Source organism: Cydia amplana, chromosome 4 (genome assembly GCF_948474715.1).
Source record: "Cydia amplana chromosome 4, ilCydAmpl1.1, whole genome shotgun sequence".
In the NCBI taxonomy this organism is placed as follows: Eukaryota; Metazoa; Arthropoda; class Insecta; order Lepidoptera; family Tortricidae; genus Cydia; species Cydia amplana.
The window spans coordinates 7,983,309-8,044,256 of NC_086072.1; the positions used below are offsets into that span (position 1 = coordinate 7,983,309).

A 60,948-nucleotide genomic window follows, 5' to 3' on the forward strand; every position below is an offset into this window, starting at 1 on the left:
ACGTCGTTAACCAGTACAGGGACAATATGTGTGAGTTAGGATTAGAATGCGCCATCAGCGACGTGACCCGCGAGGAGGTGTACGGTGGCCACGTTACGCGCACCTGCATCGACCATGCGTGGGTGCGCACCCGGCGAGGGCGGCCGGTGTCCGCGTACGTCCTCTCCACCAAGGTATCGGACCATTATCCCATCGGAGTGCGCATCGAGGCTGTTGACCCCGCACAGACTGGTAAGCGAGCACCTGTGACTATTTTATGTGAAAAAACAGTTAAAAAGCAACTAGACAGTGTTAATTGGAAAGAACTGACTTGCTGCGAGTGTCCATTACAACTGTATGATAAGTTATGCTCAGTTTTTTCTCGTGTTTACATTGACTCTAAAGTACAAAAAACGCCGCCTGGTAGACGCAAAGATAAAACGTGGATTAATAAAAGTATTAAAAAAATGTTAACAATAAGAGATAAGTTATTTAAAAGGTGGAAAAGTAGTCCTAACGATATGAATTTAAGATTGCTGTATACTAGATATAGAAATAGGGTCAACAAATGTATTAATAAAGCTAAAAATAAATTTAGGCAGGAGGAATTAAAACACTGTAATAACAATCCGAGGAAAATATGGGAAAAAATTAATTTGTGGACAGGGACGGAAAAATTAAGCGTAGATAGAATAATACAAAAATATTTAGCTAAACATGATAGCATCTTGAATATATGTAATAAATTCTCAGAAACTTTCACTAAGGAAATATTAGACATAAGGCATAACTGTAAGGTCAAGTTCTTAGAGAGGTCAAATTACATAAACAATAGTGAAGTGTCTCTAAGGTTTGTCAAGGCGCAACCTAACGATATACAGAAAATTATCAATAACCTAAGTGAAAAAAAGTCGCCTGGAATAGATCAGATCAGGGCTCGAGATGTAAAATATTTAAGTGAAAAAATTAGTCCGGTGTTGGCAAAATTTATTAATTTGTGTGTAACAAAAACTATGTACCCAGAACTATTAAAAACAGCAATAATAAGACCTATATTTAAGCAAGGATCATATGCTGATTACTCAAATTATCGCCCTATTGCAATTTTATCAGTCATTAATAAAATAGTAGAAAAATACGTGACGGCACAAATTAGTAGTTTTTTAGAAAATAATAATATCATCACTCAGTCGCAACATGGGTTCCGCCGAGGGCGCAGCACGGCGACCGCGCTGGCTCGGTTCACTGACGAGGTCAACGAGGCTCTGGATCAGCGGAAGCAGGTGGTTGTGGTCTTTATTGATTTCAAAAAAGCTTTTGATACTTTGGGCCACAACCAGCTGCTTCAGGCAATGGAAGAATGTGGAATCGCGGGTCCACTCCACGGGTGGCTCCGCGCATACCTCGAGGGTCGAACCTTGCGCACGGCCGTGGGAGGCGAGTGCGGCGCGCCCGCGCTCGTCTCCTGCGGCGTGCCGACCGGCTCGGTAACCGGGCCCGTTGGGTACATAGTTCATGTTAACAGTATGTGTAATGTTGTCAAAAACTGTAGTGTCTACATGTATGCAGATGACACCTGCCTAATATACGCGGATAAAGACCTAGGCCTAATAGAAAACAGAGTACAGGAGGATCTAACTAACATTATTAAATGGTCACATGATAATGGCATTATTATTAACATCGCAAAAACTAAATGTATGTGCATACGGTCTCCTTACTCTAAAGATAGTTACAGGACGCCGTGCATTGTGGGGCACAGTTTCGACTGCCTCCACAGTGCGCGGCCGGCCGGGAGCGTGTGCGGCTGTGTCGAGCTCCAGGTGGTGGAACAATACAAGTACTTGGGCTTGCTTATAGATTATAAGTTCTCATGGCAGCCACATGTAAATGGCTTATGCAATAAATTAAGAGCAGTACTTGCAAAATTCCACCACCTGAAGTTCGTGTTAAATAGGGCTACTATGTATGCAGTGTACTATGCTCTAGTGGATTCGCTGTTGTCGTATGGGCTGTCAAGTTACGGTCGTACATTTAAAACGTATCTAGATAAGATAAAGGCACTGCAGATTAGATTCATGAAATTAATGGTTGACAAGAAAACTAAAATAAAATGTAAAAGTACTACCTATGAAAAGCTCTTCCTAGAATGTAATATTTTAACAGTCCATGAAAAAGTCAAGTTAGTATTAGCTCTAGAACAAATGTGTAATGATGAGTTTAAAATACCTATTGTCAATCAAAGGTTAATAAGAAACAGAGATAGTAATAAATTGCTGGTACCTAGTTTTACGAATTATTATGGCCAGAGAAGTAGAAAATATTTAGTCCCTAAGATCTATAATGAGTTACCGTCGGATTTAAAGACCACAAGGATGACAAAACAAACATTTAAAAAGAAACTAAGCAATTTTTTATTAAACAAAATACAAAGTCAATAATACGTTACATTTTAATTTTATTTTGATTTTCTTTTACTGTATGCTAAGAATATAGAGTTAACCCCTTACTTCATGTCATAAATAAAAAGTATTTGTTTAAAAATGAACTTTAATAGTTGCTATATAGGGCTGCGCATGAGGTAAAGGGTTAAGTAGATACCTAAGTTTAAGTTACCTATCAACTACCTAGCTTGCAAATACATAAAGGAGCCTCGTCTGCCAACAAACCACTCTGTGGTTTGGCAGAAGAATATATGTAATTAGTTATAAGAAAGATCTCTGAATAAACGTTTTTTTTTTTATTTATTTTTTTTTTTTTTTATTTATTCATTCCGTTACTGTACTCGTTTAGTGCAAATGGAATCATTTTTTAGTGTTTAATTAAAATCCCCTTTGGGTAAGTGTTGAACATTTCTTACGCTTATTCTAAGCAGGTAGATTTAAATCATATTTGTAACGGCTATTTCGCTATGCTACTTCTTTATGTGATTTTGCTTGCCACTTAATTCAAGTACTCTTGCATACATTTCACTCTTATTACATCTTGTTTAATTGCTAAATTGTGTTTCTTTAAAGTCTATAAGTTAATTTAATTTCCAGTAATTATTAAATTCAAAATTTGACCGTTAGATCCTATACTCAGTTTTGTTTTATAACTTGTTATTTTAAATTTAACATCAGTGCAAAGTGTAAACTCCGTCTGACTGTACCATTCCGCACATCACCAAACTTTCACCGTCATCATCACGCAGTACTGCTTCTTGCTTTGTTTCTTGCCGTGCCGGGTACAGTCAGCGGAGACATATTAAGAACTTTTCTTCACACCATGGAAATAAATTCCAGGGAGCCTAGTTACGGCTAGAACCGTAGCCGAGAAGACTGGTCCGGCAGTTCCTGAGCGGCCCCAGCTGACGTTCCTCAGCTCGTCCGTCTCCGTCTCCCAACCCGCAGTGGCTCCGGCAGCTTCAGGGGAGTACTTGCGTGGTGGAACTGTCCTCGGAGCAAAATCAGTACCGGCCTAGAACGTACCCTACCCTACGACGTATTCGTGTGCTTGCGGCGGAAGTTAAGGGAGAATAAATTTAGTTCGTTATTTTAAAAACTACAGTTTCATTTATTCTTACCGCCAACCCGTAGCAATAGATAATTCATTCTCCCAATAAATTTTTTTCCGATAACACAATAACTGTGCACATAACACGAATCTATAAATAATCACTAGTGATAGTTAAATTAACCGAAGGGTTATGGGGCATGAACCTTTTTCAGGCCGTCTAGGCCGAAGCTACGAATAGCCCCGATCAATACGAGAAACCAAATCTATTTAGCTCTGCCCCACACGGGCACAGACTCGGGAAATAAATACGACTCGACATTTGACCATTTATCTACTGCATTTATGCATTTAGACCTACACCTGAAGTAGACAAATTTCAGTGGTTTGTAGGTACCTAATACGGGTTCATTGGCCGGGTCTTTTTACTTTGAACTTTATTGTTTTTCTGTAGGAAAGGCTTTTAGAGTATATTCTAACTAATCATCTCCCTAGCATGGGGTCCGCTAACTACTGACCGAATAGGTATGTGATATAATAAATATCGACCTAACGATGTGATATTAAATTGTTAATAAGTATATAGTTAATCAACTGGAGGTTTTTAGGTTCTCTATATAAAAAAGAAAAAAAATCTGAATAATTCGATCCCTCCAGCTCAATGAATGTATAATTTATGTTTCCTTATAGGAACCGATCAATATGGTAGCGTGCTCTGGACTTTCATATTTAATAGGTATATGTAGGTGAAAGTAATAATGTGTTATTTCAGTAATATAAATACGTACAAAACTTAAGAACTAAAACCCGTTCTGAGCCATGCCGGGTCCAAAGGTCCCCATCACACTTGCAGCGTTACCCCGCTGTATGGCGATGGAGACCTGTTGGACAAGCCATATATGACTCAGAATGGGGGTCATTTCCCTTCTCCCTTAGGTGCTTGCCGAGCTCTCGGAAGAGCTCACGCGCCTCCCGTCCCCAGGGCCACAGAATAAATAATAGTACTAGGTACAGAAGATCCTCACTCTCTAACATAACGCGTCTGTTACGATCAGCACAGATATGGCCTCTAGGTGGCGACAGCGCCACGCGCGGCTTATGGCTAGTCACGAAAATTGGTGTGGAACGGATATACTTTTAGCTACCTGTATCAAAACGACGAATCGCGGAGTGAGACACGCCTGCCAGGACCCAGCTGTCTCGACGGCGACGGGCACGAAGTCGTAGGTGGTTCCCAAGGCAGAGTATTTTAGGCGCGTTTTTTTGGCGGAAGTTATGTAATTTTAGACATTTTAGCTATTCAAAAACTTTAAACATAGTTACACAGGAATGCTTAACTAAAACATTCCGCAGCTCAACATCAACAGTAAATGGAGAACATACCTACGACTTGGTTCAATTGCCGAGCAGGATTCAATTTCAATTAAGTTGTACAAGCGACAGGTTCAATGTGTATAGATCTTTCTCTGTCTGTAACATTTACAAGAATATCTCATTACTTAGCCGTTGCGTAGTTTAGTTCTAGGAAATTATATTGGTCTTATACGAATCGTTAGTTTGTCGTGCAGTAAACGAACAACTAAATTATTTTAGAAATCATTGACAGGTACGGGATTTTTAAATTTTACATGTCCCTAAGCAGTGTCAATATGAGCCTTTTTAGTTATGTAATTTTATGTAAAATATTTAAATAACATACCGATCACGTAATGAATGCAATTTAAAAACAACTTCACTGTCACAACTGTTGCCCACGACTTTATTCGTATAAAGGTTTATATTGTACAAGCAACTGGATATCATATATACATGAGATACAAAATGTATACATACTGTAATATACTGCCGTATTCGAACTTCAAGATTTTCACAAGAGACGACACGTACTAGATCCATTCTAGATACGTTATAGTTCAGATTTCAACTAGTTCTCTTTTTTGCAGCGCAATTCGGGCAACCAATGTCACTTTTACGTTAGATAGTGTTAGATATCTATTAGATGTAAATTGGATCTTTAAGTCATATCTTGTGGAAATCGTTCAAGAGTATCTCCCGAATGGCGGAAATGTCAAATTTGACAGGTTAGATCTTGAACATATCGTTATCGTATCTTAGTGATGTCTAAAAGATATCTAATAGATGTCTATTTCAAAATCCGAATCGGGCTCATAGTAATTTGTATTAGCAAACACGATATCATGGCCTTGGCTATTGCCAGAAGGTATTCCTTCTTTACGTTAATAACGTCGCTGTTTTCGACATGAACCAAATAACGCCTTGGAAATGAATTATGAATGAACATTATGATAATTATAAGGGGGCTATAAAGTGGATCAGCCTATCTCATTTGTGGTTCTGGGCGAAGGTAGTTATACAAAGAAGGTAATAAACCTGGTTATGTCTCCGCACAGATCACTACCTATTAGACCGATCATACCAGACGACTCGCCACTCCTTGATGCTTTCATAGGTACCTACTTATATAGTATGAAACGCAACCACTGATCACACTCTTTATTTGAAGCATGACGAGAAATGAGATGGCCATCTTGCATCATTTAGCAGGGTAGTGCAGCTGTGACATCAGCATTTACCACTTAAGTACAAATCATAATGTAATGTGTCACGTCAACTTCTCACACTTTCACGAGTCAAATGGCTCCTAATACTCATGTAAAGTATACACATATCAACTAACGGTGAGTTTTGTCGCCTTCGTGGGTTGAAACCAGCGTCTACGTGTCGTGACTGCCAGTCTATGTAAACGCTTCATAAAGCGAAGTCTCTGTAAGGTTGTCTAACTAACGGTGAGTTTTGTCGCCTTCGTGGATTGAAACCAGCGTCTACGTGTCGTGACTGCCAGTCTATGTAAACGCTTCATAAAGCGAAATCTTTGTAAGGTTGTCTCGGGCCTCGGCCAGCACAGCTCCACGTAATCAAATAAGCGGACTCGCCCAACGGATTTACGACCGACAAAGCAAATCCTTCCCCGGCTTGCTTACATAAACACACACGTACGAAGAAGAATAACCTGAGGACAAGTGAAATACAATCGATGAATCTTCCTCTATTGGAAGCAAGTCATTAACCCTTTGAACGCCACGCTTATCGTACACGAATCTCATCGTGAACCTTGACGAAATGCACGAAAATTATTATTGGGCGTTAGTTGCGTGCGTCAGTTGACCATAATAATATATGCCATCTATGGTATTATAAACTCTAAAAGTACCTTGTCAAAATACACGAAAATTATTATTGGGCGTTAGTCGCGTGCGTCAGTTGGCCATCTATGGTATCTTTAAACTCTAATAGTGATCTTGTACCTATGTTACAAGATTTGAATCGAGTAAGATCGATGTGGCTAATGTTCCGTCCACGAGCGTATATTTCTTTGCTTTTCAACCGTAGGAAAAAAACCATCTTCTTTTGATTGCTGAAACTAAAAGCAATCGCTGCTATGTCGCTGAAATTAAAAATTTTGTTCGTTATTGTCGATATAAACACTAGTATGCGGAATAGTCCCTATGTCGGAATTACCCACATTAACCTTACCATAATTTTATTTTATTTATTTATTTTATTTTTTTATTCATAACAATAAAATTATTGTGTTGAACATAAACTTAAAATTAAAAATTAACACTACATTAAATTAAATTACATGCGATTAAAGCTCAATGAAGTGATCCCAAGCTGATGATATTAATGAAAGTATAAGTACCTATATTCAAATTGTAATTGTTATAATTAAAATTATATCATGTCAAGGAATGAAATGTAAATAAAAATAAATAAGTATATTAAAAAAATAAAATTTACTAACTAAGATATAAGCAAAAATTTAATAATATCATCACTTTGGTATCGTCATAGAAAAATACAGTCACATTAAAACATTAAAACATAAAACTCATTAAAAAAATATAATAATAATATAATATATATCTAACAAACTACTATTAACAGCTATCGGCTATAAAGTCAGTTATACAATAGTACGACTTTTTTAATAAATAATTCTTGAGTCTTGCATTGAAAATTTTACTGTTTGTAATTGTTTTAAATTCAGTTGGTAATTTATTGTAGAGAAAAACGGCCTGGTAACTTGTGGCGTGCTTCATAACGTTAAGCCTCGGGACTACAGAATTTTTAATGTCTTTAAGGTATATAAGGTCTATAAGGGTAGGTAGACACTCTATGCCTATAGTATTCTATATTCTATAGTATACGAATTTATGTTTTGAAACGAGTTTTCATAGATAGATAATAAGCTACTTTCAGAGTATGGAAAATGAAAAAAATATATGATTGAGAGCTGCCGCGTATACTTTATATCTGAAATTCTGAAACAGAATGTTTCCGCAGTTCTATATACGAGTTTTAGCTACATTGATTGATTGACGTTATTTGTAAAGATTAAAAAAAAGAGTTTATTTAACTTTTACGACCAAATTACTACTTGAGATGTTTGTGCTCGTATATTTTTACACTTGACAATAAAAAGCGTACATGAACTGTAGGCGGCAGCATAGAAACCCCGTATTCATTGACAGAATAGCATTATGTCAAGTCCATTTCTAGATTTAAGCCACTAGATGGCAGACCTTACTATGCGAAATAGAGCCAGCGTGAAGTGTAGGGGGCAGCACTTGCTTAGAAGCGTAAATTGTTTTCGCTTTCGGGTCACGAGATGGCAGACCCTCCAACAGGCACGGTCTCTATACTATTGCAATGTCGTCGGAAATAGTATTCATCCACCTGTAACGTATATGTGCACATAAAAAGGGACGAACGATGAATGCTAGGATATAAAATTTTCTATTCCATTGACGGCCATGGCAGCTGTATGTAAATGTTAAAAATATATTTTCACCTGACCCACGTCGAGTGCCGGATTAAGGCTACGTCTAGGGTTGCCAGCTATTTTTTGGTGGAAAATAGTATTTTCCAGAATAAGGCATCAAAAATATAGTACTTTTATATAAAATACTAAACATATGTGTAATATACGTTTAATCGGAAATATAGTATTTTAGCGTACTATATATTTTTCCAAAAGTATATAGTACAGAGAGCCAAAATATAGTACAATAGGGATGATGACACATGTTGAATTTTATAACAAAATGTAGTAAAATAGATAGTAAATGAGCAATTTATCACAATAATGTGGATATTAAAATAAAATACGGAAATGTTACAAAAATACAAGACCTGAAAGTTTCAAAATTTAAGTTTTAAGAAGTAAGAGTTTTTTAATTCGTTTCCTTACATTTTATTCAAAAAAATATTGTATAGCAACTATATACATAAACGCAATATTTCACCGACAAAAACGCAATTTTCTTCTTTTTGTCCATACTACAAGATGGGATCTCAGGGACCTTGACGTCACGTTCACTTGTCCTTTTGTGAGGGGCGTTTGGCGAGTGAAGTGCGACTGTCGGACTTTGACTATAATTTCTGACTTTTGTGTTACTTTAATACAATGTTCCTAGACATTTGATCCTAAAAACAAACCCGATCGATTGATACCATAAATGAAAATTAGTCATGGAGCCTATACTATATAATATAGTACGGTTGGCAACCCTAGCTACGTCCTCCATTTCCTAATACATACATCAGAAGATTCTCTAGTGGAAATGTATGTATTTGGCATTACATTGTAATCGTATTGTTAGCTAACGAATAAACAATACCAACTTATTAATGACATTATTCCAGACATAAACTTATTTGTTTTATAAAGGAGTAAAGTTGTTACACATTGAGTGCCGGAACCCCGCTCGGCGGATTCTCTGTTCGTAGTCGCTTTCGACAGCGGAAAATGCAAACGCGCAAAACGGGAAAACGCTGAGATCGGCTACGAGCGTAGCGCTACGATAATGTTGGCCGTGAATGTATTAACTCCTCGTGCTAATGCGACATTAAACAAAGCATATGGCATTCATTTCTAACACTTCTATTAACCTTTTGGACGCCAATGACCGATATATCCGCACCGTAGGTTCAACGCCAAAGACCGATTAATCGGTCACAGACCGCAGAGCAACATCGACCTACGTGCATATACATAAAGTTCAAATTCAGTTTTGACACTTCAATGATGTGGCGTCTGAGTGACAGCTTTTGTGTTTGACACGGCGTGGAAAAGGTTAAGTAAGTAAATACGTAAGTAAGAAAGTAATCAAATATTCTTAAGTGCAGAACAAAATCGAATATTCAACACTAACATTGTTCCCCTTGCAGTTAAGTGTATTCGTCCATTTTGAAAGCGCATCTCGATCATACAAACGGATTTTATACGTGAATAGTCTCTCGATTACACGTATTGTTTTACCATTTTGAATATTTAAAGCAGGGCTGAAATATCGCGGCGCGGAATTAACGATGCATTCAACAATAATTCGTTAATTCATGGATCCTACTAATAATTTTAACCTCCTAAGGCCCAGCCATACAAATGAAAAATCTAAAATTTGTCACAGAAATTTGAACCTATAGTGTAGGAAATAGAGTTGATTTTGCGTTGTTGGAAAATCGAACAAAACAAAGCAAAAGCGACTCTGTTCCAATTGAATAGGATTTAAATTTCATCAAACTGAAGAGGTACTATAGGTAGGACCTTGGGCCTTAGGAGGATATGTATAACTAATAAATGTTTATATCTATATTTGCACATTTAAACAATATTTATCTTTATTTACTTCACCGTAATATCGGCTAAAACTAGAAAAAGGACAAAAAATACTTTTTATCGCATCTTCCATCCATACCTAAGCAGATATAGGTAAATATATATCCATATAAACCATCAACAAACCTCGATATTTTACATTAATATATTTAGTAGATACGTGTATCTAATAATTTCATACAGCGTCACATAAATAAGACGTATGTTCCCTATTTCAATTATATTTACATTAAAATACCTACGTACCAAACAGCTCCGTAACTCATCAAAATATTCAAGGAGCGGTACGGTGAAACCATGATGCTTCAGTGACAATGAATATTAATAGAGGGATTACCTGCTGTAAGACCTGCACGGTAACTACAGACATAGTTGTACAGTAAACGCTGCCTTATTACAAGGTTTTGCGTTGGATGCCGATAATTTTAAGTGATATATATGTCGCAGTCGGATATATAATCCGGGCGTATAAACGGGCGTTTTGAAATGCGGCGGTTCGACGATTAGCCGGATTGAATGCGGCTGAATGGAAATCCGCCGGATTGTATTCGGCGCCATACGTTCTTCAACACGGCTAGCCGTAATGTAATACACAGCGAGTCATTAGCCGCCGCTTTGACAGTTTTTAGTTCCCATTTTTAACACTCGTGGCGCTGCCTGACATAACAACAACAAACTATGAAAAATGCTGGGGTGTCCATCAAATCTGGAGTTCGTCGGACTGTTTCTTTTCAAAAAACATTTCCTTCGCAACTTAACTAGACGGACTATTTCTGAGCGGTTTGCCCTTCGGGCATCTGAAGCTACCTAACGAACCTATTAACCTACCTACCTATTGATTTAGTGAGACGTCCGTGAAAACATTACACTTTGGGGAAAAAAGCGTAGGTAGGTAAGTAGGTTAGGTTCGTTAGGTAGCTTTAGATGCCCAAAGGGCAAACCGCCCAGAAATAGGAGCCCCGCTTGCGGGACTCCGTCTATTTAAGTTGTGAAGGAAATGTTTTGGAAAAGAAACACATGTAGTGCGGTGGGACTATGGTAAAAATAAATTAAATTGCAAACATTGTCAAACTCCGGTTACGTAGGCGACCGAAAGAACTGGTCACTCTACAATCTAAATAGTAGATACGCGCTAAACGTAGGCCGCCTTATTGAAGAACGTATCGCAATGACAATCCGGCTAATCGTCGAACCGCCGCATTTCAAAACGCCCCTGTTTTGTAAAACGGCTAGCCGTAATGTAATACGGCGGATTATACGATCTGTGTCCAGCGTGGAGGTAAATGGCGGCCAAATTAAAAGCAAGGAATATACTATATTAAGTTTAATGTTAAGCAGAAGGCTGGTTGGAAAAAGTGATCGTATATACAGGCAAGTAGGTTCTTATATAGCTATCGTACAGCGCCACACTACTGATTACTTATGAACTATTACATATACTGACATACCTAAACTAAGCTGTTGAGCTCGTATGCTAGTACATAGGAGTTTCGGTAGATGTCACCTTATTTACATATTATAGGACTGTGGTGCTGTCTACCGGTGATTTATATCTAATATCTATTAATAAGTTTGAGAGCCCTAACCTAGATGGCGTAGGCAAGTAGGTATTGCATACCTATTTGTCCATTCCCTGATAAGATAGGTCTTAACATTTTGCCACCCCTTGAAATAGTTAATGTTTTACGAGTAACATTAGGTATTTCAAAGAATAGGACTTATATATTTTTGGCTATTAGTAAGGATGGGCAGAGTTCTTTGTTATGAGTTATAGTTAGGTAATTACTTATATTTAAATTAGAGCTGTGCCCATTCCTATAAATGAAATAACAATAGGACATGTTTTTTATTTTAAATAGGGAGTAGGTATTCTTATTATTTATATACTAGGTAAGTTAGGTATACGTACTTAATTATTATACTTATTACTTAATCATAATTATTTAAACGATAACATTAGGTTGGTAGGTATTAACTACTTATATAACTTGGCCCGAAGTAGGTAATGGACAAATGTTATTGAACGCGCGTTGGATGTCTCCTCTGGCGGTTCGGATGATGGCTACCCTGGTGATGCCATCCCGGCCCGGCTGCGTCGCGACGATCTTGCCCAGCCTCCACCGGCAGGGTGGCAGGCGCTCTTCTCGTACCAGGACGACGGTGCCGACTGCGAGGCTTGGGCCGCGCGCGCTCCTCCACTTCGTGCGCTCCTGCAGCGTTCCGATGTAGTCACGTGACCAGCGCCGCCAGAAGTCCTGGGTGATTTGTTGCAAAAGTTGATAGTGAGTTAATCGGTTTTTTGGTATATGGTTATAATCTTCGTCAGGAAGTGAATTTGGTGCTTTTCCAATTAAAAAGTGAGCTGGCGTGAGGACAGGATAGTCAGGATTTGAAGTAGGTAAGGGACACAATGGCCTAGAGTTCACAATTGATTCTACCTGATTTAGGATAGTTACAAATTGTTCATAAGTTAACAAAGATAACCCTAACACTCTTTTTAAATGATATTTGGTAAGTTTTATACTAGATTCCCATAGTGACCCCATATGAGGTGTATAGACGGGAATAAAACTCCATTTTATACCCTCGTCTGCGCAATGAGATACTAGTTCGCTCGAGCTGTCCTGTAGATATTTTTGCAAATCTTTCAGTTCGTTACTAGCCCCATGAAAAGTTGTTGAATTGTCACTCACCAACTCCTGCGGTTTACCTCTCCTGGCGATGAACCGTCGCAGCGCCGCCAGGAAGTTGGCTGACTCGAGCCCTGTAATTAATTCGAGATGAATTGCCTTTGTTGCAAAACAAATAAATACTGCTATATAGCACTTATAGACCTTGTAACCACGTCCTGTCCTATCTCTAATGTTATAAGGTCCTCCATAATCGATACCTGTGATAGCAAAGGGGGGGGATGGGTTTACCCTCGAGGGGGGTAAGTCTCCCATTATAGGGTTAGTAGTCTTTGGATTTGCTCTAAAACACGGAACGCATTTATTTACAATTTTTGAGGCTAACATTCTACCTTTAGTTGGCCAGATGCGCTCGCGAATAGTTGATAGTAATAACTGAGGGCCAGCGTGCAGAGTACGTTTGTGTGCGTTTTCCATCAGTAGTTTGGTAAACGTGTGTTCGTGACTTAGTATTAAAGGGTGTTTCTTTTCATACGCATAATGCGAAAGACCGATTCGTCCGCCTACGCGAATGAGTCCGTCTTTCATGAATGGGTGTAAAGATAATATTTTGGATTTGTTAAGAACCGGTTTGTTGTTTTGCAACAATTTATATTCGTGTGGAAATGATTCCATTTGTGAATGTTTGATTAATGTGTGATCCGAATTTTTTAATTCTTCTACGGACAATGGTCCTGATAATTTTTTATTCGGATTAATTGTTCGTGTTTTATTTTTTGTGTTATATATAAATCGTAGTATGTATGCTAATACATGAATAAGTGTTTTATCACTTGACCACCTGTGAAAAAGATATTGTAACGTGTCGTTAGATTCGGTGTTAATAGCCAAGGTGAGTATTGTGTCTACGTCGCTCTCGGCCTCGGGTATGTGATCCAGTGACTCAGAATCGTGGGACGGCCATGTATCAGAACTTTGGCTTAACCACGCAGGCCCGGACCACCATAACTGGTTGGTTTCCAGCTTGCCTGGTGCTACCCCTCGGGACAAAAGGTCGGCGGGGTTATCCTCCGAGCGAACCCAGGACCAGTCGTGCTTGCTTGTAAGTGATAATATTTTTGTGACTCTGTTACTAACAAAACAAGTTAATTTAAGGTTACTATTCTTTATCCAACACAACGTTATTTTTGAATCTGACCACAGGTTGATTTTGGAAATGTCACATTTTAATGCTCGTTTTATTTTGTCTACATGTGTTGCGAGAAGTAAACTGGAACAAAGTTCCAAATTTGGAATAGTTTGGGATTTAATTGGTGTGATTTTTGATTTTGAGTAAAATAGATGAACTTGAACGTTTCCTACCCTATCGCACGATCGTATATAAATGGCAGCGCCATAGGCTTTAATACTGCTGTCACAAAATCCATGAATTTGTATCGTTACATAATTAGGTATGACTGTACATCTCGAAATTTTTAATTGGTTTAATAAAAACAAGTCTCGATAGAATGTGTTCCATTCTTGGATCAAGTCTTGTGTTAATTCGGTGTCCCAATCTAATTGAGCCTTAAATAATTTTTGGATAAATATTTTGGCTACTACAATTACTGGTCCCGTCAAGCCTAGGGGGTCGAAAATGGACGAAATTACCCCTAGTACCTTTCTTTTGGTGATTGGGTGTGAAATTTGATTTTCTTTAATGGTGTACATAAGCTCATCTGAGTCACTAGACCACGCTAAACCCAGTACCTTATGTGTTTTATCTCCAAACTCGGTTGTAGATGTGTTTTGGTGTGTATGTGTTTCGCTCACCCGTTTTATGATGGCTTCGGAGTTAGACTTCCATTTCCGCAGCGTGAAGTTGGCTCCTCGCAGGATCTCGTTCACCTGTGATGCAGTTTCGGCTACCTGATTCTCGTCGTCACCGCCGGCGATAAAATCGTCCATGTAGAACTGGTTCGCTATGGCCTCTGCAGCTGCTGGAAATGTGTGTTGGTTCTCGTTTGACAATTGTAACAAACATCTGGTTGCAACATGTGGTGCTGACTTTAAGCCGAAACTTAATGTAGTCAGCATATAAATTTGGAGTCGTTGGTGAGTATTTTCCCGCCAAAATATGCATTGTAGGTATTGTTGATTTGGTTTTAAATAAATACATCTGTACATTTTTTGTATGTCAGCGTTAATAACATATTGGTACTTTCGGAACCGTAGAAGTATATTTATGAGTTCGTCCTGTAATATTGAGCCTTTGTATTGTATATCATTCAATGAAACGCCGTTATCGGTCCTGCATGAGCAGTCAAAAACAATTCGAATTGGAGTGGAGGGGGAGTCGCGAAAAACAGCCTGGTGGGGTAGAAAATTACATGGGCCATCATAATTATCTTGTAATTTAATCATATGGCCAGCTTGTTCGAACTCGCGCATGAAACTCACATATTTATCCTTAAATTCGGGGTTCCGCGCGAACTTAGTCTCTAACGTTTTGAACCTCCGATATGCTATGTGCCTAGATTGACCTAGCTTGGTAGGTGGCTGCTTTAATGGAAGTTCAATTTCAAAATTACCTTCAGAGTTGTGAGTGTGGGTTTTCAGAAATATATCCTCACATTGTTTTTCATCATAAGGTAAATTTGGTGCGGAACCCTCCTCTATTTCCCAAAACTTTTTTAATTGAGTTTCAACTGTAATTTTACATTGAATAGCAGATTCGGATTTTTTATGTACGGGACCCGTAACTAACCACCCCAGGCGTGAGCGTCTCAGAACCGGTAATCCCGGCCCGAGCGAGTATTTACCGGTGAGAAGTAAATCAAAAAATATTTCGCCACCGATCAGCAAATCTACATCTTGAGCTAAGTTAAATTCGTCATCTGCTAATTTATAACGCGGCGGAATGTGCCAACGTTGCACGTTTGGTATTTCAATATTGGTTGTACAAACAGTAGGCGAAATAAAACAGGACAAATTAGTCGTAAAGGTTCCGTCTAAGGAATGCAATGTTATGTCACACGATTCTAGGACAGTAGACACTTTTTCATTGAAACCTATGACATTTAAGGCGTATTGTTCCTTAGGTAATTGTAACTTTTTTACCGCGTTTTGGGTAATGAAATTTTCTTGCGAGCCGTTGTCTAAAAAAGCCTTCATTTTATGCACATTGTTATGCTTATCCCTAACAAGCACTTGGGCTGTTGTGAGGAAAACTGACCTATTTCGCGTTTTGTTTGCTTGTTTCCCGATTAGAGTGTTATTAGACAAGACAGTCTCGATTTGACTAGAACTCGGTTGTTCGTCGGTTAATGTTGAGATTGGTAATCGTGTTGGTGCGGGGTTACTACCTATATGAGTGTTGGTATTTGGTTTGTGTAGTAACGTATGATGTTTGCCCTTGCATACTCGACATGTACTGGCCCTGCAGTTTGTTAAGACATGCGTCCCGGACAAACAATTAAAGCATAATCGTAATTTATTCACGGCTCGGATTCGCGCGATAACGTTTAATGCACTAAACTTTGGACATTGGTTAATGTAATGCGTACTCGAACAATATGGACACTGGTTAGGTTTAAATTGTTTGGAGGTTACCTTAATAGGTTCGGACGTGGTTACCATGGCCTTCTTGGAAGTGCTGGGTGCGTCCGATGGTACTGCTGGGCTGGTCGCTTCCAGCCGGTCAGCTCGGTTCTTTAGGAAGGTTTTGAAGTCCTGCAACGAAGGCAATTTTCTCAAATCAACACTATTTTCCCATTTTGATTGCAGTCGACTATCTAACTTTTTAACTAGTAAGTGAATAATTGCGAGATCCCAATTTTCGGTAGGTACATTTAATGAACGCAAAGATCTTAAATGTTTGGAAATATTATCGCACAGACCTCTAAGACCCGAAGGAGTTGACGGTACAGGTTCCACGTCGAACAAGGCTCGCATGTGGTTGGAAACTAAACGTTTAGGATTATTGTAACGTTCACAAAGCATCTGCCACGCGAGCGTGTACGCTTCCTCGGAGAAATCGAGCGAACTAATTACCTCAAGTGCGCCGTCTCGTAAACAACTGCGTAGGTATTTATATTTTACAATAGATGCCAAGCTAGCTTGATTGACTAGGGCATCAAATGTGTCTCGGAACTGCAGCCACTGTGTTAGGTCCCCATCGAAGCTAGGGAGGCTAATTTCGGGATACTTTATCGACTCACCGAGGGGCTGCTGCTGCGGGGCTTGGGGACTATGGTCATTTGGTATTGATTCGTCATCTATTTTCGCCAGCAGCTTGCCCTTAGCGCTAAGTCGGTAAAATGTGTCCTCGAAAGACTCACGTTCGGCCTCTTGGGCCTCGATGTCACCTTCCTCGCTGCACAGTGTCTCGATCCGGTCCTGTATCTCAGAGAAATCATTGTATAACTTTGGTAATTGATCTAGTCTTAAGCTTATGTCTACAATTACTTCGGCCGTCAATGCACTTGAGTCGATTTTTTCTATAAATTTCTTAAATATAGTTAGTTTTCGCTTATAGACACCTCGTTTATTTTTTAACTGCTTAACTTCTAACTCTTCTAGGGTTCCTTTGGAAATTTCTGTTTCATTAGCCATGATTAAGAACGATTACAATTTGCAATTGGTAGGGTGATTAAACGATACAGTTGAATTTGGTAGGGAGATTTGGTAAATAGGTTAGGAATTGCCAGCTCACTTGCCTTCTCGATTGAAGCTCGTGCGCGTGGTGATTGCCCTCGCTTGGGCACTCCTTCTGCCTCTGGTGTGGTACCACCCACGTGGTCCCTTTGGTAGTTGCGGTCGTCGTTCCGTGCGCGGGCTGCGGTGCCTCGCACGTGGTCCCGCTTTGGTGGCTCGGTCGGCGCCTTCGCATTGGCTCAGGCTGCTCGATCGAGAGGTGTGGTCGCCTCCTAGTCACCTCTACAGCTTCTTCAGGTCGGCGGAGCCCCACGCGGTTGCTACATACGTGGTAACGTTGCTCTCCCGGCCTAAATCTGGATACGCGGCGATTCTTCGATGTACTGGCTTGCAAATCATACTAAATTTATCAGCGATTCGCTTTATAGTACTCAGATTAACCGCGATTTAAACTCGGGGTCACCATTATGTCCAGCGTGGAGGTAAATGGCGGCCAAATTAAAAGCAAGGAATATACTATATTAAGTTTAATGTTAAGCAGAAGGCTGGTTGGAAAAAGTGATCGTATATACAGGCAAGTAGGTTCTTATATAGCTATCGTACAGCGCCACACTACTGATTACTTATGAACTATTACATATACTGACATACCTAAACTAAGCTGTTGAGCTCGTATGCTAGTACATAGGAGTTTCGGTAGATGTCACCTTATTTACATATTATAGGACTGTGGTGCTGTCTACCGGTGATTTATATCTAATATCTATTAATAAGTTTGAGAGCCCTAACCTAGATGGCGTAGGCAAGTAGGTATTGCATACCTATTTGTCCATTCCCTGATAAGATAGGTCTTAACAATCTGACTACGACATATATATACAGTGATATATACAGTGTATGTATATTATAGTAGAAAGTACCTACCTAATACGCACACGCGTTTATTAGATTAGTCAGATAAATCTTAACTTAAAAATCCTAAAACAACATCGTTGTGAACACTATGCTGGACACTACTCCAGAGTCTCCAGTCATAACCAAACAATGAGAAAGAACAATGAGATTACTTACGCCTATAGGCTAGTGTCTACCAAGGTAGTAAGGTCCCATTCGGATTTTAGTTATTCCGCAGCGTGATATTTAACGCCGACTGTACGACAAGCACCTTCATTAACCTCCGGCTTATCGCCAGGTATAATTATCAATTATTTTGTAACAGTTGGCATTAACTATCTCTATCTACTAATTGCAACTGAGCGTAGGTACCTACAGATATACCTAAAGATTTATTATATTAATATACAGGTTATGTTCATTCAATTAAGACATCATTCAGGTTTAAAACAAAACGTGCGTAGTCATTCAATTGTTTTATGTATTAGCTTTTTGTGAAACTTAAAACGTAGGTAATATAGATTTTACAAATGCGAACCAGATATATCAATAGAAATTAATTGATCACAATATTTAATATTGGAGTAATTGACAGTTATTAAAACAAATTAAAATAATATAAAAACTGGAATAGAAGAAACTATAATTGAATTAATGTCATTCGTACTGATAGTGTGCGTTTTCCACTACTTTACCTCTCCTCTGAGAATATATAACGAATAAAAAAAGAAAGTTATAATTTAAAAAAATGTATAATGCGTCTCATGACATATTTTAAACCTAGAGCTACAAAATTAAAGAAGCACACTATAATTATCGATATTGATTAAGAAAATAAGCGCGGGTCTGATTTCAAATACATACGGGATATGAACATGTAGGTATATAATAGACTATCCTACTTAGATTCGATTTTAACAATTCAAGAGGTTTAGAATTTATACAGTGTAACAGTAAAGTTAGCAAGTGACGATAGATCCTCTTTTGTACGAAGGTGTATACGTAGAGGAGACTCCATGTCGACTTAACAATGACACTTGAAATGGGTCACCCGCGATACGACCAACTGAGGCATACCAAAACTTCAGCCCCGAACAGGGAAAGTCAATTCAAACTGGGAACTTTTTTCAAAGAGCTTATGCCGCAGTGAGAGGACCCTTTTCATTGATTTTCAACTCGAATACTCTGCATTATTGTTTCGTCTCGACATTAAATTTTTTTCGAGATCGTGCCTTTTTCAGAACTTATCTGTTGCCCTTTCTAAAAATTCCCGAGGGATTCATAAATTTCTTAGGATTAAAAGTTTCATTCTTGAAAGTGTGTTAATTGATAAATAAGATTAAAATGTTTTTTTTTACCTTACACATTTTCCAAAATCAAGAATATACTCTGGCGCCTATTACTTTAACAAAAGATGTAATAAAGTTTAGTGAACCAAGTCCTACCCGAAGGCAACGAAGCATTTTATTATACCCCATCTACTCATAGGTATAAAATGTTAGAACCTTTTTAGTATTATAATTCTGTATTTAACAATGACTTTTCAAGATTTAGTAATCTATCAAAGTAACGAGTAGAACGTAGTGGTGAGAATGTCTTGCTTCATGACATTATGACCAACACTAGTACGGCTACCATCAGTTTGCCACTGACATAAACGCCGTCGAGAACGTAATGTACTTTCTATACATCTCGCTCGTACTCGCATATTAGTGCGAACGAGATGTATAGAAAGTAAATTACGTTCTCGATAGGGTAAATGTCAGTTTTGACACTGTCAGTGACTCATGGTACGGGCTCAGGATGCATGTTTCTTTTTCTGTTTGTGTATAAATAATGTTAGCAAGGGAAAACGCATATTAATTTAAAACATATTAAATTATGAATTTATATTATAGGTAAAGTGTGTGTTCGTGAGATGTGTAGAAACGAAAGGTTGTTAATTCACGTTTATCCGCAAACGCTTCTAGTCGTAAATGAGTGCCGGCCAATGATAGCAAAGGCTTAGCGCCGGCGCTGAAAGAGATCAAGAGATATCAGCAGTGGATCCCGACATCACGAAATTAATTACGTGTACAGCATTTCACCATGCACTTTCATATTCCACACGTGTACCGAATAACTACAAATAACTCGAATAACGCTGCGTCGTCAATGTGATTCACAGCTTATTTATAAACAACAGGAAAAAATACATTAAGGGCTCATTAATTTATCCCTGTTTATTAGTCCATTTTATATCAATTTATTTCTTAAAGGAAATTTGTGAGTTTTAGTGCCGGAAATTATTTCAGTCAGATTTCAAGCTTGAAATGTGACAAATGACAGTCGCTTATTTATACGTAATTATACTAATTATCATTTCATTAATTGATGTTTATTTATGAGTACTATTCAACAATCAAGTAAAGAGGTAACTTGTTATTGTTATTGAGTATCTGATCCAGCATCTCATCTTTGTAATAATTTCTAGACTATCTCAAATGCTCTGATTTCTCTATTAAAATCCGTATAAGATATATTAGAAACACAAATTACGCATTAACACCTTTTTCCGCTTTTATTAAGGTAGAACGTAGAACACATTGATGTGCGCGCTGAAGATTTCATGGTGCAATCTATTAAACCAGGCCGCGTAGCCAACATGCCAATCGCTTACGCTCCGTAGTGGTCGAAACGCAACTGTCACTGTCGCACTAATATGTAAGAGTGATAGAGAGACACAAAACGTTTCGTTTTCGAAGCGATAGCGATAGTAACCTTGGCTAGGCCGGCAGCAGCGTATGGGCCCGATTCTGATTTTGTAATAGATATCTATTAGACATCGCCAAGATACGATAACGATATGTTTAAGATCTATCCTGTCAAATTTGACATTTCCGCGATTCTGGAGATATTTTTGAACGATTTCCACAAGATATTAATTAGAAATCTAATTCACATTTAATAGATATCTAACACGATCTATCGTAAAAGTGACATCGGTTGCCCGAATTGCGCTGCAAAAGAGAACTAGTTGAAATCTAAACTATAACGTATCTAGAATGGATCTAGTACGTGTCGTCTCTTGTGAATATCTTGAAGTTCGAATACGGCAGTATGTCCCGCGCCGGCTGAATAATGGATGCCCCCCGCCCTCGCCGCCGAGCCGGCCACCATATTTATACAGTCCTACATTTAATATTTCAGTAGGATTCCTCCCAAACTTTATTAGTACATAATTAAAATTAATACTTAGCTAGAGCGTCACAATCTGGCATAATGTGAAACTATAAAAAGCTTACCTAATAAAATATGTTAAAACAAATAAACCGTAAAAATAAAATAAATCCGACAGCGATAGCTAAACATTATATCGTTATAGATCTTAAATGATCATTCTGATTTAAAAAAGGTCAATGGAAACTAAAAATATTTTCAAGTCTCTTTAAATTAAACCCCACTCAAAATACTTAGTATGTCGATTTCTATATTTTTTATACGTTATGATTGTCGCCATCACAGAACATATTAAAGGGGTTAGAATGGCTATCACGCGCAGTTAGTATCGGAATCGGTGTCGCCGCTCGTTCCTCTCCACATTTACAAACTTGTGTGCGTGGTGAATGCATGGATACGCCTCCTTTAGACAGATTTGATATCTGGCTTCTTAATCTGAAGGTTATTGTGGCGCAAAAGGCATGTTTACTTCGTTTTTCGGTCAGCGCGGGCGAGTAGCATGCGAGCGTTTGCTCAAAACCGGCGGCGACACGTACCCTGCTCGCATCGCCATTCTAACTTGTTCTGTGGTCGCCATATTGTGTAGGTACTTATTAATTACTTTCATGGCTTCAGTGACACTGACAATAAAATTAAGACAAATTGAATACGAAATCATAAGTTCATATAATTTTGAAGTTTAAAAAAACACTTACACTTTAATAATAACACACTAGCACGTCTGTGATTTAAAAATCGCTGCAGAGTTATCTTGGTCTGATTCTACATAATTATACTAGTGATGCGTTTTTACGGGTATTCGTACCTATTTGCGACAAATAGGTAACGAGTCGAAGTAACAACAGCTATTGATAGGACAAATCATGAAATAGGCGATACTATTGATCGTGTTTGGGTTTGTGGCGTGAGCAAGCAAGCGTCTCTTTTTCAAAATAAAATAAATCAATAAATACCCTAATTATCTCTTGCAAAGAAATTATAGCCACGGCCAAAAGTATTCTAACATCGTATGCGTAGAACACCTTTATGTAATAGTGGCTCTATGACAGAAGACATGGACGAGTTTGTGTGATTTGTATACAACTTTATGGGGCAAAGATGGCAATTTTCATAATAAACTGACTTTACCGCTCTTATTTCAGTTCAATTAATAATAATATTGAACGGCACCATTAAACAACACGGAATTGCAATTAATCAGACCGAACAGGAAACTACGTAATGATATACGATTTAAAACAAACAACTTAATATAAAATTGAAATGTGAGAGAATGGAGGAATAATGAACGCCCACCTCGACCGGAAGCCATTGCTCCGTCGCACGTCGTTCCGGTGCGACGATATCCGGTGCAGCTCAATTTCCTCCGCCGTTGAAATACTCCTCCAGTTTTTATTTGCACTATTGCTTTTCGTTACATTTCGTCTATTTTCTTGGTTTTTAGGTATCAAGAGGTGTCCAAGACGCATTTATTTCCATTTATCACTTAAAAACGAAGTATCCCACACGTGAAACTTATTTTTAAAGCAATCGTTTTATTATATTGTACACAGTTAAGAGTCTGCTGTTAAAAGAGGCATTGCTTAATTGCACGTTCGGCACTTATTTATATCACATAGCAGTAACGAAAACGAATACCAGACATTTTTGACTTTTATATGGGTTTGGCCGTCAAAGCCAAAATCTATCTAATACCTTTAAACGAGCAATTCTTGCATATTTATTTATTTATTTATTTATATATATATATATATATATATATATATTTCGGCGATCTCGGAAACGGCTCTAACGATTTCGATGAAATTTGGTATATGGGGGTTTTCGGGGGCGAAAAATCGATCTAGCTAGGTCTTATCTCTGACAAAACGCTAATTTTTGAGATTTTATATGTTTTCCGAGCGAAGCTCGGTCACCCAGATATTAGCATTTAATAGCGGGATACCTAACCTAATTGATTAATCAGTACAGTATCCCAAAATTTCCCAATACCCTTACTAAACCTTTCTTGCGTAGTGGTTATTAAAGTAGCCTAACAAAGTAACTCTTTCAACACATAAGTATGTTAATTAAGGTCCTACCTTATCTGTATGTATTTTATCTTCTCCATGAAGCACGCATTACTTTGCAGTCGAAGCGAAATGTCGCCGACGGCGTGTAAAGATCCAAGGTTCCAAGTTGGCTGTGAAAGGAAAGCGCCAGCTGCTCAATAAACATAAAAGACAAATCGCATCTAGATAAGCTATTTAGAGAAATTACCTAGACTGCAGGTGCGCAAGGGAAAAACGATTAATTTGAGACTAGGTACGCGTTTCATTTGATAGGTACGAAGCGAATTGTAATTTTGTGTAACATTTATTTAGTCTTAAAACTAACAGCGAGATTTTATTCCAACGTCTCACAGAAAACGTATTAAACATAACATAATACATACTCGTATTCGTATTATACTATTAACGCTACTGACAGTGTCATTTTAGGAAAGCCAACATATTTAGATCAGGAAAACCATGGGGCCATGTATTGGTCACCAAGGAGTTTAAGTAAAAACTTGTGTGAAGTACGGAAAACGGTTTTTTATTGTATAGTATTAGAAATAGAATAGAATAGAATAGAAATATTTCTATTCGTGAGAACACAAAAAAGAAAATTACACAAGCAGAGAAACATAAAAAAGGAGAAGGTGCCACGAAATGGTCTCACTTCAGCATGTTGCTGGCGACTTCCAGCGCTGATCTTCCGTTGAGACCATACTACCTACACAGTATTACAGTAGGGAACATTAAAGGTAAATTGGTTTGTTTACATCGTTTATTACAGTATATTACAAATATCAAAACATACATTTATGTCAAAGCCTCGAACTAAGCTAGAGTCCATAGTCTAATAAAACATGGTCTTCTCTTACCAGAGTGACACAAGCTTACGTCACAATAACATTGCCACTTTATATAGCGCTATCGCATATTATCATATAGCGCTGTCGCATGATGACAAACCGCGGTATTCGGAAAACAAGATCCGTTCTAGACTAGAGAACGATACGATATGTGCTAGATACGTTGTAGTTTAGATTTTAACTAGTTCTCTTTTGCAGTTCAATTCGGGTATCAAATGTCACTTTTACGTTAAAATATCGTAATAATATCTTGTGGAAATCGTTCAAGAGTATCTCCAGAATCGCACAAATTATATCAAATTTGACAGGCAAGATCTTAAACATATCGTTGTCGTATCTTCGTGATGTCGTAATAGACATCTAATAAGTAGATGTCTAGTTCAAAATCCGAATCTGGCCCGTAGGCTTGTGTCAGTCACGTGGTTAAGGTCAAGTCGGAAGAGAGTACCAGGCGGAGTATATTATTATATCATGCTAGAGTCTGTGCGGAAAGAGAAGAGTCGTGGAATGTATTGAGCCCCATACATTCCACGACTCTTCTCTTTCCGCACAGACTAAGCCCCCATTCACACGGGAGCTTTTTCAACGCGCGTTAAAAAAACGTTTGAATGACACAAATGGATAACCATGTATGTATTCACACGACAGCGGTGGCGCTTTTTATCAAGCGTTGTTGGATTTTCGACTTTAAGCCTTGGTCGTTAAATCGAATTTTAGAGTGCAGGCGGATTCAAGCGCTTTATTAACGCGCGTTGAAAAAACTATCGTGGGAATGGGGGCTTAGTAAGCTAAATTAGCGATTGGTCCTCTTTGCTATATAAGTATTAACTATAAAACTTTGTCAATTTTGAAAAAAATACAATTGTCAATTTTGTTTGTCAGTTTACTGTAATATTATTTCGAAAATAATTTTGTTCTTGTTGTTTTCTCATTGTATTATTATCGTAACTTTTATCAAATAATTTGGAATGCCCTTGAGCTGGGAGTGTAGGGCAAAGCTAGTGAAGCAATTGCCAGCTAAGCCCACCGAGCGGCGAGGGCCCGGCTCTGGAGACGGCGCGCCCGGCCCGCAACAATATGAGGTGCCCGAGCTGTTTTGTAAGATAATTACCTACTGGTTTTTCTTACTGCTCCTTTTTACCTCATCGACATTAATTTGAAATAAATCATTTCTCGGTAAACTTCGGAGATATAAGGGGAGATTGAGGTTCGGAGATGGTACCTATACCCTCTCTAAACGTTTTCACTGAAATTTGTTAAAAAAAATGCATGTCATGCATTTTCCTACGATACCTCACTTGACCTAGTAACTAATTCAACTTTGGAATGTTGCCCCTCCCTTATTTCAGACGTTTTTCATAGAAAATTGACAAACGTTTCTCACATTAGCTGACCTTGTCTACCATTTACTACAGTAAAGTGATGTTCTACATTAACATTAAGCTTACCTAGTTGAAAGTGTTGAAACATAAAAATCCCAAAGGATTGGGAATTTTTCCTAACCCCAAAGAGTGGGAAGGAGAAAAGTTTTGTGAATGTTTAAATTATATTTATTGGTCACTACAGGTGGAAAAGGATACGGGCACATCAAGCGCGGGCCAGCATATTCGTTCGGACTGGCAATGCCGGCCATCATGATCAAGCCCGCCGCCCGTCCTAACGCACCAGTTATCAACGTACGAGGATATACCAAAAAAGGTAACCTTCAATATCAAATTCTCCAATAATTGGAGTCCAATTCTCAAATTTAAAAAATGTAGTTCTTGTTGGAAATTATAAATGTATAGTATTATGTTGAGTTGGGTCCATTTCGCGATGCACACTTATTGATTTCTTTTTTTTTCTTGCTGTTGTTGTCTGTACATGTCCGTTTTAAATGTTTTGTGATCGTCACGAATATATTTTTTTTTATCTTTTTATTTTAAATATATTAGAATTAGTAGGTACGTACACTTTAGTCAAAGCGAAACTAAATGTATGCGATTACAGGGCAAGTATTATCAGATCACAGATGAATAAAATTATATTATTACTTACAGAACGCGCACCTTCTTCATTATCAAAATTACGCAAAAGTTTACTTATTTCTACAGGTTTCTCGGCTTCGAACTCTCGGTTGAAAAGATTTTCCTTTTAAATAAAAGTATAAAGAGAAAAAGAGGGCAAAATGTTACGCCCTTAAACAACTGTCATCGCTTTACTTAATTATCCGTTTACGAAATTTGAACAAAGTTGTCTGTTAGATACGCGTTTTCGTGGAAATCTAAATTTGTTAGCTTTGTTATCCAACGAACTATTTGTTTCTTGAAAAGAATAAAGGAAAAACGTCACGATAAATCGTAAAATTTACTTGCTTATTTTTCTACGCAACTTTTATCTTTGTATTAAAAATTAAAGCCTGACTAGGAATATACGATCACGCGCCATGTTGCAGAATTTCACTGGAACCATGTTTTTCATACTATACAGAACTGTCACCCTATAAATGAAAATAATAGCGCCCTCTTGACAATGATCATATCTTATTAGTCAGGCTTTAGTTAGTTTGCTTTAGACTTGGGCTTCTTAAAATGTATATGTCACCGTAAAATTGTAAACACTCGTCAGATTATAATCTCGCTAGTTATATTATAAACTGACGGTAGGGAGATTATTATCTAACCTAACCTAACCTACGTTAGATTATATAAACTAACGGGTTCACAATCTTACGGGGACATATATATCGCAAAACATAATTTATCTTGAATAACAGGTACGTCAAAAATCCCCGGTGGAGTTGTGGGTTCAAAACTGGAGCCTTTATGCGACCGCACAAGCAAGCCGGGCCCGGGTGCGTACACACCGGGTAACGTGCGCTACAAGCGCGCGCCGGCGTACACGTGCCAGCCGCCGGCACGGCCCCGGTACGAGCCGTGGGACATGTGGACGTGCCCGCCTAATATGTACTGGCCTAATGTACCGGTCAAGTATGTTTACATTTACAACTTTCACTTTAAACTTAGCTACCTATATATTAATCAAGTTATAAATAGCTTACAACATCTACATAGTATTCTCTTTTTTTTTTTAATTCGACTGGTGGTAAACGCGACATTTAATAAATAGAAAGAAAAAACCTTCTTTAAATAATTTCCTCCCCGACAAACTTCCCCAATAATTACAATTGTAACTTATTCTACATTTTTACAGAAAACCCCCAGCATATTCCTTGGGCAATGTAGCAAGAAACCTTGCTGCTGGTTCTATACCCGGGCCTGGGGCACACGATCCCAACTTCAGTTACTCTCAAAAGAATCAACCAGCCTATTCTTTCGGCCACCCGTTCCAGCCTCTGCCACCGCCCGACGTCCCTCCGCCCAACAACTACTGCCAAAAAAAGGTAATTTCCATTGCTTACCTATGTTTATAAGATGAACCCTCGGAAACGATAAAACCGCGAATAGTGATGCAATGTTTATGTAAATGTTTTGTAGGGTTTTCATAAAAGAAGGGATTGAATCATTTTACGACTTTGGTTTTAAAAGAAAATCTTACGAGAATAAAAACAGTGTATTGATTCTATCGAATTATATGCTATTGACAAAGATATATGTGCACATTGAATGTATCATATCATTCATATCACAACTCAGGTTTTGTTAATTTGCCGCTGAACTCTTTGTGTAAAACCGACATATATTACTGAAATTATAATCCGATCTATTAAAATACAAAAAGTTTACAAGACTAAATAATAATGACTCTTTCATTGGCACACTTAGTAAGCTCTATTACAAATCCATGACGAGTAATAAATATTTGTTCTGAGACGAGCCACACATATGATCGATCGCTCGTGTGTTGATGTTTTCGCCTTTTGCTAGTTATGATTTTGTCTTTATTATCATAATAATGTACTCTAGGTTCGTAGTTCAGTGGCTGGCCTGTAGATTCTCTTTTTTGCTTGTTATAGGTTTACGTGACTTACTTATATGAAACTGATAAATGATTATTTAATTCGCTCCTCGTCTTTACTTTATTATAATGTTATATTTTGTTTTCACAAAGTTGATGGTGCACAAGAGGACGGCTCCGGCGCCTTCATTCGGCATTCGCCATACTCCGTATTTGGGAGAGTTCCCGGCACAGCTCAAACCCTCCAAACTAGACCTCGTTGTCAACACAGGAGATTAGGTAATTATAGTCATATTCCAACACATTTTATTACGAAGTACGCAATATCAAGTAGGTAAGTAGGGGTAAACAAGTCGCCGTGAAGGTTTCTCAGGTCATATACCTATTGACGTAAGTACATAATATTAGTTTCACCCCATTTCTACAAGGTTTTAACTAATACTTATTTGTGGTAAGATTCGCGATGAAGGTCAATTGTCACTGTTATGGTAAACACCCATATAATTATAATATTTTTCAAACTGGAAGGGTACGATGTAGATAGATGCCAATGCAATACAATTTTGTGACATTTGGCATTTTTAGGTTATAAAATCTATGGAGATGACATCTATCATGGTACCCTTCCAGTTTTATAAAGGACGTTGCAACAATAATAAAACGTAACCACAAATCCTGTAAAATAAGAATAGAACATTAATTTTTAAACACTGGCAACATTTTACCATAAAAAAAGTAATAGTGATGACAGTTCGTTGGTTCGTTAAGTTTGGTCTGTTTTAAAAGAAATTGGGCCATATTGTTTTTTTATTATTGTGAGCCTATTGTGTCCCACTGCTGGGCAAAGGCCTCCCCCCTCTTCCATTCAACCCAGTTTTGAGCTATATCTGGCCAGTCGCTCAAAAAGAAGTCTAACAGCCGTATTCGAACTTCAAGTTATTCACAAGAGACGACACGTACTCTAGATCCATTCTAGATACGTTATTGTTTAGATTTCAACTAGTTCTCTTTTGCAGCTCAATTCAAGCAACCAATGTCACTTTTACGTTACATAGTGTTAGATATCTATTAGATGTGAATTGGATCTCTAATGACCTTGGTCAGTTTTGGTCAAATTTTGTTGGAAACAACTGTCTACACGGTCCGGGACGGACCAAGGCCACGCGTCTGAAGGCTCGTCGGCGACCGTGTAGCAAGGGCTTAAGTCATATCTTGTGGAAATTGTTCAAGAGTATCTCCAGAATCGCAGAAATGTCAAAGGGTCTAGCCGCAATCCTATAGTGAAACTGCCCCTGGCTGAAGTGTATACCTTTCTTAGGTGCGTTTATTTGTCTTATTATAAGATATCGTTTTACCAAATTTCAAGGCTAGAATCCCCTTGGTTTGGCTAAAAAAAATTTTTTTTTAATCGTTTTAATTTTTTTGTAGCTAAACTAGTGGTTCGATTGTTTTGAAATTTGGATGTTAATTGCATCTAATATTAGTATATTTCCAAAAAAAAAATCAAGGTTGTAACTTGTTTATAAAGGCTTAAAAAAATATTTTTAATTTTTTTAACTTTTTTTTTAATACTTGTGAGATAGGGACAACCTCAATTTTTTGTTATTTAATGCAGAATATACTATTGCATAAAATATATTTTTTGTAAAAAAATCCATTTGGAGCAGCAAGGTAAAAAGGTCTTACTAATACATACAGGCCGTCCTTACGTACTTTAGGGTGGTTCACGTTTGTATGGGAAAAAATCAAACTCTAGCTAGAAGAAGCGGCACCCCCTTATTTGGTTACACTTATTATGCTGATAATGTACACCAAGTTTTGTAACTTTAAGTATATAAAAATAAAAAAAATAAAAAATTATTTAGTTTTGGATTTCATACAACGTTGAAAATTTTCAAAGTGGTTGAGCACCCCCTTGTAGTTGAGATAAAGTTACAATTTTTTCCATACAAACGTGAACCACCCTAAAGTACGTAAGAAGGACGGCCTGTATGCATTAGTAAGACATTTTTACCTTGCTGCTCCAAACCAAATGGATTTTTTTACAAAAAATATATTTTATGCAATAGTATATTCTGCATTAAATAACAAAAAATTGAGGTTGTCGCTATCTCACAAGTATTAAAAAAAAACAGTTAAAAAAATTAAAAATATTTTTTTAAGCCTTTATAAATAAGTTACAACCTGGATTTTTTTTAATACACTAATATTAGATGCAATTAACATCCAAATTTCAAAACAATCGAACCACTAGTTTAGCTACAAAAAATAAAAACGATAAAAAAAAAATTTTTTTTTAGCCAAACCAAGGGGATTCTAGCCTTGAAATTTGGTAAAACGATATCTTATAATAAGACAAATAAACGCACCTAAGAAAGGTATACACTTTAGCCAGGGGCAGTTTTACTATAGGATTGCGGCTAGACCCTTTGACAGGTTAGATGTTAAACATATCGTTATCGTATCTTAGTGATGTCTAAAAGATATCTAGTAGATGTCTATTTCAAAATCCGAATCGGGCCCTAAGTTATCCCGCCATCGCCGACGAGGTCTGCCGGATCCACGGTTTGACTCGTGGTCCATATTATTTTAATTTGTTAATTATGTTGCAACCAACTACAGTTTCTTGCATTAAACACAATAAAAGATAAAAGAAGAATAGGATTTTTAACGCGCAAAGAAATATAAATTTTACAAGTCAGTGAAATATCAAAAATGCTACAAATTTTCTTTTAAATGTTTCATAATTGGTGCCATTATTCCGGTTTTAGATGTCCGGTGTTTTTGCCGCACAACGGACCGTGTTACGCAACTACGTCTAGTTTTGTATGTGGCTACCGACGGCTGCACCCAAGAATACAAGACATCGTCGCCTAAACCGGACAATTATCCGGCCAAAACACCGGACGTTTACAACAGGCCTATGAGGTGGGTAGGCAGACTGATATAATATGGCTCAACGCTGTGTGGTCATTGGTAGGAAATTTCAGTTTATCTAACACATAGGTAACATTGCTTTATGTGAATGTATATTTCCAATTAATTTGGTTATTCAAAGCATAAAAATACTCATGTTCTCACAGGATCGGTAATCATACCAACGATCGTCCTTCCTGCCCGCAGCCTGATGCATACGGGCACTCGCTACCCATGGAACTTATGGTGCTGAGACGTATCACGTTGGTGGCGGCGTAAGTAGCAAATTAATATCTGCATGAGGTTAATTTGGCTTAAGTTCTGTCCAGATTAACCACCGCCCGCACGATGACTTATTAATCAATTATAATTAAATGAATTAATTATTAAATTAATAATTATTAAACAAACGTGTACCTACGCAGCGCAGCGAGGGCGCGAACGGCATATTCGTATTTAATTTAATGAAATATTTACCATGAATAAGTTTTCGTGAAATTAAAAAGCTTTGAAAAAATATTAATTAGGTTACATTTACTTACGTCGGTTTCTATGTTCCTTTCATAAGCATGAATAATCGAAACATTTAGGACACCTACGAAAAAATTGGTAAAAGAATGTCTACCTATCTGTTCTTTTTCTACACGAAAAGCCATTTTATAGAATAGATTTGTATGAAATAGTAAATAACGTTGTAAGAAAAGAGAGATTAAATCGCCCACTGAACTTAACTTTTAAATTGATTTCTAAACTAGGTAAACGAGAGGCGTGCCTCGGTCACAAGTAATCTTAATGTCCGAGGCACCTCGACGACACGCAGTGCCGCCGCGCGAGCGCGCATTAAAATGCGATCAAAGTTAATTTCAAAAAGTTTTATTCAAAGTCAGCCACTGACTGGTCTGATTTGTATGCAAGGGGGTCGTGGTACTATGACAGAGCCAGCGACTCGCCTACCGCGGATACTGAGGCACTTAGAAACTTTCATATTTTTTTCATGCATTTGATACCTATTGTTGTCGCCGCTTTGTCCATTTTGATAGTACGAAACGTAAAACTTATAAGGACGTAATTTTTGTTTCTTTCTTGCAATATTTGCCTTTCCGTGAACTGTCTTAAAGGCCAGTTATCCTGAAAATAAAAAACAGGTACAGAAACGATTTGCTTTATGAGATAAACGAAACAATCAGATGCAAATTCCTTAGGGCCGATACAGACGGACTGCAACCCGACTGCAATTTGTATGAGGACTGCACGCTGATACTAGTTGCAGTCGGGTTGCAATCCGTCTGTACCGGCCCTTAGACAGTTACAAATTATTAAAATACCTGCTTGATTTCTAATAGAATATATTAAAATTCCTTCCCGCTTTGAACTGTACCTATTATTAAATTTCGGCTGTCATTAAATACTAAATTAAAAATCACATTCGCGGGTCAAAGTGTACGTATCATAGTTTCGAAAGTTTGTAAAACATTATATCGTCGGGTGACAAGCAAAAGTCACTATACTTCGTTTTTTTTAGGATTAGAAATTTGGTAAACAATCTTGATGTGTCTTTTAATTGAAAAACACCTTTTAAAAATCAATAACTATTACTTATGAAAGCAGAAGACTATAAAAGATCGTATTAGATTCATAATTGTTACATATTTACCGTAACTTATTTTTAAAATGTGTTTTTCAATTAAAAGACACATCAAGATTGTTTACCAAATTTCTAATCCTAAAAAAAAACAAAGTATAAGTACTATCAAAAAATTAAAGTAACAATGCACTTTATTACACTTGTAACACGGTTTATTGTCAAATAATTTCAATGGTGTTAGTTAGTGACTTTTGCTTGTCACCCGACGATATAACGTTGTTGTACCTATTTATTTTAGAGTGCTGTACTTGTTAAAAATATAACATTACGGACGTGCTACGCAGGAATTAGTAAAGTGCCAAAAATACGGCCAAGTGCGAGTGGGGCGCTGAGGACTTCAACTGGGTAGAAAAAAAATTAAGTAGGTAATTGATATTCATACACTATGAAAGTATAAGTACCGAAAAAGATAAACTTTACCTCCACGCGTTCTTGAAAACAAGAGTTTTTTTATTTGTTGGTGCTTCGGGTCAAATTGTATCATATGTCCTAAAGATCAATCGTACCGATTTTCATACCTTAACACCATTTGCAGCGTTTTTTGGCGAACCGCTAGCACTAACTATTGTGTTTAATTAAATCTGAAAACTGGGACAGAACAGTGACCATCCAGCAGTAGGAATCACAACAGGAGAGCAAAACGTTAAGTCAAACACATCGCCGTGACTACGACTGGATATGGCCGCCGTACCGACACGACTGACTGTTGGTTTTCGATGATTAGGTTTACGTTGCTCAAGTGATAGCTCCCGTTTCGTATTTGAGAAGGCAACTCAAACATTGATTGAAAACCACGTTTGTTTGCATCCATTTTCAGAGATGCGACCTTGTGCATTGAAAAGTTTCGATTCATGTTCCGTAAGTACGTGTCCCTGAGCTTCGTCCTTACCTATGATTTTAGTCCTTTAATTAACCATTACCAGCATGGAAGTCTTTTAATCAATATCACGCTTTACGCCTTTAGAGAACAGTTCTCGGGATAAAAATAATCATATGTATGAAATCATGTTATTTAGGTTTCATGTAATTCACTTATTATTTTTCCAAAATTAAGTCAAATCAGTTCAGCTGAATATGCGTGATTGCCGTAAACCTATACCTCCTTATGGTAACTTCGCTTATGTTCTTGGCAGCGAACTTTTTAGTTTCCTACTTAGTTAAGATTTAGCTTTAAGTTTATGACTGCAAACTGAAAACCGGCTCCTTCGCTACAACTCAATTGATTTAATTATGCCGATTTTTATGGTTCCGTAGCCAAATGGCAAAAAACGGAACCCTTATAGATTCGTCATGTCGGTCTGTCTGTCCGTCTGTCCGTCCGTATGTGACAGCCACTTTTTTCCGAAACTATAAGAACTATACTGTTGAAACTTGGTAAGTAGATGTATTCTGTGAACCGCATTAAGATTTTCACACAAAAATAGAAAAAAAAATTTTTTTGGGTGTTCCCCATTCTTAGAACTGAAACTCAAAAAATTTTTTTTCATCAAACCCTTACGTGTGGGGTATCTATGGATAGGTCTTCAAAAATGATATTGAGGTTTCTAATATCATTTTTTTCTAAACTGAATAGTTTGCGCGAGAGACACTTTCAAAGTGGTAAAATGTGTGTGTGTGTGTGTGTGTGTGTGTGTGTGTCCCCCTGTAACTTCTAAAATAAGAGAATGATAAAACTAAAAAAAATATATGATGTACATACAAACCATACAAACTTCCACCGAAAATTGGTTTGAACAAGATCTAGTAAGTAGTTTTTTTAATACGTCATAAATCCCCTAAATACGGAACCCTTCATGGGCGAGTCCGACTCGCACTTGGCCGTTTTTTTTTTAAACTATAACTACTCGTATTAGATGATGCGTTTTGACTTATTGCGCTCGATTTATCAAAATAACATATTATGTCAAGCTTAGCGACGCGACAGTACCTCGCAGGATAGGCTACCAGTCTTCTTCTTATTGTATTAAATAATTAGAGAGGAACGAGTCTATCACACGAGCGAGATATGAATGAATGAAATCGTTTATTTCAGGCAACTAGTGGCCCATACATAAATACCTTAAAACTAGCATACATATTATAAAAATATATCTAAACACTAAAAACACATTATGATTGCGATGCATTACGCTACCCCGCAGTGTCAGGGAACCGGCCGCGGAACCGCCGAAACTTGACACCCTTCGGCCAAAACTCCTCCTTGGTGAAGGTCGCTAGATGTTCAGTCGGAACGGTCACCACAAACGAATTAAAATTCGCATTGTGTCGAGATTCCAACTTCGCGACCCTCAGGATGAATCCGGTTTTTGCTTTCACATACTTTACGATATCATCGACCTTCGTAAGGTAGTGTAGACGGGACACATACAGCAGCGTCGACGGTGTTGCAGGACGCAGCAAATGATTGGGTCCGGTCAGGGGCGTATTTACCCTAGGGCCAAGGGGGCCATGGCCCGGGGCGGCAGGCCGCGTTGGGGCGGCGAAGCCGCCCCCTCGCGGCTTTTTCTGGGTGCCTTTTATAATCAAACTTAGCTATATTTATTATTATATTTAATTGACATTTAATTTTATTATATTTTAATTTACATTTAAATTAATAAACAAACGAACGCTTCAAACCCCACCAATTGCTTAAAATATCTACCAACAAGTACCTAAATTAAGCAACATTTTCGTTCAAGAAGTATTAGTACGGCGTGATCAGTTGTTAGCCGAGTTGAGGAAGCGCAAAACGTCATTCGACGTAGTGACGGCCAATTTTGTATTCTTAGGTAAAATAGACACAATGTCTGAGGCAGAAGTTAGAAGGAGTGCCGTAAACCTTCAAAGAGTACCTATACCCGTTAGATCTCGCGGTAGACCTACAAGACGAATGTGTTTTATTAAAACATTTTCTGACCGCCTACGAAAATAAAATGAGCTTAAGGCAACTAAGCTTAATCATAAGAAATCTGCGGCGCCGCAAACCGCTCTGCGGCGTCGCCCGCCGCACCGCAAAATTTAGCGGTGCCGTGCGGCGACGCGTGCGATGCCGCGCTGCATATTAAAAAATAAAATTCGACTAAGTACCAGTTGTTTGATCAGACATGGATCCCTTCATAGCGATAGCGGTTCGCCAAAAAACGCTGCAAATGGTGTTAAAGGTATGAAAATCGGTACGATTGATCTTTAGGACATTTGAAACAATTTGACCCGAAGCACCAACAAATAAAAAAAGCGGCCAAGTGCGAGTCGGACTCGCCCATGAAGGGTTCCGTATTTAGGCGATTTATGACGTATTAAAAAAAACTACTTACTAGATCTCGTTCAAACCAATTTTCGGTGGAAGTTTACATGGTAATGTACATCATATATTTTTTTTTAGTTTTATTATTCTCTTATTTTAGAAGTTACAGGGGGGGGGACACACATTTTACCACTTTGGAAGTGTCTCTCGCGCAAACTATTCAGTTTAGAAAAAAATGATATTAGAAACCTCAATATCATTTTTGAAGACCTTTCCATAGATACCCCACACGTATGGGTTTGATGAAAAAAAAATTTTTGGGTTTTTTTTTTGTTCGAAGTATGGGGAACCCCAAAAATTTATTGTTTTTTTTGTGTGAAAATCTTAATGCGGTTCATAGAATACACCTACTTACCAAGTTTCAACAGTATAGTTCTTATAGTTTCGGAGAAAAGTGGCTGTGACATACGGACGGACAGACAGACGGACAGACAGACAGACATGACGAATCTATAAGGGTTCCGTTTTTTGCCATTTGGCTACGGAAACCTAAAAACGAGATGAGTTATGACGTCATCTTTTTTTGTATAGAATAAAATAAAATGTTCAGAAACCTATCGTGTGTGGTATTTAGACCCCGGATTCTTGTCGCGATCACGTGACAAAAGGGTGATTTGGGGAGTAAATGGAATGGTAGAACAAGATAATACTTAAATTATAAGATAACTAATAAACTTTTCAAATATGCTCCGTTAACATCTGTCCCAGTGGAAAGAAGCTTTTCTTTTTTGAAGTGGATATATTCTGCTAGAAGACGTAGCCTAACCGCAAGTCATTTAGAACAACTGTTGATCTGTTACGGAGAGTCCGTTAACAATAGAGCGACGTCGACATTTTAATCTTTTTTTTTTGTATTATCTTATCTTAATAAATCCGTATTAATTAATAGGTACTGTTACATTTACTCCCCAAATCACCCTTTTGTCACGTGATCGCGACAAGAATCCGGGGTCTAGTGGTATTACACGAAAGGTATTTCTGAGCCGATTCCAAAAATATATCACATCATTACATTTGAGTATTTTTTTTTTATTATAATAATACTAATTTTCAAGACATACCGTTCAATATTTTTTTGTAAAATAAATACCTCAAATTATACCTAATATGAGGATATTAAAAAAAAACTTAATGTAAATATTTTCAAAATTGCTTTATTAGGATATGAGGATATTAGGTGTAATTTGAAGTATATTTTACAAAAAAAAATTAATACACGATAGGTTTCTAAACATTTTATTTTATTCTATACAAAAAAAGATGACGTCATAACTCATCTCGTTTTTTTTTATTTGTTGGTGCTTCGGGTCAAATTGTTTCAAATGTCCTAAAGATCAATCGTACCGATATTCATACCTTTAACACCACTTGCAGCATTTTATTGAATTATTCGGTGTACCGCCAGCGCTATCACACGTGTTCTGCTCTTGCTGTTGTTAAGAAGGCGCAGAAATAAAAAAACAATTGAAAAGAAAAAATTGGATGAACCCATATCTTCGTATAATGAATGAAGATGGAAATCATTTCAAAAGAAAATACGAGGCGTTGAAGATGACTGAAAATAAATTTTATAACTATTTTCGAATGTCTGTGCCGTGTTTTGAAGAACTTTTAAGCAAAATACCTATCACCTCGACAACAGCAAGATCAGAACACGTGTGAAGGGACTCATGTCTGATCAAACAACTGGTAGTCGAATTTTTATTCTTTACTATGCAGCGCGGCATCGCACGCGGCGACGCACCGCTAAATTTTGCGGTGCGGCGGGCGACGCCACAGAGCGGTTTGCGGCGCCGCGCGGCGCCGGCGTCGTCGCACCGCTGACATGTGGCCGGGCCCATCAGCGAAGAGCGCCTGAATAGCTTAGCTCTTCTTAATATAGAAGCTGAGCTGACACAACGTTTTAAATTACGACAGCGTCATTGATGATTTTGTCAACCAATTTATACATAGGAAAACAATGTAGACTCTGTGCGGAAAGTAGAGTCGTGGAATGTATTGGGCCCCGTACATTCCACGACTCTTCTCTTTCTGTACAGACTCTAAATGCCTATGTAAGTCAATGGTAAATGTTTAGTTTTTTTTTTATTTCACACCCCAAAGGTACTTACTTGTTGCAGGTTTTTTTCCTAAATAAAATACTTTATCGTCACTGATGCAGGGGGGCGGCAAATCAAAATGGCCCGGGGCGCCAAATTTGTAAATACGCCTCTGGGTCCGGTCGGTGCGGTACCGCACTGGTTCTGACGAGCTGGTTTCCTTCTCTTCTCCACCTTTTTAAAACATGCATGCACTCCCTATTGATACTTAAGTAAGTTACGTGTATATATATATTACCTATCTTAGGTCTTCATGTGTCCTTTCAAACGATTTATTTCTCTCGATATTCTTAAAATGTATCTTCGTACTAATAATAAAATATCATTCAATACAATATGTTTTGGACGCTCACTCAACTGATTTCATATAGTTGATTCGATCAATTATCGCACTCCGTCTTTCATATCTGGCCAATAAAAAGTATAGAAACCGTTTTTCCTCGTATTCGAACCTCACATATCGTTATATTTTACCGAGGGTATTCAGCGAGTTCCTTAATGTAATAAAGAGAACTCGCCTACGTTTCAGGGAGATAAGTAACAGGGGAATTTGCTTCAAGTATGTATAAGTGCTCTGTTTCGCTAGCGAATCCTTCCCGTCATAATTGGCCGTCAAACGGTGAGCATCTCCTCCGTGGGCGCGAGTAAATGGTGTTAAATTAAACCCGTGCCAGCGGTGTGCATAATCACCTCCCACCGCCAGTGTCCTCCCAAGACACCGCAGCTGTCTCGCGTACTTAAAATGGATCATGTCCGCTAAATAGCCATTGGTGAAACAAGGATGATCACGACTCTTCATACTAAACAGCTCTGCTGAATACAATTCATTACTATCAATAGTTCATGGTGCCAATTAGATTCATGCGTAAATATCTTAACTGAGGACGCGGCTCATTTATAAACGTCTGATTCACAAGTATTTTACCTACCGAAACCGTGTTCCTTCCTTCTACGTCAGTTAGACGGACTAAAATTTTTATAAGCTGATTTTATTTTTACCTTTTCAAGGCATAATATGACTTTCACCCAGATATACGTCATGGAGGTGTATTTTGATTGTAATAACAGATTATGAGTTTGATGGATCTCGTGGGTCTGCTATCTCCCAATAGTGTTCACTACATACTGGAAAAATACCGCTACAGACTAATCCGCAGCAAACGTAAACATATTACTAAATAATTTACCTAGGTCTCCCAATGAACATACTTAATTAAAAATAACAAAAACATACACATTAACATACTTTGTTTACGCGTACACGTATTACAAACGTATTAAAATATGTAGTAAGCAAAGAAACTTATGTCATAAATAGTAAATAGGTAAAACAATTCATATAAATGAAATAAATGATCTCAATTTAGACTTGACTCAATCGTAATATTAAGTAAAATAAATTTAGAATAGAATTTAATATTTCCTAAATCGTATTCTGAACAGTTTTAATTTAAAAATTATACCTAAAACCCGAAATTAATGTGGCCAAGGCCTCCAGTGCCCATAAAATTAAATTATTTTTTTCCTAAGTGTTTGAATTTTATATTTATTGAATTTTTCTTAACACATTGAACGCCGGGAACCTGCTCGGCGGATTCTATTCGTAGTCGCTTTCCTCGGCAAAGCGGGAAAACTCTGGGATCGGCTATGAGCCTATCTTCAGATCCTACATAGCTATATTTAGTATTCGTCATATGTTTGCTACCCAAACATAATAGTTTCCCGCGCCGCCATATAAACGCCGCAATGTTTAGTTATTACACGCGAAACTTTAAACTATCTACGTTTGAGATGAAAGGAAACCTCCTAATGCTAAAACCAACTTTGCACTTATTGGTTTGCCATTCGGTTAACGCAATTTAACTTTAAGACTTCGTTTATGTAAGTTTAATACCTACAAGCATTTAATTTTCCACGTCATTATACTGATTAAGTTAAGCCCAACTTAATACCTACACACGGTACTCACATCCATAATTCGTATAAGTTATTTGTGTGATGCGCCTGGAAATTGATCTGTGTTATTGTTATTCCAATACCTAAAGGTCCCACTGCAGCGGATGGCTACGGCCAAGCCACCTATCAAATTCATAAAACTTTTCAGTAGGCAAGCCGAAGAACATACATACACAATTACACATACAGATTTGTTTTCTTTCAGACCTTCAGGTTATATAAATTAACAATTTGACATTAGACATTTTTTATCTGAAATTTTTTTCTTTAAATAGGCTACTTGTAAGTATAACGACAGCCACCCCGCTTGAAAACCTTGAAATACCTAATAGTGTGAACCAGAACAGAAGTGTTACGTCCTTACGGCTCACAGTGTTTTATAGAAGCCAAAAAAGTGACATCCTCATTTTATTGCAAATTACTGAAGTTTAGATCATTACAAATGCGAGACTAAAACTCCCGCGTGTCCAATTTGCATAGTTTTTGTGTAATACATTTTTGAAGATCGTGTTTTAGGCCCCCGGATTTTACGAAAAACGTTAATAATTTCAATTAATTTGCAAATTATTTTGTAAACTTTCCGTTGTTTAGTGCTATTGGATAAACCATTCAAAGACGCAAATTTAGTGGCAATTGTGACTTCTCTAGGTATATTGGTTATAAAGATATTAATGAATTTATTGTTTTTGGTTTTCATTTTATTTTCTTCCATGTTCCGCCGTAGTAGGAGCCCATATTTGTATGACAGCTTCATTTATATGTCTTTTATCCACCCTATTTTTTACAAGACCTAATTCCGTGGAACATTCAAGTAATCATCGAAACACTATATCCGGGTTATCCGGCCGCTAGGGTTGGCACTTCGGTATTTTTATTTATACGCATTGATATAATATAAATAACTGGATACCCAATCAGCCGCCAAAAATGGCCCCACAAAAGTAATGTCAAAACAGATCATGCATCACTTTTTCGTTTAGTCTTGTTTGAAACGCTCAAATGTGAAGTTGTCAACAATTACGAAATGTGCCGTTAAAATATGTAAAAATAACAATGATAAAACAAGGAAAAAGGATGGAATGTATTTCTTTCGGTTAGTTCTTTGGATAGCATTACGTAATTTATGTAATCTGGTGGTAATTATATGGTTTTGAATAAATTAATTTGTTAGTATCAAACAAGGGATGTCAAGGAACAAAAATCTAATGAGTCAATGTGAGGTCAATATTTTTTTATATTTTTATATGGAATTCATAAGGAATAATATTATGTTTAAATTCAAGATTTCCAAGAAAACCTATGCCACGTGCAAAGTGGACTGCTATTTAATTATAGCAAGAGATAGGGGTGATGCAGTTTTAAACAAGGCAAAACGGCACTTGTGTGTTCGGCCCATTTCCCTGTTTCCGACATATACACCACCAATAAGGGCTTATATCGACTAACTGTAAATGCTAAACCTGTCTGAACACAGTGACAACCACAGGATTTTTTTTGTAAAGTATAGGTAGACTTTATAAAAAAAATACAATCAGTACCTAAATGTCCCCGTGCACCCGTGCTATGAGTAAATCTTAAATACACAGTTATTTAATAAGTAGAATTTATTTCAAGCAAATTAGTATTTAAGAACGTATACCTACTTACGAATTAAAAAATTAATTTGTTTGAATTTGAACCACGAATTAATTTTATTTGAGCTCTCGATTAAATTAAATTTGTTTTATTTATTACTTCAATTGGTTTTCCTGTAATAGATACATATTAAAGTGTACCAAAGTGACTCCATTCGTTCATTATTCTCGTTTGACGTTGTTTGACGTAAATACGTTACGTTTAGTGCCATCGGACTAAATTTTTTAACAGTGTTGGTACTTATGTTTGCAAATTTGACACTTAATGCTTACGACATTAAGCTCTTTTCTGTACGAAACATTTATCTTGACTCAAAATTTACGTAAGCGTTTTTATCATCAATGCAAATGGTGCGAAACGTCATTGGGATCCACATTTGTTGACGTTTTTGTTCTGCTTTGTGTGTCTATTTCTTTTATATTAAGTCAGTGTTTATACGCCATTTTCTTGGGGATATCTGGTTTCGAGTTCATATGGACGAAAATGTGATCCCACTGCTTCGAGAACTGATTTAGTAAGTACCTATCAGGCAAGTGAGAGTCGGGTTCGCATACGAAGGGTCTAAAAAAATTTTACCATGTCATACAGTGTACGATGACACGGATCCTCAATGTGCAACTCCAACTCGTACTTGACCCTAACTTTATTTAATTTAATTATTAAACATTTAATAATTGGAATTTAAATTTAGGGCAGTACGTTTCAATATATTTTTTGTTTCAGATGCTGATATGGACTTAGAAGAGATACTGAATTTTAAAAGAATACCGGTGATGCCTGTGGATTTGGAATCGCCGTTTAGATCACCAAGGCTTAAAAAAGAATTATTGGGAGAAATTTTTGATTTTTGATGATTGTGATGTTGTATTTAAAAACTTTATTTATAATTAAATACAGAAGAGAGCTGTTGTCTATTTTTTCGTGACCCGACCTGATGAGCCGACTAAAAACAGATATATACAGCAGTGTTTCACCTTACTGCATGGTAATGAGGTCCAAAAGTGTATACGTCTCTTTGTAGTCGACTGTCATACAGCTAACGACCAAAATGTGAATATTATCTACCCTAATTATAAAGAGGAAGAATTTGTAAGTTATCTATAGCTAATAAATTACTAAATCTTTAAAAAAACTTATTATTTCATATGTGTAGGTTTTTATTAACATATAAAGATTATTTTTACCACCCATAAAAGTGCTATACTGTGTATACAGCGTTAATATTATATCCGGGTGAACCCGGATATTGGTAGTGGCAGCCCTGACCGAAAATTTTAATTGGCTTTAAAGTCAATCTTCCACGGAATTAGGTCTTGTAAAAAATAGTGTAGATAGAAGAGGTATAAATAAAGCTGTCATACAAATATGGGCTCCTACTACAGCGGAATATGGAAGAAAAAAAATAAAAACCAAAAACAATAAATTCATTAATATCTTTGTAACCAATATACTTAGAGATGTCACAATTGGGTACACTACATAATTCCGAAATATTTTATGCCGAATTTTAGAATATCGAATTTTATTATTCCGTTTTTTAAATGCTCGACCCATCAAAATTCCGACTGTCGTAATTACGAACGATGAAAATCACGAAAGTGTATATTTCCGAATAGCAAAAAAGACGATTTTTTAAAATTCCGAACCACATAATTCCGAATATAAAAAATCCGATAGTGATAAACACCGAATTTAACATTTACGATTTTTGAAATCACGAATTCCGAAATGCCATTATTCCGAAAATTTGAATTCCGATTCCACGTAACTCCTATTTTAAATATCCCCATTTTTAAAATTCCGAATTTATCGATTCGTGCTCCGCATTTGCTCCGGCGCTACGGGCAAAGCAGCCCCTTCGCCCTTGCGTATCAAAGCGCAGGCACAATAAATGCTCGCCTCCGCAGCTTCGGCTTGCTGGTCGCCGAAGGCCGAAACAGTTTGTTTTCGTGGGGTCGCAGTTCTAACCTAACCTAACCCACTTTACTGGCAACAGTTCATTTTCTTGGGGGTTGCAGTTCTAACCTAACCTAACCCACTTTTCAGACAACAGTTCGTTTTCTTGGGGGACGCAGTTTTAACCTAACCTAACCCACTTTTCTGGCAACAGTTTGGTTTTGTGAGGTCGCAGTTCTAACCTAACCTAACCGACTTTTCTGGCAACAGTTCGTTTTCTTGGGGGTCGCAGTTCTAACCTAACCTAACCCACCTTTCAGGCAACAGTTTGTTTTCGTGGGGTCGCAGTTCTAACCTAACCTAACCCACTTTTCTGGCAACAGTTCGTTTTCTTGGGGGTTGCAGTTCTAACCTAACCTAACCCACTTTTCAGACAACAGTTCGTTTTCTTGGGGGACGCAGTTTTAACCTAACCTAACCCACTTTTCTGGCAACAGTTTGTTTTCGTGAGGTCGCAGTTCTAACCTAACCTAACCCACTTTTCTGGCAATAGTTCGTTTTCTTGGGGGTCGCAGTTCTAACCAAACCTAACCCAACTTTCAGGCAACAGTTTGTTTTCGTGGGGTTGCAGTTCTACCCTAACCTAGCCCACTTTTCTGGCAACAGTTCGTTTTCTTGGGGGTTGCAGTTCTAACCTAACCCACTTTTCAGACAACAGTTCGTTTTCTTGGGGGACGCAGTTTTAACCTAACCTAACCCACTTTTCTGGCAACCGTTTGTTTTCGTGAGGTCGCAGTTCTAATCTAACCTAACCCACTTTTCTGGCAACAGTTTGTTTTCGTGGGGTTGCAGTTCTAACCTAACCTAAGCCACTTTTCTGGCAACAGTTTTTTTGTTGGGCGCTACGGGCATCTACGGAGCATCTGCTCCGGCGCTACGGGCATAGCAGCCTCTTCGCCCTTGCGTAGCAAAGCGCAGGCACTAATGCTCGCCTCCGCCGCTTCGGCTCACATTGTGCTCTGCGCTTTGCTACGGCGGGCGAGAGCTGCTTCCCCTCCGCGCCTCCGGCTTTTTACATACACTCTAGGGGTAGGACAGACAAGACCACGTGGATAGTGGGGTGCTCCGATTCGGATTTTGGTTAGTTAGACTTAAAAAAGTGCGTTTAAGTCTTATTTTGAAAATCACGAATTTTATTTTTCCGAGTTTACAAAAGATCGAATTTCTCAATACCGAATTACTTTATTTCCGATCGGTCAATGATTTTTCGGAATAGACAAATTCGGAAAAAATATTTTCGGATTTTTTCTAAATCGGAACTTTAAGCTTTCGTCCATATGAAAATCGGATTTTAAGTATTCGAAAATAACACAGTCGTGATTTTCTTCTTTCGTGGTTTTCAAAGTCGTAATTTCGATATTTCGGACATATAAAAAATCGGGATTATGAAAATCGAGGTTATGAAAGTCGGAAAAACATATTTCGGAATATTTGGGTGTTCCCGTCACAATTGCCTCTAAATTTGCGTCTTCGAACGGTTTATCCAATAGTACTAAACAACGGAAAGTTCATAAAACGATTTGCAATTTTTTTTAAGTTTTTCGTAATATCCGGGTGCCTAAAACACGATTTTCAAAAAATTATTACACAAAAACTACGCAAATTGGACACGCGGGAGTTTTAGTCTCGCATTTGTAATGATCTAAACTTCAGTAATTTGCAATAAAATGAGGATGTCACTTTTTTGGCTTCTATAAAACACTGTGCGGCTGTGTCTACGGCTGTGTTGTTGAATATTTTTATCACTTTTAGTTATCAATGTCGACAATATACGACAATTTTTAGAATGTACGTTCATTCCTGTAAGTATACCATCAAATGATTTATTAGGTAGGTATTGAGATTAAATTGGATCACCGAATTCTTATTTTAACTTGAGTTGAAGAGAGGAGAGGATCAGAAAATGGTAAAATTACATAATATATGAAAAGCCTCTAAAGTGACGCGGACGGAAGACTTTGTAAAACATATGTTTTCTTTCGGTCTAGACTTTAAAAAGTCTATCTTAAAGTAATTAAACTTTGTCAATTGCTCAATTATCCTAAAATATAAGCAAGCCGATTACTAAAGAAGGGGTTTAAGTACCTAAGTAGGTATTATGAACGCCCTAGACATACACGTGTTTGAGTGTTATAATGGAATTAGGTAACTATTCAATTAACAAAAGGACTCGCTTGTTTCATAGAATGTTCCTGAATCTTCCATTGCCCTAATTAAAAAACATCGCTCACAATATAAAAAAACGCCAAACAATCTATGTGTCTTGGCGTATTTAGTTTTATTTATCCAGTTTATCCACACAGGCGCGCCGACTTTGTTTGTGCAGGTAAAATTCGTCAAAAATCTTCAACCCTATTTTCACCATCTTTAGGGACTCAATTTAAGAAAAGATTTTTCAAACATATTTTAAGGTCCTTCTTTCAAGGACCTTCGACTGTTTAGGATTAATGACAAAATCTAAGTAACAGAACTGTTTGAAGTAGGTATAGAAGATGTGGCTTAATTTCTCACTTTCGGTAATATTCAATACAATTTCAGTCAAAGCCTGATTCTAAACGGCTACAAATATAATGACCACCAAAAAATAATTTGGTACCCTAAATAAAACAATCATGCTAACCAAAAAAAATTACTAAACACCAAAAAAATAAGGCCTAAAATTACAAAAGTACCACCGTTTTAATAACGTTTGCACTTCAAATTGTATTCAAATACCAATTGAATGATTACCAATAATCATTAATGATCACCAAATCTTGAAGACCAAATTAATGCGATATGTTCACCCTTACATAAACGAAATGCTACAAGAAAAGTAGGTTAGGTTAGGTTAGAACTGCGACCCTTACAGAAACGGAATGCTACTATAAAAGTGGGTTAGGTTAGGTTAGAACTGCGATCCGCACATAACCGAACCGCTATCAGATAAGTGGGTTAGGTTAGGTTAGAACTTCGACTCTCACAGAACCAAACTGCTATCAGATAAGATAAAGATAAAAGATAAAAGATAGTTTATTCAAGTAGGCATAATTACAATGCGCTTATGAACGTCAAATAAAGCTAGGTAGACCGGCTCCAACCCTACACCTCTGCCCCGAGAAGATTTAAATCCCCCCTCAATTGGAGGAGGGTATCCCAATATGGGACCGGCAACAAACTCGGCGGGACACATCTTTTCAAAAATAATTACATCTTATAATTAACATGCATTACGAGAAAATAAGGGAAAAAATACAATTTAAATTACTATAGAATTCATGCAATTATACACATAAGGTGTAATAGAAATTTGATTTAGAAAATATACATATGTACATGGAATCATACAAAATCGTAGCTCTTTCAGAAAACATATCAAATTCTTACAAAAGGAAAAGAAAATAAAGTTATTAAAAGAAATGGGAAAACATATTATATAAATCTGATTGATTATTATTAATTACCAACATATAATATTTGATGTGCTTTCCTGCTTACCTGAGCTGTGTCACCTATAACTCTATACATAATACAATGTTTTTAATTGCTACTACTTTTTATTAGTTAGTTTCTGGTTTGGACCATGCATGTTTGTCTGTCAAGTAGTCCTCGACACTGTAATAAGCTTTTAACATCAATGACTTTTTTAAGTAATTCTTAAGAGCTGGAAAGGGTAATCTTAAAGCATCCTCAGGTAACTTGTTATAAAAATGAATGCATTGCCCAACGAATGACTTTTGTACTTTACGGACACGAAACTTTCTGATAGCAAGCTTATTTCTATTTCTAGTGTTAAAGTTATGGACATCAGAATTCTTAGTGAAGGAGTCTAGATTCTTAATAACATAAATAATACTATCATATATGTATTGGGAAGCTACAGTTAAAATATTAATTTCTTTGAAAAGTTCTCTTAATGATTCACGCGCTCTTAAGTTATATATAGAACGAATGGCTCTCTTTTGTAAGACAAATATAGTCTGTATGTCAGCTGCTTTGCTTTGCTTTGTAAGTGGGTTAGGTTAGGTTAGAACTGCGACCCTTACAGAAACGGAAAGAAAAGTGGGTTAGGTTAGGTTAGAACTGCGACTCTTACAGAAATGAAATGCTTCTAAAAAGTAGGTTAGGTCAGGTTTGATTTGCGACCCTTACAGAAATGAAATGCTACTAGAAGAGTGGGTTAGATTAGGTTAGAACTGCGACTGTTACAAAGGTGACGAAGTGGATTAATTAATTTAATAGGACGATATATTTGCACATTTTTAATTAAAATGTGGCTAAAATTTTGGTGGTCATTTACTATTTTTGGGTTTACAATGATTATTTTGGAGTCATTTGCTTTAATAGGATAACAAGATTAAAAAATTTGGTTATAATTTTACATTAAAATGGAATCCTAATTTTGGTGGTCATTTACTATTTTTGGGTTTACAATGATTATGTTGGTGTCATTTTCTTTAATAGGATAGCAAGATGTAAAAATTTGGTTATCATTTCACATTAAAATGGGGTTTGAAATTTGGTAATCATTTACTATTTTTGGGTTAATAATGATTAGTTTGGTGTCATTTCCTTTAAAAGGATAGTAAAATGTAATAAAATTGGTGAACATTTCACATTAAAATGGAGTTATAATTTTGGTGATTATTTATTATTTTAGGGTGGTAACTTAAATATTTTTGGTATTAAATTTTACTAAATCTGGTGATCAGTTAAATAGCAGCCATTCTAAACACTTAAATTACAAGGTTGTTATTGCTGTCCTTAATAAATAGGCTATAAACATGACATTTTTAAAAGCCAGATTAGTTATATTCATTTGCATGGCAGTAATTAATCTTCTTCGACATTCGACGAGGGCTCTGATAACAAAGGAGTGGCCGTGGGTGAAGGGGTCATTTGAGCTTTTTGTTCTGCTGAACAAAAGAGGCTACGATATCTTTGTTTAGTTTTGAAATATCATCCCGGTCGCCTATCGGGTCGCTTTACCTGTCCGTAGGCAAAGTATTATCTTTTTCCTCTAATTACAGGAAGCGATGAATCTCGAGTGAATTGTGTTTTATCAATCTAATGAAATTTGTATTTCAATCCTCCGGACATTGATGTAACTTATCAAGTTATCCCATTGACTAAAGGTTTGAACAATTGACAATCCATCGTATTTAGGTATAGTACGTTAGCGTGTATATGTAAACACCGCGTTAGGTGTCGAATTCAGAAGTCGTCGTCAGGGTCGCAGAGGATAAGGGTGTGACGTCGAACCCATTAATACGTACTAATAATCTGTCAGCTGGATTACCATATGAATCGTATGGTAGCAACCTTACAACCAAAACTTATGTAGTTTTGATTCGCCTATTAGTTAAAACTAGTTTGCCGAAACGCCTTGGTGAAAACTATAGGTTTAAATAGGATTTTTCAGTCCTATTGAGTTTTTGCAAAGTGCCTTGTCTCTCGTGTGTTTATCTGCCCCGATATGTGTGGCCACTTTGGCGGTCACTATATATTTGATGCTGACTGTACAATCCAACCTAAATCGAAACCGGAAAAACTACTATTTTAGGGTCAGGCAATTGGAAATACAAATTCAGACTTAAGCAGAATCTCTTGGCACGGAAATTCGGATGTATGACTAGGCAAATACTGTGGATATTGCTGGTTTATTAATCTTATGTTTCCCTCAAAGACGACGCAATCGTAGCATAATACTATTTGTCAAGCGTTCCTAGGCTTATTCGTTGGCGGAAGCTCAACAACCTATTTGCATTTCTCATTTTCGCCCCTCTCCTGCCGCTCCCTTGAGGACAAAAACGACACGAGAGAATGTTTTTGTATTTTACATGACGGTGTGGGGGATGAATGTGGGAACCATTTCCATATTAATTGTGAAAACACACTACATATTAATAATTGTAAAACGAATAAATAATTAATAGAACTAGGCGTACTTTGCGGAAATCCATAATTTATTAAAACCAAAATATTACTTTGATAGTCCGCGAAATAATAACCTGCTAGTCAACCAGTGCTAACCTGTTATATGTATAATACTTACCTGTGTATTAATATATCAGTATACTAAATATCTCAGTATTTTGGTCATGCAAATAACAAACCACCGCCAAAATTTCAAAACTCGACACGTAGTTTCCAATACAATATTTCAAAGCACTTAATAAACAGCGGCCACGTTTTGTCTGAGAATTACTCTTTTAATATTTTGCATATTTGTGAGATGATCATGTTAAACATCGAACAGACTAATAAGTATTGCAAGTACCTAGGTAGGTATGTCACAAAGTTTTTACACACAATACATTTTTTCTATTGAATTTACAATGCATTTTTGAATATAATGTGTGTATTCACTTTATCATGTAGCAAGAAGCTAAGAGGAAGTATACGTGCAATTCCTGACGAATCCGGTGATGTGTAAAAATTCCCGGTCCCGGACGAGCACCGGCGCGGAAACCTTTCGACACGTAATAGCCCCCCAGCTGCCCCGAGCGCTACCCGCGGGTTGCAAAACGGGCCACTATTTTCAAATTTGATGCTGCGATTTTTGTACCTCTATTGGGTATTTTTTAGGAATTTGTAACAGCGCGATATACAGTGTGTGGCCTATAACGCGGGCGAATAATTAAAACGTAGATTCTACTCCTCAAACAATAAAACTTTTGTTCAACAACTTTTTGAAATTATGTAGTCTTAAAATTGTCCCTTTTTCAAACAAACTAAATAATATTTTCAATGTACTTTAAATTCCGTCTAATTGACATTGCCCGTCAGTCTTGTCACCGTACAGACATAATCAATTTCGTAATACATTGCGTGTTCGATTAAATTCTAAAGTGTTTTAAAAAACAAACCACAAGTTATTTTTAAGAGTCGCTGAACAAACATTGTCTAGTTTGAGGAGTAGAATCTACGTTTTAATTTTTCGCCCGCGTTATAGGCCACACACTGTATAGAAACAAAGGTTTGTATGTATGTAGGTATGTTATTATTGTTGGTTAAACTCTTCTTATGTAAGATCAATTAAAGACATAATATTTTAGTGAATTTACATACAGGGTGCCCAGTAATTAATGGATAACCTTCTAACCACCGACAGGGCACCTTAGACTGGCCCAGAAAATGCACTTATAGGTCTAGTAAAAGTTTCGTGGTTTTCGAGATAATCGCACTTTTCTAAATTTGAAGTATGGTGCTAGCTATTAAAAAGCGGCCAAGTGCGAGTCGGACTCGCCCATGAAGGGTTCCGTATTTAGGCGATTTAAGACGTATAAAAAAAACTACTTACTAGATCTCGTTCAAACCAATTTTCGGTGGAAGTTTACATGGTAATGTACATCATATATTTTTTTTAGTTTTATCATTCTCTTATTTTAGAAGTTACAGGGGGGGGACACACATTTTACCACTTTGGAAGTGTCTCTCGCGCAAACTATTCAGTTTAGAAAAAAATGATATTAGAAACCTCAATATCATTTTTGAAGACCTACCCCACACGTATGGGTTTGATGAAAAAAAAATTTTTGAGTTTCAGTTCGAATTATGGGGAACCCCAAAAATTTATTGTTTTTTTTTTCTATTTTTGTGTGAAAATCTTAATGCGGTTAATAGAATACATCTACTTACCAAGTTTCAACAGTATAGTTCTTATAGTTTCGGAGAAAAGTGGCTGTGACATACGGACGGACAGACAGACGCACAGACGGACAGACGGACAGACAGACAGACAGACAGACATGACGAATCTATAAGGGTTCCGTTTTTTGCCATTTGGCTACGGAACCCTAAAAAAGACAGAAAAGTTCGATTATCTCGAAAACCACGAAACTTTTACTAGACCTATAAGTGCATTTACTGGACCAGCCTAAAGTGCCCTGTTGGTGGTTAGATGGTTATCCATTAATTACTGATTAAACTGAGTCAATCGATCGTATTGATCATAATTTTCGTGAAAAGTATTTATTAAGGTATATTTTCTGATTTTTAGAAGGCAAGTATCGCCATCTATTCGAGACATTTAACAAATTTAAATCATATCAGTGAAAAAAAAAGGATCCAAGTCAAATGGCGTTCTAAAAGTGTTTCAAATCGTTTTGACAGTTCTACAAAAGAAGCTGATTTGACTAGTAGGAAGAGGCTAGATATTGGTACCTACTTGAAGCATATCATTGCTAGCGCATTTAAGTATGAAATTAAAGGATTCATACTGTTTTGTTAAATTAGTCGTTATTAGCCGGTTTTCTTATTTATGGTCTAAATTTAAATTTTTATTTTGAGTTTTTGTTATAAAGTGTCAATAAACATTCTGTAGGAGACTTCGTTACTGCCTGGCCAAAAATGTAAGTATGTCACTAAAAAGTTCGGGTAAGTTTCAATTATCAAGGTCCGGATCTGAATGCATCGATATTTTTAAGGTGGTTCGATTTTCATACAAAATTCAATCGACTTTCATTAAGTAACTACACACTATTACTACATAAATATTTCCGCATTTATCTTCTTTCGAATATTCATTTTCGCTAAATGAATAGGAAAACAATGTTTCATACAGAAATCATGCAAAAATCATAGTTAACTTTTCATCAATTTTACGTATGTGTGCGTCAGAAATGTCGTGTACGGATACATTTGCGACGTTGCCATACCATTTCCGACGTTGCCGGGCTGACCACGGCGTGAATTTGAAGTGCCGTCATGTTTAGTGCAATTTTGTTGACCTACCCGATTTTGTTGAATAAGTACCCGAAGTTCGTCAGCTTAGCTAAGAACTATCATGGCGCGTTTTGTAAACAGTCGCTTTTTTGCTTACAAACGGAAGGTTCCCGGTTCAAACCCCAGTCATTGTATGCTGGGACATAACTTTTTGTATTTTTTTTTACACCTAAATTTCGTGTTGTTTTTTATTTTTATTTAATTTATTTTCTTATATTTCTTTTATTTCTTATTTTCAAAAATCGATGGATTAAATATGGGCTAAGCGTATTCGTTTAATTTTTACAAAGATAATTAGAAATTATACTCTACCTAATCTCTTTGATTTTTACAATCAGGACATCCTCACAGCAATAAAAAAGAAATGTATAAAATTTCCTGTGGTTGAAAATAATGGAATTTTGTCTATGAATGAAAAACACAATTATTACTAGTTACTACCAGGTATGTAAATTATAACTTGATTATAACTTTATTAGAATCCATATTGTTGCATCATCTTTCTTCCTATTACATTAGATATTTTTTTCTATCATGATTCATGATATTATATTTCTTTCAGGTACAGGGACTACTACGGATAACAAATATGAAAAAATGTACTGTAGGTACTAGAATTAAAAAAAAAATGTTTTCCTTTTATTTTATTTTACAATTACCTACTACTTTATTAGAGGCTGGGCAGTAAGGGATTGCTTTACTTGTAGAACAAACTATTAGCGCTTTAAAAAAAACTGATACCTGACACTTACAAACTGGACTTCCTTGGGCTTATTCTACTAAGAATCGTCAGTAGGTATTCTCCATCCTAGCATAAAAAGATATCCTAAAATGTCGGTCATCACGTCAGGTTTTAGTATCAAAAATGTTTCCCAGCCTGCGTGACGTAGCGGAAACTAAAACTTCTATACAAATATTTGGGACATAGTTTTTATATTAGCTTCAGGATTCAACAAGAATATGCTAGTGATTCTGAGTTGGAAGAACCCAAAAAGATCATAATCTGTGAAAATCAGGTATTGTTTTTTTTTTTGAAAACGTTGATAATGTAATTTATTGATAATAGCTACCCGCCCCGGCTTCGCACGGGTTAACAAATTATACATAAACCTTCCTCTTGAATCACTCTATCTATTAAAAAAACCGCATCAAAATCCGTTGCGTAGTTTTAAAGATCTAAGCATACAGACAGACAGACAGAAAAGCGACTTTGTTTTATACTATGTAGTGATAGTGATGATGATGATACTGAATATCTGGGGGAAGCGCTGGTGGCCTAGCGGAAAGAGCGTGCGACTTGCAATCCGGAGGTCGCGGGTTCTAACCCCGGCTCGTACCGTCGTACCAATGATTTTTCGGAACTTTTGTACGAAATATCATTTGATACCTATTTACGTAGAACTCTTAGTCGTAACCGCTAATAGTAACCAAAATCCTTTTCGTATATAAGGAAAGAGTTATGAATATTACGCCTATAAATCCCAATAACGTCAAATAATAATTAACCCGTGAACTATGTCAAAGTAACACATGTCCGAGATGTAAGAAATATCATTACAAATTTATAAACAAATTGAAAAATATGTTATTCAGTTGAAATCAGTAATAAATTGTAATCATTTAATCAATTTGATGAATAAATAATAAATATTTATTTATTTATTACATTAAAATTAACTATAGGTACCTACTCTTAAAACTAAACACTACTACTAAATATTAATCTAAACTAACAACTAACAAGTACTAAACCTATCCACCAAACTCGCCCCGCGCCCCTCCAGACGCAAAGGAGCCCATCACGCCTATTTACCGGAACCTATTTATATACCGATACCTATTTTTCGGTGAAAGAAACCAATGTGAGGAAACCGGACTAATCCCAATAAGTTTACTCTCTGGGTTGGAAGGTCAGGGCAGTCGCTTTCGTAAAACTAGTGCCCATGCCAATTCTGGGATTAGTTGCCAAGCGGACCCCACGCGAGGAAGAAGAGATTGAATATCGCGCAAAAATGCGCGTTTTCTCACAGATCAGACCTAGCTAAGAGATCAAACCCCTTATAGCAAATTTCATCGAAATCGTTAGAGCCGTTTCTGATATCATCCAAATATATAAATAAATATATATATAATAATTGCTCGTTTAAAGGTAAGATAACACAAAAAGGACAAAAATAAACAAAAAGAAATTACCTACTCGCGCCAGTCTTGAACCCCAATCCTCTTGCACGTATTTCCACGAACATACCGTAACGCTATTGCAGTATACTTACGTTGTGTGAAATTGTCTACTATAAGCATCACGGAAACACTGTTTGCATGTGTGAGTTATAGTAGGAAAAAGCATGACAGCAACACTCCGTCGACTTTAAAGGGTGGTTTTTGCACAATGAAGTATTCAATGTTTATTTTAATAGTTCAATATTTACTTAAAGAGTTCGCTAAACATACTTTTAAGTATACAAATACCAAGACCATTCCATAAAAAAATAAAATATGAAATTTTGCGAAAGTGGCACCATCTAGCGAGGGTTAAGCTTTGAGTAACCTAGTCGAACCACCTTTCCCACAATTCCTTTTATGGAAGCCATCACAAGTACTGGACATTGACAAATAAATTTCTTAAAATCAAACGAAAATAACGAAGAAGACAAGCGCCAAACGTGAAATACGCCTCGTTGAAAAGTTAGTGTTTAGTTATACTCGTACTTAACTCTTTTTCTCCTGACGGTCAGTGCTTGCTTTCTGATGCACCTCGCACAAATAAGCAAGGGCGAACGCGAGGTAGGAAAGAATAAACAATATAAAATTAATAAAAGATTTTGAATATCTGAATGCGACAGGGACTGATCATCTAAATCGTCAATCCAGTAACCGATTGATATCCCTGTAGTACATAACAATGTTTATATATACCGTCGACAGATGGCGCTAGTAGGCATCAATTGTTAGAAGCAAAGCCCAGATTTGCATAACACGGGCCGGATCATCGGCTGTGATTGTTTCGATGCCAGTTACAGCCCACGTAATTTGTAGGGATTGCGATGAATAAACGGCGTAGATTTATTTACAAAACGGTTTGCTGTTTACAATTTTTATCGGATTTCAGTCTATCCGATGTTTTAGCGTTTTTGCATGCGCCGCCCGCTTCACGCCTACGTGGTTCACATTTTTTGCCGTTTCGGTGTTAGTATCATATTAAATTAATCTATTTCCTCCTTGCCTTGTATGTTAGTAATAAATATTAACTATAAAAATAGCCGTTTCAATCTAAACCCTAAAAACCGTAAGATGCCGAAAAAATATAATATTGTGTGACATAATGTACTTACCTAAAACGGCAGGAAGAGTTTAACAGAGCCGCTAGCGATATTAAAAAGCTGCGTCATTGATTCAATACTAAAATGTTGCCTCGGTCGGTACATAGCGCCGATAATACATCACCTCTTTGTTGGAAAAAATGCGTTAATATTTCGCGAGGAATTTCATTACTGCGAGCCTTGTTGGCTTTCAAATAAATAGGCGTTTTATTGCCTTTCTTCCCGCCCCGCTGTTCGATACTCTACATCGGGTTAGGATTAAATAACATCGATGCTGTGAATGTTCATCAAGAAATTAAACCACCACTTTGTTTTAAGGAAACATAAATAGGGAACTTTCCCTTGTTCTTCTCTGTAGAAGAAAATTCTCTGTGTCGAAAACGTACTCGTAGATATTGGTTGTATATTTACGCTCGCTCACTTTTTGCAAAACTAAATGTGCACAAGCGTTGCCTCGACAAAAATTAGACAAAATGTATCCTAAACTTCATTTCGGTAACTACACTTACGGTCGATTGCACCAAGCTGTTTGTCATCGTTAAAGAGTTCGCTAAATTTTATTGTTGTAGGTATGGAAAGTTTCATAGTAAACAGCCGCGGCGCGCCGGCCGGTGACGTTGATCAGTCTGTCAAGAGCGGATGGTGCAACTGGCACTTCGCCAGGTAAATGAGTAAATCCTTCGTTTAAGCTTGGACAATCAACCATTCAGGCCGGTCGCGTGTCCTTCTGAGTTTACCTAATGGTGTCCACCAAGGCTAAGGTATTAGTCACCTCTAGCCTGTTGTTCCCATTGCTTATAGGTATTGGAAAGTTGAGGTGAAATATTTGACATACATCTAATTAATATATATATAGAGTACGTGGGTCAAACTCATTTCAGACCCCTGAGTCAAAGTCCCTTCTGAAACAACCAAGCGACAAGTTGTTTCTACATTTTTTTCTACATGCATGTAAAGGTTTCTGGTTTTCTTCCGGTTAGGACTATATTCTGAGCTTACAAGCCGGATTAAATCACGAGTAGACCAAAGTCGAACCTTTACGGGCTCATCTGAAGCGATTGCTGTCTTAGTAGAAATAGTCTTGGTCCCATCTTCTGTTCCTTGGTTACACAAGAGGCACACGGCAAATTATTGTATTGCCTGAGCTTTGTGGCCGTACACGACACTACCAATTACATATTAAATAGGTTGACTTCGCGAAAGCGCGCTCCACAAACGTTGGAGAGCAGCCAGCACCGTATCGGCACTACTCTTGCGAGCCCGAGGTGTCTTCAATATCACACCGCCAAATATACTGCCTTTAGGGAAGTTACAGACTTATGACTTGAAATCTAGGTACTTAAGATTTACAGATAACGTGGTGTGTAATGTCGAATAAAACAATCATACACTTGCCATAATGCAATATGTATATAGGTGTCATTTTATGTTTTAATGTAATTTTTTTATACTTTGCTTTTGTTGGATTATGTGTATTTTAATATAACGTAATACTTCAAACAATCAAAACCTTTATCATGCTAAATTAATTTGGGTTCCCGTTCGTCTGCAGCGTAAACAACCCTGGGATGGCTATTGTCATGCACCAGTATCTGAAATTATGACACTATGATGAAGTAATAAAAGGGCCCACAGATTACCAGTCCGCCGGACGATATCGGCCTGTCAGTTAAACGCAAAAGGTGACAGCTCCGAACAACTGGCAGGCTGATATCGTCCGGCGAACTGGTAATCTGTGGGCCCCTTAAAAGACCAAGCAAGGGCGCAAAGAAAGCTCAGCCGACCAATATTAACCGCACCCTATGACACTATGTTTGGCATAGTTGTTACAGTCCTGAGATCACGTTATCCTGCGTCGCTCGAGAAGAACGATAGCGGAACACCCACGCTCGCATAACCAATGAGAATACAGGACCAACAATTTGAATCTGAACACAATCGATCGGTATCGGGCTGTGTAACGACACGTAGCGAATGTCATTTTTAGGGTTCCGTACCCAAAGGGTAAAAACGGGACCCTATTATGTACTAAGACTCCGCTGTCCGTCTGTCTGTCTGTTATGAACCGTGATTGCTAGACAGTTTAAATTTTCACAGATGATGTATTTCTGTTGCCGCTATAACAAAAATACCAAAAAAAAAAATTTTAAGTGGGGTTCCCATACAACAAACGTGATTTTTATGCCGTTTTTTTCGTTATGGTACGGAACCCTTCGTGCGCGACTCCGACTCGCACTTGGCCGGTTTTTTGTTATTGTGCGTTATCGAGTGTGCTTTTTTTATCCGGCTTTCAAACAATTTCGCATTGTCGATTAGTTTAATAACTCTCTAAGTCATCGATCATACTGTAGATGTAGTTACCAATAATAACACAAACCAGCGCCAAATAGCGATACTTTCTAACGATTGGGCAATAGTTAGTTGACAACTGTAATCAATAAATATTGAACACTAAGTAAGCGGTACTTAAACTTAACGTTTTAAAGTATGCATATTTGAGGCACCAAGTATAGCTATTCTCTTATCTCTATTCGCAGGAGGCTCTTAATGCTGATTTTCACTTTGCTCTTTAAAACTTTTATACTCAAAACGCAGTAGGCTTTATGCCACTCCGCAAACAAAGTACAAATTAAATTTATCACTGCATAAAATTACTGGATTACCTTTAAAGAACATGAAGGGGCATAGTCGTGCGAAATCTGCTGAGTTGCTATTCGCAATCGCTTAACAAACGCAGTGCCGGTAAGTCGTAATCTCATGTCAATTATTATACCTGCGCTCTCTGATTATCCACAGTGGTTACAGATCTCGAGCTCACGGTTACACTAGTTCCACTGATCGCTCAACTCGGTAGGCAAGCGATGGAAACCAATCTGCTCCCGCTCGGCCCGCTCATTACATATTCCGTTTCGGCGTGCGAATATTTCGACAACAAACATTATGGTAATTCCGCCGCATAACCATCCATTTTACACCTGTTTAGGTAAATACGCTGCCTAAGCTTCCGAGACGATTTTGGTTGCAAACTACCTATACCTACCTACCTACTAAATTCATTTTGTAGAGCACATTTACTTAAGTGGATGTTGAAAATAAATTACATTGGAACGCGCCTGCGAAGATCCAAAAGGACTGTGTAATTAGAATCTCATAATAATTACGATGTCAAGCATCGACGTCTTCATAATACCTATATAAATTATATTTGATACCCGAGAAATGTCTATGTTGTTCACGAAATGAAAGCTCTCAATTTTCCTTATGTATATATAGATATATGGGGAGTATTGCACGTTGTGTCGGGTAACGTTGCTGGTATTATAGCTACATCAAAGACATTTATCCAAATTGCTATACATAATTTAAATGGCAAGATGATGCATATGTAACTAAGTGAATAGTATAGGTACTGCTGTTTGTTTTTTGTTAGGTATGATAACTTTAAATTAACATCACAAGACAAAACAGAAAATAAACGTTCTTTTGTAGCCAAAATGGCAAAGCGAAACCCTTATGAATGAGGAGCTCTTCAAACCTAGCAATTTTTATCAAAAACTAACAGTTTACATCTCAATGTGTGAAAACAAGTATCACAACTTTAAATAAACAGTGATCCATGTATTTCTAAAACATACTCGTACATCCCTTAAGACAATACTGGAATCCGGCGACATACGTAATATAACTAACGAGATGCTACAATCCGACGCGGGCCAATTAGAGCCAGCTACACGACTATCTCAAACACGACGAATTAATGTTCCCGACATAAAACAGCCGACGGCGACAACTGCCCTCCTGCGGGAACTTTCTTAACGAGTTCGCTGCGAATTTCAAATGGTAAGAATAAAAATTCGGTAGGCTTTCGCACTGAGAAATGGAGTTGAAAATTAAACCTACATATAAACTGGGTTTGTGTAAAGGGTGTACAATCCCGAATAGTTGATGGTTAAAGGGAATATTTCAACAAGACGAACGAAAAATATACAAAAATGGCGACTGCGGCAAAGCTATGCAGTGTTAAAAACCCTAATTTTGTCTTATTCTGTTTTTACTTGAAGAATGCATAGGCTCACAAGAAATCCGGCTTGCCAAAACTTTCTAGTTTTTATTTTATCAAATGTCACAATCGTCGGTGGCTTTCAATGTAGAATGAGTGACGAAAGCAGAATATGACTAATTTAAGAACTTGACGAAAAACGAATGGGACGACCCAAGATGATACCATTAATTTTACGTTTCGTTTCATACAATATTTGCAACGACCTAGCTTTATCAACAAGGTACCTACGGTGAAACGATGCATGTCAAGGGCTGCCAATTTAAACAAAGCCGAATAGAATGAATGATGATGAAATACCTAGGACAAGAATTATTAATTTCAAATGCGCTGAGAAGTGTCCACGGTGCATTAGGATACAGGTAGCATATTTAAAGGGCCAATGTGTAAACCTGTGACAAGGAAATTGCATAATTCGACATTTCCTCGGGGACTGCAACAAACCTCATCAACGTTCTCACAAATCCTGCAAGACGCCTGTTGTGTTATAATCTCATTGACATAATGGATATATTTGTACCGGAAACAATGAGACACAAAATAGATTTTTAATTAAATTTACTTAATGAAGTCCATATTGATATACCTACTAGTCTTGTAATGGAAAAAGGTCATATAATTTATTTTAATAACTTCTAATGATATAATTGTAATAAATTATAGATAAATACAATATACGATACAAAGCTTTGCAACGCACGCCACAATCAAAGAAAGTTAGTAATGACCGATAACTGAGATAACTAATCAAGGGCAACAACTTATTTATGCATATGCGTAAAGTTTACATTTCGAGGGTATAATTAGGTATTTTAAAATGTTGATTTTTATGCCCCACACTATTTTTCAATGTAAATTAAATTAAGTCATTTTAATTTTAGAATTAGGGAGAGGTGCCTGAAATAAAGAATAAAATATTAATTGATATTTTTTTTACTTAGTTTAGGTCCTACCATCTCTAGCCACCCAGACCAGACCTATAAAAAGGTCTCCTATTCCATTTTATTTTCACAAAGTA

At 37.1% G+C, this 60,948-nt stretch overlaps 1 protein-coding gene and 1 long non-coding RNA gene across 2 annotated transcripts; both read left to right on the forward strand.

The window, feature by feature from the left end:
- The first annotated feature begins 25,347 nt into the window (after nt 1–25,347).
- On the forward strand, nt 25,348–31,551 carry LOC134663202 (ciliary microtubule associated protein 1B-like). The gene is made up of 6 exons (XM_063519587.1): nt 25,348–25,552; nt 26,021–26,152; nt 27,210–27,423; nt 27,647–27,836; nt 28,505–28,630; nt 31,435–31,551. The coding sequence occupies exons 1-5, from the start codon at nt 25,423–25,425 to the stop codon at nt 28,628–28,630; spliced, it is 792 nt and encodes a 263-aa protein (XP_063375657.1). The 5' UTR covers nt 25,348–25,422; the 3' UTR covers nt 31,435–31,551.
- Nucleotides 31,552–43,880: 12,329 nt separating this feature from the next.
- Nucleotides 43,881–44,346, forward strand: LOC134647602 (uncharacterized). Its single transcript, XR_010096838.1, has 3 exons — nt 43,881–43,997; nt 44,055–44,166; nt 44,225–44,346. It is a non-coding gene; the product is annotated as an uncharacterized LOC134647602 (long non-coding RNA).
- Nucleotides 44,347–60,948: the final 16,602 nt, after the last annotated feature.

Bases quoted from the DNA above. Each gene is read 5' to 3' on its own strand.
- LOC134663202 (XM_063519587.1), top strand. From the start codon at position 25,423: ATGCCCTTGAGCTGGGAGTGTAGGGCAAAGCTAGTGAAGCAATTGCCA. The intron at 25,553-26,020 runs GTAAGATAATTA...TGGTCACTACAG, and splicing joins TGAGGTGCCCGAGCTGTTTT to GTGGAAAAGGATACGGGCAC. The intron at 27,424-27,646 runs GTATGTTTACAT...ACATTTTTACAG, and splicing joins TGGCCTAATGTACCGGTCAA to AAAACCCCCAGCATATTCCT.